Raw genomic sequence first — 72,089 nt, 5'->3', positions numbered from 1 at the left:
ATCCCTGCTAAGGTGGCAGTGGTAAGTCTGATGTCCACTCCCTTAACCCTACTCTCCAACCCGAACTCCTGTGCCCCAGATGGCACTAGGTTACAATAAAAATAACGAACCAAGTTAGGATAACATGGCTCGATGGGTGATAACAGAGGCCCAACCTAAGATGTTGAACCAAGTATATAAGTTGTACTGGTGGAAGTCATCCACCTGTACCATCCTCCCATTCACAATCTTTAGGGACCTAAATTTGTCCCAATCCTTGGAATGCTCATACCTAGAGAATAGGAATCGATCAAACTCCAGCTCTGCTGATGATGAATCCTCTCTCGGTAAGGTAGGTGGCACTGAGGAAGATGAGGAATGCTCGCTCTCAGACTGTAGCCTCTTGCGTGCTACGGATTTCCTCGCCATTCCATGGCTAGTAGACATTGGGCTGCAAAAAGGGAAGAAAAGAAATAGTTAAGGCAAGAGAAATTGATAAAATCCTAGCTAAAACAAGAAAAATAAGGAAAATGACCTAAAGTTAGGAAAAATGTTAAAGAATCTTACCTAAGAGTGCGTAGAATCGCGGGAGACCCATGAAAATGGAAGGAAATGGTGTGGAAGAGGTCACACTAGGCACCAAAGCTCTGCCCTAGGTGTTTAGGAAGTTTTAGAAAAAAAATGAGATGAAATGGGACCCTCTCGGACTGTTATAGTTGGGCCCTGATTCTCTGGGCGATAGCACTGGGCAATGCATCTAACGCCCAGAGACATCGCCCAATGAATAGAATTTTGCTGTTTTTGCATAACATTTCATGAATTTGTGGGTTTTACCTAGAAATGGCCAAATAAACATAACAATATGAATTTTACAAATATGTGGGTATAAATAAATAATGGAATAAAATAAAATAAAAATTAATTAAAAATATTTAATTAATATTACACCTATGACCAGGAAAAGTAGTGTTGGGGGCTATCGTGGTAAAGTTGATGCATAGAAAATTGAGAAAGTTTCTTTCCTTGTTTAGGATAAATGATAGTAAACAAATATGCCTATAACTATATGTATGTAGTGTGTACATAAATAATTACTATTATGTGCCTAGTACTATGTGTGTATGAACCAAGTGGATTGATGTTATGCAAACTAAACATAGGTAAGTAGGTATGTTGTAATATGTATTTATTAGCTCTTAGGAAACATAGATCTCACCTTACCCCCAACCTAGGTCAACCAAGAATAGGATCCGATAGGTTGTCCAGTCAAGTTGAACCCCTAGACGCTAAGATGCCTCGAGCCAACTCATTTGTTTTCTCCTGCTCATAAGTTATTCTTGTAGCCATGTACTTAATTCTTTTAATTAAGTATCTATAGTGACTTGATACTTAGAACCTCTTTATAGCAGGATCTTACTACCTCATTTAAGCCTAGAGACCCCAGCAACATGCGATACATTAGGCAACTGAGGAGAAGACCGATCCGAATACGTGTGGTACAAGCCCATGCCGAGAACCAATTAGTAGTTTATTTAGCCCTTGCGGACGCCAGTGAACCTGTGAATCGAGCCATTTATCTATCCCTAGCAGACAAGGTAAGAGGTGGTATAGCCTACCTTTACATGCAGAACATTATCACTAGTTGGCAGTTACAGAGACTTGCCTATTAGACTTAGGTACGTAATTAAAAGATTTATGTTAAAATTTTAAAATTCATTATTTAGTGTCATGCATAGCGAAACACCGCATAAAATACCTAAAGGATAAGAACACAAGTAAAAGAAACACCTCATAAAAAATATATGTATAATAATACACTTTGCTGGTATGACAACATAAATTCACTGGAACTGTGGAATAGGTATCTACATGTCTTAATTAGGAATGTTTTTCTGTTGACCTTGAAAAGGAGTGTTGGATTATTGAGTATGTTGCTCTTTTCAGAAAAGCAACCATGGTCAACACAAGAAGTTCTCGAGGTGGTCGTAAAGGAAAACGCCATCGTGTTATACTGGAGGTTGAACTGCCAAATGGAACTGAGGCCCAAAATTCTGAAGCATCGGCTACTTTGTCAGGGGCACTAGCGGCTACTCAAGCCACTGCTGCAGCACCTCAGCCGGGTATAGCAGTCGGTGAGGTAACTGCATTCATGACTACTATGATGCGGACCATGCAGCAACAACAAGAACTACTGGGCCAAATGTCTACGTAATTTGTGGCCATGATGCATGAGCGCGCAGCACCACCTCCACCACCCAACCGGTCCGTACTTTTCCCACCACTTGTGCCTCAACACTTGGCGGAAAACTCTACCACTAAGGTAATGGAGAGATTCAAGAAACTCCAACCACCTGTGTTTTCCAGGTTAAATTCCGAGGCAATGCAGTCAGAACGGTGGATTAGCGCATTAGAGAAGGCATTTGATGTGCTCGAATGTACAGATGCGCAAAAGCTGATATGTGCGGGTTATCAGCTACAGAACGAGGTTGAAGCCTGGTGGAAGGCTACAAAGCTAAAACTGGAAGCCACTCATCCGAATCCCACGTGGGAGCAATTTAAAGGGGTCTTCTTCAAGAACTACTTCCTAGAGAGCTTTAGGGACAGGAAAGAAGCTAAGTTCTCAGCACTGGTACAAGGAAACAAGTCAGTGCTAGACTATCAACAACGGTTTGAAGACCTGTTCCATTTCTCTCCAGAGCATCTGAAAGGGGAAGTTAGCAAGACGAAGAAGTTTGAGAAGGGACTCAAATCCGAGATCGGGTCAGTTCTATCAATTATGGATATCTGGGATTATGCTCAGATGGTCGACAAGGCGAAGACTATAGAAGACAGATTTAAAGAGAAAGAAAAAGAGAAGGCTACGACATCGCCTGGGTTGAACAAAAGGCTAAATAATTTCCAGACTTTTGGATGGCCAAACAAGGTTTTTCGAGGAACAAGTTCAAATCCCAATCCGACTCCATACCGCAGGCCGAACGTGGGTCAGAATCCTTTCCACCCCACTTTCAATCGACCTACTCAATCGACTACGAGTTAAGCGTCAACAGTAGCTTCGCCAGCCCGACCAACCACAAGCCAAGTGAGCCAAGCCTCAACACCAGTTGTTCCACCTTATAAGTGATTCATGTGCAACAAAGAAGGGCACATGGCAAAAGAATGTAGACAGCGTGGGTACAGCAATAACTTACCAAATCAGTCCTACACTAGACCTTTTTAGCCATGAGACAATCGAAAGCGAGGAAGGGTATTCGCGTTAACAAACAAGGAAGTTGAGGCGAACCCCAATGTATTGATAGGTAAGTCCACTAAACACTACACCGTTATAAAAATAACCAGTCTATGTGTGTGGTCTAAACTATATATGAACCTTAGGTACCCTGAGTGTCTCAACCATTCCTGCACAAGTGCTACTCGACTCAGGCGCATCCCACTTTTTTGTTTCTACCACCTTTGTGAGTAGGATGAATGATCAACCGAGAGACATCCGGCACAACTTAGTAGTCAGCACACCAACGGGTAGTATCGTGAGCTTGAAAGAAGTCTATGACCCCTGTCAGGTAGAAATTTGTGGGAGAAACTTGACCGTACGGCTAATAAAGTTTGACATGAAGGACTTTGACGTGATATTAGGCATGGATTGGGTATCTGCCTATTGAGCAAATATCATGTGTGCGGAGAAGAAGATAATGTTTAAATTGAAGGATGGGTCCGATTTCACCCATCAAAGTGAACCAGTGTGGAAGCCTAGAAGGATAACCCTATCCGGCCTCCAGGTGCGAAAGTCGCTAGATAAAGGATGTCAAGGCTTTTTGGCCACTGTGATGGACACCGAGGCAAAGATAAAGCCCCTAGAGGAACTTGACGTCATCAAAGAATTTCCTGATGTTTTCCCAGAAGATCTGACCTAGCTACCGCCTGATCGTGAGATAGAATTTGCAATTGATCTAACCCCGGGTGTAGCATCGATATCCAAGGCACCATATCGAATGGCACCTATTGAATTAAAGGAGTTACAGGTCCAATTGTAAGACTTGCTGAAGAAAGGTTAGCATGTCTCCCTAGGGAGCACCCGTGTTGTTCGTGAAGAAGAAGGATGGTAGCATGCGGCTGTGTATTGACTACTGTGAGCTGAATAAGCTGACCATCAAGAATCGATACCCGTTGCCGCACATTGACAACCTATTTGACCAACTACAAGGAGCAAGAGTCTTCTCCAAGATTGATCTTAGGTCCAGATACCATCAGTTGAAGATCAAGAGCGGTCATATTCACAAAACGGCATTTAGAACTCAATACAGACATTATGAGTTCCTAGTCTTATCATTCAGGTTAACTAACGCCCCGACAGCATTCATGGACATGATGAATAGAGTATTCCATGATGTGTTGGACAAGTTCGTAATTGTATTTATTGACAACATTTTGGTATACTCCAAGAGTGAAGAAGAGCACGCTCGGCACCTTACTTTCGTGTTGCAGCGGTTGTGGGAGCACCAGTTTTATGCCAAGTTCAGTAAATGTGAGTTTTGTCTTCACCAAATTGGATTCCTGGGGCACATCATCACCAAAGATGGCATTAAAGTGGACCCAAACAAGGTGAAAGCGGTTCTCGAGTGGGAGACTCCAAAGAGTGCCACTGAGATCCAAAGTTTCTTAGGATTGGTTGGATATTACCGTCGATTTATTAAATATTTCTCGAGCATTTTGGCATCTATGACAAAGCTAACAAAGAAGGGTGCCAAGTTTGAATGGAATGAAGCATGCGAGAAAAGCTTTCAAGAATTAAGGAACCGGTTGGTGACGACTCCAGTTTTGACCATTCCGGATGGCTCTGGAGGAATGGTGGTATACACTGACACATCCAGAACGGGATTGGGTGGTGTCTTAATGCAGAAGGGTAAAGTGGTCGCCTATGCCTCAAGACAACTGAAGGAACACGAAAAGAACTACCCCACTCAAGACTTAGAATTGGAGGTAGTAGTCTTCGTGTTGAAGATATGGCAACATTATCTATACGGTGAAAAGAGTGAAATCTTCAATGATCATAAAAGCCTGAAGTATTTCTTCACCCAGAAGGAACTGAATATGAGACAGAAGCGATGGTTAGAACTTGTGAAGGATTACGATTATGAGATCCAGTACCACCCCGATAAGGCCAACGTTGTAGTGGATGCGTTAAGCAGAAAATCACAGACTGCATCCCTCGCTTCCTTGGTCGTAAGCGAACAGTTGTTAGAAGAAGCTTGGAAGTTTAATCTAGAACTTGTGTTCGAAGGAATGGCTATACAATTAGCAGCTATGGATTTACAGCCGTCGATACGAGAGGAAGTAATTATGAAGCAACCATTGGACCCCGAGTTAGCCAAAATAATTTGGGAAGTGCAGCAAGGAGTCCATACGGACCCAGATTTTTCATTGGCCCAAGATGGGGCATTGAAGTTTCGAGACAGGTTGTGCGTGCCTGATGATTATGATACCCAAGACCGAATCCTTAGAGAGACACACAACTCACCCTATTCAATCCACCCCGGAAGCACGAAGATGTACAAGGATCTGAAGAAGTACTATTGGTGGATTGGAATGAAGGAGACCATAGCGATATATGTGTCTAAGTGCCTCACTTGTCAGCAAATTAAAGCAGAGAGACACCGATCGTATGGATTGTTGCAACCACTCCCTATACCTGAATGGAAGTGGGAAAGAATTACTATGGACTTCATGACAAATCTGCCCAACAACAGGAAGGGCATGAATGCGATTTGGGTAATTATCGATGGACTGACGAGGGCAGCTTACTTCGTACCAATCAAATACGTTATTCAATGGAGAAGTTTGTCCAGTTATATATTGAAAATATAGTCCGCTTACATGGTGTGCCTGTCAGTATTGTATCTGACAGAGATCATTGATTTACCTCAAGGTTTTAGAGGAGCTTACAAAAGGCACTGGGATCTCAACTAAATCTTAGTATGGCCTTCCATCCACAGATGGACGGACAATCTGAAAGAACTATCCAGACTCAAGAAGACATGCTCAGATCCTCTATCCTGGAAATGAACGACAGTTGGGATGCCCACATACCATTGGTGGAATTTGCATACAACAATAGTCACCACTCTACCATTGGCATGGCACCATTTGAAGCTCTTTATGGTTGGAAGTGTCGAACCCCATTATATTGGGACGAGGTTGGAGAGCAAGAAATATCTTGGGCCAGAGATAATACAAGTAGCCTGTGACAAGGTGGATATCATTAGAGAGAAAATCAAGGCGGCCCAATCAAGGCAAAAGAGTTATGCCAATAATCGAAGGAAGGACATTGAATTTAATGTCGGAGAAAAAGTATTCCTCCGGGTATCTCTGACAAAGGGATTGCTACGTTTCAACAAGAAGGGCAAGCTGAGCCCAAGATTCATTGGTCCATATGAGATTCTCACAAAGTGGGACCCGTAGCATACCGACTGGCATTACCACCATCATTGTTGGGCGTCTATGATGTTTTCATGTGTCGATGCTAAGAAAATACATCAACAACCCGACACATGTACTCTCAACTGAACTTGAGCAGTTGGACGTGGATATGACCTATGAAGAACAACCTACGGAGATATTGGATAGGAAGGAACATAACCTCCGTAACCGCACGGTCGCCTTTGTAAAGGTATGATGGGGAAACAATCCCATAGAAGAGGCTTCATGGGAGCTTGAAGAAGAGATGAAAGAAAAGTATCATCAACTCTTTGAACTACAAGGTAAGCAAATTTCGAGGATGAAATTTTTGTAAGGTGGGGAGAAATGTCAAACCCTACCCTTGACTGGCTGGAATTCCAATTGAAGGACAGGAACCCCTGACATGGCATCCAAGCACACTGTGGAGTATCACCCCAGTGATTGAATTTAATGGAGAACCCCCAAGGATGTCCTCCTACATACCTGTCAGAAGATGGATTGCTGACCCTTGCAGTTGCACTGCCCACAGCATAATGTACTGCTTGGACTCCAGGTATTCTCTCTCCTCTCCATGAATGTTTCCCATACTTGAAAATAGGTGCTAAAGGCCTTGAGTGACATATGGGTGCAAGGCCCTAAGCCTGGGTCAAACCCCTGTGCAAGCCCAAAGAGAATCAGCCTTGCTGAAATCTCTAGGCGATGCAGACATCGCCCAGAGTGGGAAAATGCAATATTTTAATGATCAGATGTGTGGGGACCACCCATATTGGACATAGGCACCCTCCATAGGTTGAGGGAAGTCTGGGGGACCACCTCCTACCCTTGGATCCCTGTGGACCCCACCTGAGTACCCAGAATGGCAGAGAATCAGGTTAAAAACACATTCTCAAAAGGGGCTTAGACAGCCAAACAGGACTGAGTAAGAGGCTGGCCTATAAATAGGGGTGCCTTAGGCTCATTTTAGAGCTTTGGTTACTACTGAAATCGTGGAGAGAAGGAGAAGAAAGAAAAGAGAGAAAAGAGAAGGAGAAGAAGGGAAGACCTTACCATGGCTCAAATTTGTTCCAGCAGCCTACCCAATCTGTTCAAGTATAAAAATTATACCCACACCTGTTACTATGTTGCTGTTTACCATTCTTCTCCATACATTGAAGCCTTTCTGGCCATTGGCAGCCCAAAACAGCTGGGGGCTACCATGGACCATCTCAGATCCAACATGCAAGCATGATGCATGGAGGATCTGAGCATTTTGACCATGTTTTGATGGTTGTTCTTCACCTGAGACCGAAACCCAGCTGGTGCCTGACTGCACTGCACTGTTACACCAAGAACAGGCAGTCTGGGCTCAGATCTGTGTTCCCTGGCTGCATGCAGCCTAGCCCTGAGTTGTTACAGCCCTAGATCATTGTGTTATATGTGAATCAACCCTTGCATGCAACCAAATCCATGGTCTGCAGTTGAAGATATGCTAGGTTACTATTTACTAGGCTGTCTAGGCAGCTCCTGGCAGCCAAGTGGTGGGCCCAGGTAAAAATCCATGGGGTCCAGTGCAAAGTACACCCCAGGGGGTCCATGATGACCTAACATGCATGGGGGATGATAAGGGCACTGCCCATGGTGCAAAACCTAGGAATCTCAGCCTGTTCACGTGTTAAGCAGGCTCTGGGCGATGCACTGGGCGATGCTGACATCACCCAGAGACATCGCCCAGAGAATGAAAATTGGTAGTTTTGCTGATCTGACTTGGGGATCTTCACCCATGGACCATAATACTGTGCAGGGAGGTGGTAAATGACCAAAATACCCCTCCCCACATCTATCCATAAATATGAATACTTTAGGTACCCAAGTGGGCCCCATAGGGCTTGGAAACCCTGTCTGTGTTGGTCCTGCAACACTGCTAAGTTGGAATCAGTGTTGTGAGGTTATTTGGACTTAAAGTCATGTACTACTATGATAAATGACCATTTTGCCCCTAAGCCACAACCTCTGGATGATGCACCGAGACATAGGCCTAAGGCCCAGTGCAAGGCCCAAAGAATTCCAAAGTGATGTTCAATTGTGCACCGACTCAACCCAGTGAGCTTAGATCAACCCTAGGACATCCAAAAATAGTTTGGAATATTAAATAACTTATTTTTTATTTATATCTAGGGTTTGATCCCGCGCTCGAGGCCTAGTGCCAGACTACAGTCAAAACTGAAACTACAACTGAATTCCTATAACCAGACCCAGGTGAGTGAAATGTTATCGTGTATGTACGTGTAACAATATTATTATGCCGACAATTAAATTCTTTAATTATAATGTTGTGTTACTTATTCAATTGAAATTTCTCAAATATTACACATCGTGTGACTGTTGATCAACTCTGCTTGAATATATCATGATGATTGTGAATGATAGACTAGATGCTGTAGTCAGCTTGGAAATGAGGCCGGTGGTAGCCCGTAGTATGGGATACGGTTGACACCGCCCGACTCATATGATGCCATATAGACATGGGGTTAGAGTTTCATCACCCGTGCTATGCACCCTTGCCAACAGGGGTTAAGGTGTTGGATAACTGTGAGGACTACCATAAAACCTCGGGCGTTTACGTCGGGAAGCCTCGGCTACATGTTGGGATGCCCCAGGGCAAATATGCCGGGAAGCCTCGAGCTACAAGCTTGGGTAGCACCGATAGGTGAATCATGTCTATATGCCAAATAAAATTTATCCTCGAATTACATGTCGGGAAGCACCGGAAAGGTGAATTTGATATTAAGTCGATTACCTCACAAGTTCAATCACAGAGGGCCAGTCGGGCTGTCTAAGGATTAGTGCGCAGGAGCTGACTGGTCCTCTCCGACAACTCAATGGGTGTATCACAGGAAGGGGTAACCAAACCCGCACTAGGGATACATGTATTAGGGATTATAGTAGCACTAAACTGACTTAGCTGTATTATTAGGTGGCTAATAATTAATCTGGACTTGCATATCATGTAGGATCATGTGGAATGTGGTTGCATATGCATGCATGATAATATGTTTTACTCACGGGCTCAGTGGGGCTCACACTCTGTTATATATGTTTTCTATTAGATGATTTTGCAAGTGGATGCCGCTGTGGCATGGAAACACATTACGTGGAGGAGAGCCCTTGTGATTATGATGATATCGGTGTGGACCCCGACGAAGGTCATACCGATGATGTAAGCATTCTCAGTGGTTATTGATGAAGACCAATGAGGGGTGCTTTTGATGCTTTTTGTTTTGGGGACTCCTTTTTGTTTTTTATAGGAGTTTATCCCTGTTCCTGTTTCTTGTTTAGTTTCTTCTTTTATTTTTGGGGTTGAGTCATCTCGCCCTATATATATATATGTGTGTGTACTTTTATTTCCTCTTATGTATATGTCAGCTTCACTTTTCAGTTTATGGGTTGTATTGGGGAATGGAACAATCATATATATGTATATCACAAACATTTCCCGTATCGCTATGCTTTCTTTCTCCTTTTATAATTGTAGATTATCTGCAGCACTTTGATCTTACTTGTGGTAATATTATGGAAGTGTGTGTCCATGAATGTAATAACTCCTTCTAGATCTGTGGGAATTGGCGGATTGCCATTATGCAATTCGGGTCACCTATCTAATCCTCCTAGGGGGTGGTTTGGGGTGTGACACTATTGTTCACGCACATTTAGGCTACCAACCTACTACGGGGAACGTGTAATACATCGATCGATAACGAACACTATAAACGATACGTGATCTATTGGTGAGTGGGTTTTGGGTGACTTCTTGGTTTTGATTATACTAAACATATATCTATCATGCTACTTGCATCATGATCGAGCATATTGCATACTTGCATTATATGTATCCAGATTGATGGTTTGATTTGGATGTTGCTGTGAATTGTGTTTCATTACTTGTATCGGGTTATGGTGCCGGGAAGTACCGGCATTGGAACCCTAGGAATATGTGAACTTCTATTACATGTCATAATGATCTGTATGTGCAATGTTGTGCTGGTACACGGGTGCTAGATGGAATGGGACGTTGGTGCACCCAGAATACCTCTCGACCATGGAACTAAATTTCGTGAATTTTTACCGATATTTCGGTGAATTTCGGAAATTTCGTTAAGACCGAGACGAGATGTGCAAACAAAAAGAAAAGTAAAAAATTTCGACAAATATCGTGATATTTTGGCATATTTCGGTTATAGGCCGATATATCGCCGAAATGTTACAAATGACCACTAAAAGGTCACGTGACCTGGGCCATAAAAACACCATTTCGCAAGTCTCGGTCGATTCTCGGTCGATATATCGACCGAGACCTGCAAACCTCTTATTTTCTTCTTCTCTTTGCTCATTTCTTCTCTTCTCTTTGGTTTTTTCCACTCTGCAAGCATTGTTCTTCATCGTTTTGGATGGATTATCGTCGGAAACACGTCGGAGCCTCATCCAAGCACATCCTCCAAGCATTTTTCATTATTTAAGGTAATTCTTTTTTTTCTAAAACTAAATTTTTTGAAAATAGTATGTCCAATACATGTTGGATGATAATGAAATATTTATATGTTAGACACCAGAGGACAATCCACAACCTCATGTTGTCGAAATTTTTTTTTCCATATGTATTTTTTTTTTTTTTTTTTGTTTTAAAAATTGATTTTCCTACAACTAAAATAGGAAAAAATTAGGAGTAATATAACTTAGATGGGGATGAATTAAATATATGTTAGACAGCAATGGTCGATCTACGGCTTCACGGTGCCGAACTTATTTTTCTGCCCATAAATAATTATAGTTACTTTCAAAAATTAAGAAAAATATTTAAAAAATAAAAATAACTAAATAAATAAGGAAAAATATGAGTTTCAAGTTTCAAAAATCATGAAAAAATATGAAAGTAATTTCTACATGTTTTGAAATGCATTAGATATATATTATGTTTAATAATTTTTGATTTTGTTGTGTTAGGTCAATATTTATATTAAAATTATATATAAAAAATTGTTTTTAATTATGAGAAAAATATAAGGGATAGGGGGAAAATATTAAATAGCTATACAATTATTTTAGTATTCTAAAAGTCTCAATTGAAGTACTTCTACATTAAGTTTTTAATTATTTGTTTTACTTACATTACAGTAAAGAAGTATTTTATGGTGGATTGTGAAAGACAACGTGCGAAGGGAAAACAAAAGGTAGGGGAAAGTAGTCAACAAAGGGCAGAGGGAGCAGAGAGAACAGAGAGAACAGAGGCCAGCCAACCAACATAGGGGTGACATTGCATGGTTACATGGCACTCCAATTGATGGGGATAAGAGAAAATCCCAATGTAACTATTGTCACATTCAGTTTTTGGGAGGTGGGCCCAGTAGACTTAAACAACATCTAACTGGAGGATCTAAAGATTTTGTAGGTTGCCATATGGCACCTGTGCAAGTAGCTAGGGAGATTGGTGAGAGTTTGAGGGGAAAGAAGAAGAGGAAGGCTGACAAACAGAGAATAAGAGAACAACTTGAGGATGTAGTGAGGAGTTCAATGGGAGGAGGAGGACAATACCATGATGATGATGATGACTCCTCTAATGATGATGATGAGGGCATTGTAGTACCTGATGATATACAAATAGTAGAGGAGGTTAGGGACTTTCGACGGACTGTTTCAAGGAGTAGAGTTAGTTTTCAAGATGATCAACAGAGACAGAGAGTAAGATAGTGGAGAAGCTGGCACATTTGGAGGTTCTAGATCTTTCAATCCTTTTAAAATATCACAAAGTGTGAAGGCAGTCCCAACACCTCTATCAGTACTAGTACCACCATCAGCATCAAATCCCAAACTACATAGAAAGAAAGGAAGCAGTCAACCAAGAATCAAAAGAGCATGGAAGGGGATAAAGGGGTTAGTTAAAGAGTCAATAGCTAAGTGGATGCTATACCATACCATCCCAGCAAACACTACACAGAGCCCCCATTATGATACAATGATTGATACAATTACAGAGGCTGGCCCAGGGTTCAAGGGCCCTACCCTATATGAGGTAATGAATGTTTATCTACCTTAACAAAAGCCTGAGATTGATGAGTACATTGGGGAGATGAGGAGTATGTGGGAGACATATGGGGTGACTGTAATGGCAGATGGATGGACTGGGCCTACAAGAAAGTCCATTATCAATTTTATAGTTTATTGTGATAGGAGGATAGTTTTCCTCAAATCTGTGGATGCATCCAAAGAGATATAGGCTATAAAATACATTTACAGATTGTTAAAGGAAGTGGTTGAAAAAGATGTGGAAATTGAGAACGTTGTCCAGATTGTAACGGACAACGGAAGCAACTTCAAGTTGGCCGGTGAGAAGATGATGAACAACAGTAAGTACCGGCTCTTCTGGACTCCTTGTGCAACCCATTGCATTGATCTAATGCTAAAGGATATGAAAACGTTAAAGTTGGTGAAGACTGTGGTTGAAAGTGCAAGACAAGTTACCAACATTGTATACTACCACTCCTTTGCACTCAATCTATTGAGGAAAAAATGTGAGGGTAACTTGGTTAGGCTGGGCATCACAAGATTTGTAACCAACTACATTGCCCTAAAAAACATTGAGACAAAGAAGGCCGGGCTGAGAAGTATGTTTGCTTCTGAGGAGTGGTTTGGATGGAAGGGTTCCAATACTGCAAGTGGGAGGGAAGCACAAGCAACCATGTCATCTGAGGACTTCTAGACAAAACTAAGCAAAGTGGTGAAAGTTTTGGAGCCAGTAGTTAAAGTTCTACATATAGCTGACTCCGCTCTCAAGGGCCCTACCATGCTAGTCCTATATGCTACAATGAACTTGATGAAAGATAGTATCTACAGTGTGGCTCCTTGCAGTAGCAAGCACTTCTTCGATATCATCAATGCTCGCTGGGAGAATCAACTTATGCATCCACTGCATAAGGCTAGTGAATAAATTTGTTTATGCAACTAATTCATAGTATTACTATTTACTATTTACTAATTACCTATGCATTTGACAATATCTCATTTCTATATGTCAAATTTCAGCATACTACTTGAACCCCAAGTATCAATATAATAATAGGCTTAGGTTGAAAACTCAACTTATTGATGCTGTGAAACAAGTAGTGAAGAAGTTGGAGCCAGATGGTCAACTACAAGTTATTTGCAACAATGAGGTGAGTCTTAGAATTCATTTGGAATATAATTAGTAATCATACTAATTTTTCACATGGGTGTAGATAAAGATGTTTAGCGATGCATTAGGAAGTTTTGAAACCGATGCTGCAATACAAGGCAGAGCACACGGTGATGCTAGTACTCAATTCAATACCTAATTCTTTTAAGTTTTAAATTACATATGTATTGAAAGTTGAAATTTGAAACAATATTTGACACGTTTTTTTTTTGTTGTAAACTTGTAATGTAGTTGAATGGTGGGTGTTGTATGGGGAATCAGCTGAGAATTTAAGGAGAATAACAATCAAGGTCCTTGCCCAAACATGTTTCGCATATGGCTGTGAGAGGAACTGGAGTACCTTTGTGCTCATCCACTCTAAGAGGTGCAACAAATTGGGGTCTGAACGTCTATCTAATATAGTGTATGTGCACTACAACTTGATGCTGAAACTGCAACACATACGCATGGGACATGAGGGACAAAGGGGCACTATTGACCTCGTTGACATCTTCAAGTTGACTCAGACGATTAGGACCCTATTGTGGATTGGGTGAGGGATAGAGGTGAGCCGATGTTGGATCAGGAGGGACGTAGGCCTGACCCCATGATAGCTTCTGAGATTGGTGCTGATGTGGATGATTATATGGCTGACGAGGGTCAGATACATGCATGGGAAGCATCACGCATACCATTCTAGCCCACTAGTGGCAATGTTGTTGATGATGATGACTGGTCTAGGTCCTCAGGTGATGATGATGGTGGTGATGGTGATGGTGGTGGTGGTGGTGGTGGTGGTGAATTTGATGTAATGCGAGAGCGTTATGTGGTAGGCGAGGATAGGGTGCCTATAGAGCCAGTTCGATTCATTGGAGAGACACAATTTGATTATGCCACACAGGATACGGACCACGGTGCACGTGTCCTCGCACCCCCACCCTCACAAGCCCCCATACAACCATACAGCAAGAAGCGTAGGGGTCGACAAACACAGTTACAAGCTGATTATATCGACATTGATGACTTATCTAGCTCTATTGGAAATTTGAGTATGGGTGATAGGGAGGGAGGATCAACTGGGCATTGGCGTGCCCCATCTTTTGACACACATACCACTCCATTGTCATTGGATTATAGTGCATCACAACCTCATGGTGGATATGGATATGGGCAATTTAGTAGGGTAGGCGATTATGACTCCCAGTCCCAGTCCCAGGGACATATTGGATCATCTTTTATGGATGACATCTTTGAATACCCTAGCTACCAACCTCATCAGCCAGTGCTAACTCCACTTCCACCGACATCATATCATATTGGATCATCTTCTTCACAGGCTGGACCGATTGGTAACCCTAACCCATATCCTAGGATAGGTAATCTACAGTATGTTGATGACTCCATTTACATGACAATTATGGATGACTACACTCGTTTCTTCTCCGAAATTATACCGTGGTCCACATAAGTCCTTCAAACAGAGAACAATGGACGTCGACTCTAGCGGGCCATGAGTGGGGTTGATCCAGGAAGACACATCAACTATTATTAGCACTTGTGACTTGTGAGTCTTGTCTCTTGTAACTTGTAAGTTGTAAGTTGTGCTTTCACTGATTTGTGAACTTGTGAATTGTGAGTTTGTAACTTTGTGTATTGCCTATTAAAGTATTGACTATTGAGCTATTAAGTATTGACTATTGAGTCATTGACTATTATGGAGTTTATGAGAATATGATTTATGAATTATGTCTTATGAGTTTTAATTAGTTTGTTTAAATTTCTTTTATGTCTTTAACTGCCTAATCAATGTGTATTTAACTATTTATACATTAGGGTCGGCGACCATATACTGTCAATCAAGGGTGCAAACCCAAAACACCACTTTGAGTTCATTTTTTTGTAATATAAAGGTTTAAATGTGTTTATTTAGCTTAAATAAGGGTGTCCATGAAGTATTAGGCCTAGATATGGCCAAAAACCCACCAAGATGGACTCCCGAAATATTATAGAAAAAATGCACTATTTCGGCAAAATTTTGCCATATTTCGGATATCTTGGTAGGCCCGAGATACCGATATATCGCAATATTTAATACCTTTCTCTTAACACAATAGGATTCATGTAGTAGTACTGCGGTTAGGTTTTCATTCCCTATGCTACGACCCTTACCAACAGGGATTTAGGTGTTAGGTGATCAGGGCTCCCTGCTGCCTGTGGGGGAGAGATGTCAGGTCAGGGATTACCATTAGTCATTGCGGTCTGCTTCTGGGTGGTATGGAGCTACAGTCGGCATGGGTCCCATGGTAATAATTGAGGTTTCACTGTGGTGATAATATAAGTGACCCACAGTGTCTCCAGAGTTGTTATAGTAGCATATACCTACTGACTTAGAACTGTTTGCTAGGTAAAAAATTTACTAATAATTACATGCATCATGGACTACATGTGAATTTTCTGTATGTGCATTCCCCATCCCTTCACTGGCTCAGTAGAGCTAACCCCCTTTGTGCACACTCTTTTAGATGTTGCTGCAGGTGATGGTTATTTTGTGAGTCTTGAGGTCCGATCTTTGGACTATAATTCTATCAGTACTGAGGACCCGAAGGTTGTGACAAAGGAGCACGGCGATTGATATACTGCTGATAATTGTGCTTGTGGGGCACTTTAATGTTGGGATTATTCCCTTTTGATTCTTTTGGGGCCTTGTGCCTTTGTATAAACATTTTACTGTTATACATGTTATTTCTGATTAGTTACGTTATGGTTAGTTGGGTTAACTGTTTAAATTTATTATATATCACTTAGCCAATTGATCATGTGTAACTATTGTTAAACGCTTTCGCAAATCTCGATCTCATTTTGGAAATGTAAGATTTCTTTGCTTTCAACACTCTGATTTTTATATGATGTTTATATTAGTTTAGACTGCGATTCAAGACACTGCACTTGTGATCTTGGTGGCTTATTGGGATGACATGTGTTGTCCTAGTCATACCCATTTATTGTATTTTATTTCTTGTTAAGATAGAGACGTGATAGTATGGTATCAGAGCGTGATGCTATGTACCAATCACAGTTGGCGGAACCACCTGTTTTACTCTAAGCAATTAGGTTCTAACTTAAAAGCTTCAAGAAAATAATAGTTGTGTGTGCAAACATAGGTAGAAGACTAGATTAGGTGTGAAAGCCGACAACGATAGCATATAAGAGGAAAACAATACACAGTGACAAGAAAGTTAGGTTCTATTAATAATTTCAGCTGAAGTTACATTGACCTCCCTCTGAGGCGATTACAAAAGAAAGATAATCCCAACCCCAAAAACTCAGCTGAATTTACTTCAAGTTTTTACATAAGCTAAAAATGAAATAAAACAATAGAAATGTTCATATAATCAAAAGGAGTAAAAGATGTTGTGGGAACTAGTCCTCCATTGCATCATCGCTGCTTCTGTGCTCATCTTCATCGGTGCCCTAATAGTACAAATAGGCATTTATGTTGAGAATGTCCTTCTCCAACCTCTCGAAGCACCTGTTGGACGAGGCAAGCTGACTTCGAATGTCGGCGAAACCCTGTGCCATGTCAGTGTTAAGCCGGGCCATGTTAGTAGTCAGTTAAGACACACTAGTGCCCAACTGTCCAGTAGTAGCCATGATGGTACTCATGTCCATGCCTCTCGTAGGGACAGCTTAAGTGGAAGGATCCTCAATGCTATACTCCTGTTGAATCTCCTCTTCATGGTCTCCCTCTGGGATGACCAGCTCACCATCACTATAGGTAGCAAAATCGATCTTCATCCTTGCAATGGTGTTGAACCCAAGAGGCTCCTCACCCGTCACCAATGCCTCTTCATCGATCATGTCGACCCCGAAGTGCAAGAAATGTTTTAACAATCCCCTATAGGACAAGTTCACCCTACATCTGGGCCTATCATGGAAGTATCCCTGATATAAGCTCTCAACCTCAATTGTCACAAACTAGTTGGCATCATATACTATCGGTGCCTCTTGAGGTGCGCAATTTCCTTGCCTGAGAGTCATTGATGTTGTATATATACCTACACACAAGAACAAGATAGGAAATGACAATAAGCAATGGGAGTGGGCTACTATAAATTTTAGAAACTATAAACTAATAATAGTTAACCCAAGAAGCTACATTGGCTGTTCCCCTTTAAAATCTCAAAATACAACAAAATTTAGAACCTTCACTCTTTTAACTAATCACAGATAGGCCTAAGAACTTAACGAAATAGAGAATGTATACACCAAAAACAAATTTAATGACTCAATCATGGTTATACCAGCATAACTATGTGTAGAAAACATAACACCTCATGCTCAAGCGTAGTGAACCTCAAGAATTTGAACAAACTGAAACCTAAGGTAATTGAGGGAAAACACATTGTGTGTGCACCATGACCAAAATAGAAGAATTCAAACATGATCTTTTTCACAAACCTAAACCTACAAAAAAAAAAAATCCACATTATGTTGGGCATGGATGTAACCTATAAAAACTAACCATCTATACAACCAAACATATCAAACATGAAACATAATTGTGGGTGTGTGAGATTAGGCATGAGTAAATGCAAACAAACAATCCAAATAACAAATTCAATATGATACTTAGTGACCCACTCAACCTCATAAGAAAAAGGGGGAAAACAACAAAACCATGTGCACACATACACAAACCAAACACAATAATACAAGCATAACAATGTGAGTGTGTGTATGAACCTAAATAATTTTCAAACAAATGAATTAAATGACATCCTATTGCCATAAACATTGCTCATTCACATAAGGCAAAGGGAAAAGAGGAATTTCGACTTAATTTGAATCTTTTTCTCCAATTCCTAAGCTAAATACACAGTTCAGAAATCAAATGCATGAATGAGAAACCTATACATGATACTATACAATAAAAATGTTAGAAATCACACGCTTGGGTGCTCCATTCTACGTATTTCCCTAGAACAGCAAAATAAATTCAATTAAGGTTGGGAGATTTTTGGCTTCACAACCCAACAATGTAAATGAGAGGTGTTGGGGCATGAGTATTGTGGCATTCATGCTTCAATGGTGTAAATGAAGTAAAAAAGAAAAAAACATCACTCAACTATATACATTACCCATTTATATAGAGTTAAGAAAGGGAATGAAAAAATTTAACATAGGGTTAGAAATCCCCAATATGTAAGCCCGCTACAAGGTAGAAGAACAAGTCATGAATAAAAGATTATACAAGTAATTCATGGTACAAAATAACATAGAAATAGCATACACTACTTTTCCATCACAACAATACCCAAAATAGTGAAGGAAAAACCAAAACCTATTTACTAGGGAAAAGGATAAGATCTAGAAACAGAGGGAGAAGAGGGGAATCTTATTTTCCTCTTCTCCTTTGGCCTCAGTGTGTGGTCCGGTTCTTTGGGAACCACCTAGTGGTTTTTGGGTTTTGGTCCCTGGGTATTGTTAGGTGGGCCTATGGTTCCACGCATCCTTGGAGAGCGAGTGTTGTTTTTGGGAGGTATAATGGTTGTGAAGCGTTGTATCAAGTTTTAGTGCAACCAGGTGTAACCTTTAGAATGTGAGACTTAAACTAAAGGGTCTTACAAAACTTTACTCAACAATAGGTATGAGTGGAGTAATGGGTCACCGATGCATTCCCTCCATATTGAGAGTGAACAATAGGAGATTCTATCAATATTCCAATTCATTCTAAAGTTGAGTCAGGTATTGGAGAATCAGAAGTGAAAGTCATCAGAGCTAAAGCCTTGTAAGAAAAGTAGTACAAACTTATACCTTACAACCTAAAACCATAGGAATATAGATATTGGGCGTGATACATAGGGATAGTTAGATTTGAGGTTTATTCGAAGTTCGATTCTCCCAGAGCCCTTGGATATGCTGAACTTAAGATCAATCGAACTCGGAATTATTTCAAGCCACCTATGTAAGGATGGAAATTATTACAGAGAGGATTTTGAACTGTTGATAGAAGGTACCACTAGGTCACCTATAGCCTTTGTGGTATAACCGTTACTGGTGGAGAGGATCAGAAAAGCCTAACCTGCTGATGCAACATTACTGAAGTTAATAGATGGTATTCGAGAGAAGGAACAGCAAGAGTAGAGCCGTAGTGTGCAGATTGGCAGGTATTTATGATGTATTTCGTGTATTGGTGTTGAGACAGTACACTCCCGATCTAACACTTATCTTGACTCACGAGCCACACTAGCTTGTTGTGGACTTGATAATGAAAAGAAATCTGAAGAGGTCCTAGGGTACAACAAGCACAATCTCCACAACCACACTATCTAATTGTGAGGGTACCATAGGGTAAGCACTCTGATCAAGGAGCGTCTGGGTGACGAGAAGATGAAAAGCAGTCGAAGTATCATCACCTATTCGGATCCCTAGACACATCAAATTTCAAGGACGAAATTTCTTATAAGGTTGGGGGAATGTTATACCCGTTTCCAAAATACACCATAAATTTCCAGGCTAAATTGATTTTCCATTTGTAGGTGTTACGACGCTGCCAACGGTTGACACTGGTGACTTTGGGCCGTGGCAATCAAGGGGATAGTTGGAATAAAAGGGGTGGAATTTCGATTTGATGGGCAATGACACCATCCAAGGGTAAGATTTTAACCCTAGATCTTATGTATGTGTACCCCCTTAAAGTCCTCAAAGTATGGGCTATGGCTCGATGGTCTTGCCCTTGTGCTTTGCATTTTCAGCAGGAACGGACCCCATGAAAGGACCCACTGCTGATGAGTCTGTTCGTAAATCCGTTCGTGCTATTTGGCCCTTTTGTGAAGAGAACCCTATGGGACCCACTTGCCCCATTCCCCGGACATTACATTGGTGTTCTCGGGCATGGTAGATCTCACTCCCAACTTTCCCTCAACTTGTTTGGTCATGTAAGTGGGCCCATAAGGCCCAACTTAAGTAAAAAATGGATTTTTTTTTTTTTAGTTTAAGGACCTAGGCAAACGGGCCCTAAGGCCCTTTTTAATTATAAAAAGGGTGGAGCTCCTTAGCTCATTTTCATTTCCCATATAAACAAAATCATGGAGAGGGAAAGAAAAAAGGAAGAGAAGATGGGGGAGGGAAGAAAGGGAGCCTTGCTGTCCACATCTTTGTGTGCTACCTTCTTCCTCTCCTCTTGAAGTCCAAGCCAAAGGAAAGGAAAATGAGGGGGAAAGAGAAAGAAGGGAAGAAGAAGGAAGGAGGAATTGGTTGAAGCTCTTGGAGGACAGCCTTGGAGCTCATCACTCTTGGGTTTCTCACACTCGGTCTTAGGTAAGATTCCTTGAACATCTATACACTCTCTTCCCTCTTGATTTTGGGTTGTGGATGCCTATTGAGTTGGGATTTACCTTGGGTTTCAATTGGTACCCAAGGATTGTATTGGTACTGTTGTGTAAAACCCTTGTGGGATCATTACTCATCCATGAAATCCCTTGACCTTCCCCAAATCCTATTTGGGAACTTAGGGTTTCAATTAGTTCAAAAACCCAAGTTTGTGTTGGTAATCGGGCATGGACCATAGATGCCTTGATTCATTATACCATTGGGGTTAATAGGACCCCAATGAATCTTAGAGACCTTCCCTATAAGTCCTTAAGGCTATTAATGGCCTTGGGGATCGATTTGGATGGATTTTGGGCTGAAAACCTAAGGTCAGTCTGCGAACGGACTCACGATCAGACCCACTTAAGTGGATCCGTTCGTAAATCCATTTGTTATTCACTGCTTGACCTCTGCTCACTATTTTGGCCATAACTTAGTCTATACATGTCATATTAATGTGATTCAAGTTGCGTTGGAAACTACACTTCTAGGGCTACATTTCATATGAAGAACCCTATAACTAATTTGGAGTGTAAGAACCTACAAATTGGGTCCAAACTTGAATGATGTGTTTTGACAGCAAAGGTTAGAATTGAATTGGTTTACCTCAGTGACCTCAAATCTGGGTTTCCACTTCGAACCCAAGGTATGACCTTGGTTGGATGTTGGACCCCATTTTGTGGTTGTGCTTTCTAATTACAACCATAAGAAACCCCCTTGTAACCTCATTGCTATCCTAGGGTTCATTACCCAAAAAACCTAGAATTTTGATCATGGGGGATTTAATCCCTTGAGCCCCCTAAGACCAATGAGTTGATGTTAATAATATGGCTCTAGGAGACCTTAAGGTACCCTCCCCTAAGCCTTAAAACTATAAAATCTATAAGGAGTGGGTTGGGGAGGTAAAGACATGAAAAACCTTTGTTTTGCCCCAAACAGATTCATGATCGGACCCAGTTATCGAGAGTCCGTTCAAGGATCCATTCAGTACAAAATGTCACTTTTGAAATTATTGCCTAAACGGATTTACCAACGGACCCCACATGAGTAAATTATGTTCGAGAATCCATTCGACACTGTGTTGTTTTACTGAGAACGGATTTACCAACGGACCCACAGGAGTGAGTTACGTTTGAAAATCTATTCGTACTCTTTTGTTGTTTTATGAACTTAAACCTTGGGGACCCTTCATAGACCCTTCATACACTTCCTAACACTACTGTTCACGCACTTTTAGGCTACCAACCTACTACAGAGAACGTGTAATACATCGATCAGTTATGGACACTACAAATGATACACAAACTATTGGTGAGTGGGTTTTGGGTGACTTTTTGGGTTTGATTATACTAAACATATATCTATCATGCTATTTGCATCATGAACGAGCATATTGCATATTTGCAATATATTTATCTTGATTGATGGTTTGATATGGATGTTGTTGTCAATTGTGTTTCATTATTTATATCGGGTTATGGTGTCGGGAAGTACCGGCATCGGAACCCCAGGAATATGCAAACTTCTATTGCATGCCATGATGATCTGTATTTGTCATATTGTGTTGATACCCGGGTGCCAGATGGAATGGGACGTTGGTGCACCAGAATACCTCTCGACACTATAGGATTCATGTAGTATTACTACGGTTAGGTTTTCACTTCCTATGCTACGACCCTTACCAACAGGGGTTTAGGTGTTGGGTGATCAGGGCTCCTTGCTGCCTGTTGGGGAGAGAAGCCAGGTCAGGGATTATCACTGGTCATCGGGGTCTACTTTGGGTGGTATGGAGCTAAGATCGGCGCGGGCCCCATGGTAACAATTGAGGTTTCATTGTGGTGATAATATAAGTGACCCACAGTGTCTCTCGAATTATTATAGTAGCATATACCTACTGACTTATAAGTGTTTGCTAGGTGAAAAATTACTAATAATTACATGCATCATGGACTAGATATGAATTGCTTGTATGTGTATTCCCCATCCCTTTATTGGCTTAGTGGAGCTAACCCTGTTTGTGCACACTCTGTTAGATGTTACTGTAGGTGATGGTTATTTTGTGAGTCTTGAGGTCCGGTCTTTGGACTATGATTCTATCAGTACTGAGAACCCGATGGCTGTGACAGAGGAGCATTGCGATGGATATCCTGCTGATAATTGTGCCTGCGAGGCACTTTGATATTCGGATTATTCCCTTTTAATTCTTTTGGGGCCTTGTGCCTTTGTATAAACATTTCACTGTTATACATGTTATATCTGATTAGTTATGTTATGATTAGTTGGGTTAACTATTTAAATTTATTATGTTTCATTTAGCCAATTGATCATGTGTAACTACTGTTAAACGCTTCTGCAAACCTCGATCTCATTTTGGAAATGTAAAATTTCTTTGCTTTCCGTACTCTAATATTTGTGGGATGTTTATATTAGTTTAGACTGTGAGTTGAGACACTGCATTTGTGATCCTGGTGGTTTATTAGGAAGACACATGTCGTCCTAGCTATACCCCTTTATTGTATTTTATTGGGATAGGGGTGTGATAAAGGGAGATGGTATTAAGGATAACAGGTTATGCTAAATTACCATTTAACCCTTTGTTAAGAAAATAGTTAAACTTTTGTCTAAATCGATTTTATAGCTTAAAAGGTTCTCCAGACACAACTTGTACTAGTTAGTTAATTTACGTTTTATTCGCATTTAAAACGTAAATCTGTTTTGTTGTCGTTTAAAACATGAACTGCCGAACTGACCTCAAATCGACGGCAAAAAATGTGAACGACTAAAGAAATAGTTTTAAACACGTTTAGAAGTCATGCAAAAGAATTGAACTCTATTAATAGCAACTGAATGAAAAATAGATTATGGTATAGGATCGAGAGCTCACCAATACCTATACCCACCAGCTTGATACCAAATCAGTGGTAAAAAAAGAGAGGGTAAAATAATTTTAAACAATCGTATCGAAATCTTGGGGGCCAAAGTGTTTTTTCTAGTTTGATAAGACCGATTCGTATTGATATCTATGATTACTAATAATGATACTGATACTCATACTGATACTCAGCCATCCAAAGTACACAACAAGCAAAAATACAACACATAAAATTTGATTTTTTGCCCATCACTTGACATGTGGTTAATCCATAAAGGAGAATACCTATCTATGCCATTAGAAACTACCACATCATCAACCATGTGAGTAAAACAGTCGAGATGTGATTCTAAGCATGCAATCTTGTCCAAACTGCCACATTTTTTGCCAAAAAAAGAAAAACCATTGTTTGATTATCTATTTGCATGTACCCTCCATGACATATTATAGCCTAAAATTATATAAATGTTTATTTTATCTTTGGGAGAAATCCATTTGTCACTAAAACCTGATAAATCAGTACGAGGCGTCATGTCTAACTATTCACAAAATTTGGAGCTTGTCTGACTTACCTAATGGCAAATATTTGGAGTATGCAAGAAGGTATTCATCAGTGGGTTGGGTCATCGAAGAAACCATCAAAGGAGTTTAAGACTTAAGCAAAGTGGCAAGGGGAGTGCACCAATGTAAGGCAATGGAATGGTTTCATGAATAGGAACAGAGATAATTTCAGCTAAGAAAAGAGAGAGAGAGAGAGTGGGTGTGGACTGTGGACTCGAAGAGCCTTCCCCCTCCACCCCACAAAATAACATATCCATAGACCATTCCAACTCAATAGCTTTCACTTCTTGTTTTTCTGGTAAGATACCCCATACCTTTCTCAAGACATGCCAAGGTAGGGGTGCAAGTTTGGCCCTCAAGCCTGAGCTCAAGCCCGGCCAGGGCTGCCTTGAGTCTGACAAGGCCTGTGTTGGGCTTTCTAGCCTGCGTGCGAGGCTAGAATTAAAACGCAGATATCCGTATATTCGATTAAAATAAAAACAACTTTTACAAAAGGGAAATTTTCAGTGCCACCCCCTCTGCTAAACCGTTATCTTAATGTCACACCACTAAGGTCTAAAATTTCAATTCTAGTCCAAAAACTAACGGGGTTAACTGTGTGTAAGTCAAATGACTAAAATACCCTTTACAAGACCCCGCCCCTGTCCCTGGGCTCCTCCGCCGCTGCTGCCATTTGCGCCTAGCAAATCCAACACCATCTCTGCTGCAAACGCATACCCAATCCTAGGGGAAGAACCATAGCTGAAACAATGGGGCTCGGTGATGTGGAGCTGAAAAAATGGAACTCAGTCCACTCTGAGCCAGGGAAAAGGGGAAAAAACCATGGCTGCATCACCTCTTCCATCTCCGGTAAGGTTGGATTCCCCCTGGAAGCCTTTCCTCTCTCTCTGATTTTCTTCTTTGATCTGTGCGCGGGGGCCAGTTGGCATCGACAACCGGAATCTCAAATCGCTGCAACGATGCCTGGCGGCGACGATGCCTATACTCATCTCCTTCCCATCGATAATGCCAATGACCTCCTGGATGGGTGCCTGTCCTACATCTTCAAGTCCCTGGGTTCCCTAGATCGCGAAAGCTGCTCTCTTGTTTGCCGCCGTTGGCTCCGTGTAGAGAGTCAGTGTTGACATCGCCTCTTCCTTTAGGCTGAATCCAATCTCCTCACCAGCATCACTTCTCTCTTCACTCGCTACGTCGCCGTCACCACACTCGCCCTCAAATGTGTTCGCAAAAGCAGACCCATCCACATCAGCGACGACACTCTTGTCCTCATCTCTCTCCACTGCTGTAACCTCACTACCCTCAAGCTCCATTCTTGCCGCAAGTTAACCGATGTAGGCATGGCCACTGTCACCGTCAATTGCAAGGGATTGAAGAAGTTCTATTGTAATTCCTGCAAATTTGGTGCCAAGGGCATGAATGCTGTCCTCGATCACTCTTCTTCCCTCGAAAAGCTCTCCGTCGTGAGTCTTGGCAAGCTCTATTGTAATTCCTCCATTGGTAAGTTCTTCTCCTGATTTTTCCCTTTCTCTTCTTTATTCTTCTGCTGTTTCCCTGGGTTTTTTTTGGCTTGATATCTGCATTTTCTATTTTTTTGGCTGTAAAATCAATCCGATGGTAGATGCCTCTTCTTTCAGCTGCAAGAGCTCAGAGATTTGTGTTGAAAAAATTCTTGAGGCTTTGTTCCGGAGGCACAAATGGAGAGAAGTAGGGTCTGAGATAAAAACAAGAATGTTTAGTGGGAGATGGGTTCGGTTAAGGTCGAGTAAAGCTATAGGTAAATCCAGTGGTGGCTATGGTGGTTTCAATCGGTGGGTATTGGATGTAGAAGAAGATAAAAAAAAAAAAAAAGAAATTAAAAAACCAGAAGAAGAAAAAGAAGAAACAGAAGATATAGAAGAAGGAGAAGCCGTAGGGTCTAGTTCTTCCTTGGCTCGGTGAAGGTCCGGCGACGGTGTCTCAGCTTCTCTGTCTCCCCAAAACCCTTTTGCTATTTTTTTTGTTGTTTTTGAAATCTCTTTCTCAGTTGCAGAGAGGTGAGAGATGACTAAATGAGTGTTTGCAAGGGTGCAGAGGTGAGAGATGGCAGCGGTGACCAATTGCCCAGTTGCAGATATGGGGAGTGAAGAAGAAGACTAGGTTCAGTCGTTTTAAGGGGAAGGGCAAAATAGTCTTTAAAAAAAAATTAACCTGCTGACATCACTAATTAATAGAATAAATGCTAACCCCATTAATTTTTTTGGTGAGAATTGATATTTTGGTGCTTAGTGGGATGGCATTAATTTAACGGTCCAAGGTGTCGCTGAAAATTTCCCTTTACAAAACCTACTTCTAATTCACTTCACCGAGTCCACAGAAACGAAACTCACCGTCTCACCCTAAAATCCCAATACCCCATCGTCCAACCTAAACCCTCATTTCCATTCCCCCCAAAAACACTTTCAGAACTCCAAGACCCTAAGACCTCTCCCATTCTCCCTCACTCTTAACCGCGAGCAAGCAACCTGCAGTGCTCGAAGGACAGGCCGCCGGCAACCTACTTTGGATCTTGCGGTCGTCGAACGTACAGTGCTCCCGCACAATCTCTCTATGCTCTCTCTCACTCCCAACGAAGCTTAGCAACACAGCAACGGAGCAACCTGCGGAAAAAAAAAAGGTTACAAGTAAAACCGTAAACAGAGAAACCCTCCCTACCTCTGCTATTTTTATCATTGATGATACAAATAGTTTTAAAGTAAAAGTTTTTGCTCTGTGAAGGTTTTGTGAAATCATTTCTATGAGTTTAGGGCCAAAAGTAGACCGAATCAGATCATTATCAGTTGCAATCTATTTGACGATAACAGTTTTAGCTCATCTGAACTCAGTAGACAGGTGGGAAAATGTCTACTGAGCAAATGCCATGCTTCTAAATCAGGATGCATTGTTGGAACGTAAGCTTGGAAAATTGTTAATTACTTGCAGTTAGATGCTTTTGCCATTATTATAGCTTCTAATCAGATCATTAGTTGACCTAATTGATGGTTGTGTTGGCAATGGTGTCAAGTGTCTGTTCATCCTGTTGCTTCGACGGGTTGGATTGGCTAGAATGTCTCAATAATTACTTCTTTTTATCCTGATGACACTGTCCCATTCCCAGAGTCCCAGTAGAATTGTAGCTTGCATTTGTTTTGCTTGTTATAGTTGCTTTGAAATTTGCATACAGGTACTTAGGTAATTATGTACCAATTTTTGCCTGTATATTGCCCTTTTTTGGTGCCGTATTGTACAAATTTAAACGTTTAAAACGTATATTGTCCGTTTTCATATTTTTTGCTGTTCTTGACGTATTTGACCATACCGATCACGTTTTGATCCATTTAAAACACATTGGTACCGAACATTTTTTTGCCGTTCCTATTTTAACTATGGACTGTAGTGTCTCTTTGAGCAAGTTGTTGGGCTGTATTGCCTGTCATGCCGCGGACCAGTGCAGTGGAGTGCCCTGGTTGTCCCCCCATTAGGGCTTTGACTTTCGATGTCCTCGGTCTTGTTAAAGGTGAGGATTTACCATTTAAAATCAACGTTCTCTTCGTCCATCTTTTGTGTTCGTTCTTCTCCATTATCATCTATTAATCTTGGATTTGGTGGTGGCAGTCATTGAAGCTCGTGGCAAGCCCGGGATTCCGAACGTGGTCGCTAGATGGGGTGAACCTGATTCTTCTCGCTGCGTCCTCGCTGCTTCAATCGATGACCGTAAAGATGACCCTGTATGTTGCCCTTGCTTTCTTTGTCTGCTTCAGTTGCATATAACACCTCTAATTGATGATTAAAACCGCAGTTCAATCCTCATTTAGTTGTATATATAGCTTTGCCTTTTAATGGGAGTTTTGTTAGTTCAACAGCTACTGTGTATCAAGGAGGGCCTTGGTTCCAACCTTCCAACCAAGAACCCTGTAAACAAAAATGTTTAAGAGGAAAACATGTTGATTACCAGATTCTGTTAGTTCAGCAGCTTCTGTGTCTCAAGAAGGGTCATGGTCCCAACCTTCCAATCCAAGAACCCCTATAAACATAATTTTTAAGAAATAACCATGTTGACTACAAGAACAATTCATTTAACCTTGTCCTGTGTCTTTCTGGTTCACAAACATGTAGTCTCTTCGTTCAATAATAGTATTTTGAACAGCTATTGAATCATTAGTGCTTGGAAAATTTCTGCAGTTGCTGGCTGTTGCAAGGAAAAATGGCTTGGTGAGTTCCTCCTTAGACCAGTTATTTCATTCTACACCTTTTGGCTTACTTAGAGTATGCTTTGTGGTGATACTCTGTTCTGGGTGTGAACTATAGATTGAGTTGCTTAATCCTTTAAATGGGGATCTTCGCGTCACCATATCAAAAGTTGGTGATGCTGTTCATGCTCTAGAAGATGATCCTATCTCTGGGCTGCATTTATTCCGAAGAGAGAGGTTGGAGCTGTCGTCCAGGTATTCTTGTATTTAGATTTGAGCATTTTCCTCACCAATGTATTTCTATCAATTTTCTCCTCTTTATACTGGTAGTATGTTGTCCGATTCTTGAACCGTAGTTTTACTCTTTTTCCTTCTGAGGAAAATTTGCATTTAGTTCTTGGTATATTGCTCTCTATTTTTTGCAGTTTTTGATTACCATTGATGTTAAAGCTTTTTTTATTTTTTCATACTGTCTCAATGATGCGGTGGCTCTAGAATGGTTGGACCAATTTGTCCGGCTTTGGAAATCCAACCAATACGGTACTGAGCCAATTTGGGTTTTTGGTCTAATAAAGGCTGGTAGTGATTTAGGTTGTAGTATTTTATTTTATCATGTTTTGCTTTGAATAGATTACGCAAGAAATAGGAGATAGAGTTTGATTTAGTTTGGGTTTTAAATTCCGGTTAGGAGTCTTTGTTTGTTTCTTCTCTTTATATATTTGTAACCAACAAACTCAGTTTTTAGAATGAAAAGAAATAGCTTTGAGTATGCTGTGGCATGTGTGTTCGACTGTGGTCGTGGAGTGTTCCTTTCTTCCCTGATAGAGTTTGTTTTAGTTTGGGTTTTAAATTCCAGTTAGGAGTCTTTGTTTGTTTCTTCTCTTTATATATTTGTAACCAACAAACTCAGTTTTTAGAATGAAAAGAAATAGATTTGAGTATGCTGTGGCGTGTGTGTTCGACTATGGTCGTGGAGTGTTCCTTTCTTCCCTGCGACTCTGAGTTCCAATCTCAGGTATCTTCCCGTTCACTCATTGGGCCTCCACCACTCAATCTGCAAAATGGACAGAGGGAATGATCTATTTTATAGTGAACAATATTTTTATTTTTTCTACTTTAATTGACAAGAGGGCGGGCCATGGTGAAACGGTGAGGTTGCTCCATTGTGACCTAGTGGTCATGGGTTCGGGTATGGAAACAGCCTATTTGCGTAAGCAGGGTTAAAGCTGCGTACATTATGACCCTCCCCAGAGCCCGCAGTGGCAGGAGCCTTGTGCAGGGTATGCTCTTTTTCTATTTCAAAAGTTACCAATTGGAACTGTAAATATTCTTTCCTTTTTTTTTTTCTGCATTATTGGCATAGTACATGAGGATCCTGTTTCGCCATTCAACTCTATTCAATACCGTACTTGATGTGAACTCCATTGTATGTATATTCTGAAGTTTCTATTTAAATGTGTGTAATACATACTGAACTAATGCCTGTATCATATTACATTATTACGCTGTTCAGCATCAACATATAACTATATAATGCTTTGAAATCTAAGATCTATAGGTTCAAAGCTTAGTACTAAATCCATCCATTTTGTTACAAAAGATTTTAAAAAGCTGAAATCTTTTGTATTGTCTAGAGCATTGCATCCCCGCCTCCAGTATAAACTAATTCTGAACAAGAAAAATCCAGCAGGAGACTATTACAGAAGAATAACAGAGAGAATATAAACCAGTAATAGGAGAAAATTTATCTCTGGCTTGAGGATATCAGAACAAACTAGAAACCTAGTCCTGTATTAGTCAACATCAACTCTCCTCTAAAAGAACTCGACTCTATCGAGTTTGGATAGGGACCAAGGATGTCATCTGAGTCAACTCATTTGAGGAGGAACGATCCCACTACCTTCTTAAGCTTAATTTTGGGGAGATCCTTGGTGGGAAGGAGCTTCATTTCTTTGCCACATAGTTGTCAAGGCATCGTGGCACCGGCTAGGCGTCCGGGCTCTTTCTTGAGTACAAGGCAACAACAACCTTGTTGACAGTTCACAAGTTTACATTGATTTATGTTTATTGCTTTGTTTTTTCGATGAATATGCTTAAATTATATGTAATGCCCCCAAAACCACCCTAGCGGTTTAGGGACATTGACGGTCCACAAGATCGTTTATGTCAAGGTAATATGAACCGGAGTAGAACCAAAACACAAACACATGACTAAAATATATAGATTAAGACTTCAACTAAAGTAGGGTAGTTAAACTAAGCTATTACAATTTTCAAATTAAACTTAAAATTCTGAAATAAAGGTTACAATATTCAAAATTAAATTAAATTCAAACAAATTATAAGTTCTTCTAAAATTGAAAGAAAGTATAAAGTTTCTAATAGTAGTTGTCCTCTTCTAATCCAAATGCTTCGTCTTCTGACCTCCTCCTCTAGTACATCCTCACATCTAGGTTCACATTCATAAAGTTGTTCATTTGAAAAGTGGTGAGAGGAGCGAAAAACTTAGCAAGTAAATCCACAACAACTATCAGTGAAAAACATGCACAAATAATACAAAATGTAAAGACATACAATAATATGTATATATAGATCCAAAAAAAAAACAAAACAAAATGATCATAACCATAATTGCTTATCACCACTGCTGTAATGAAAAATATATATGACAACAATCAATGAAAGATATATCGAAAAGAATGTACAATAACAAACACATCACTCCCTAATGGACTAGTGTGAACTAGTTACCATACATTGTCAAGGCCCTCATGATAGCGGCATATGAACTCCGGCTATGTTCAACTACAACACCACTGTCCCCTCTCAACATTAAGAAACTAATGGGGAAACTAGTGACCAAACTTGTCCCAGGACCGAGTTAAAGCCCTGAAGGTTTTACTAGCAATGCCCTCCTGGAGAGTTTTTGATCATCTCCCTCTTTTAGTAGTCCATAGCTCCAATAAGGGTAAGCTCGTAGCTCAAAAACTCGCCAACTTATCCTTACCCCAACATATTCACCAATGTCGGTAAGGTAAACAACAAAATAACAATCAAGGGTTTGCTTATAATTTAAAGTCATGACTCCCCAATTCCACCCTAACAAATGCTATTGAAAGAATGAAAATAAAATGTGAAAACAGTAACTTTCATCAACATATCAATGCATAAAATGAAGAACAATAATAGGGAAGATTGGGCAAAATCTTTGCAATCACTTACCCAATAATAACATCAATGAAAAGTAAAAGGTAAATCCTAAACAAAATCAGATTTTTATGCATCATCCAAAAACATCATGCTTTAGGTTATAATCATGAAGAATCATTCATAGACCTTCGTCATACTATCAACAAATAAGCATTGGATTCATTAGTTTATAAACATGACATTATTAAATTCTGCACACATATGTGAATTAAATCATTAGGAAATCACCATTCCTTGAAAGCAATCATGTGTGAACAATTTAATTGAGTAAAAGTATGAATGAAATATGTTTTTGGCATGATAAGTCTTAATCTAAAACTAAATTCCAGGTTTAAAACAATGTTTCAAAACAAATTTTATATGTAAGAAAAATATCAAGTATAATGGTTGAAGATCTACTCACCTTGTGCGAAGCGACTAGGGTTTCTATAAGTGACTTCAAATTAATGTTTCAATGATGTTGATATATCTCTTCCTAATGCAGAATCACTTTAATGGAGTCCTATGATTAAGGTAATGATGAAATCAACATCAATGTATTCCTTAAACTCGGATTTGGGAAACACAGATTTTTGATAGAATGACCTACCTTCAGTAAATCAGCGATATCTCTCTGCTCAGATCTCCGTTTGGGGTGATTCAACTTGGGTTGCGAAGATAAGAGATGAGGCTACGTTTTATCGTGAAATAAGATTTTCCCAATTCGGCTCCGAAAAGGGTCGAAATTGGACGTCAAGTTGCTAGTTCTGCACAGGCCAAATCTCCTTCTTCTCCTTCCTTCTTCTTCTTCTCTCTTCTTCTTCGTCTTCTCTTTCTCTAAATAGTCAACGAATTTTCCTCTCTTCCTCTCTCTTCCTCTCTCTTTCTCTCTCAAATTTATGGGGATTGAGATTTAGTTATGGGGATTTAATTCTAATAAGAAAGAAGGTGAGAAGAATCCAATTTTGTTTCTAACTACATCTATTTACTTGCCCTCCAATGAAAATATTTTAAAAGGAATCTTGACTTAAGATTTTTAAATTAAAATTTTAGATTAGGTAAAAATTTCTTTTTTGTTGGGATTTTATTTTATGAAGACTTTCTTTTTCCAAGTTTGAGTTTCCAACCAATTAGAGATAGCTACCTCACCTTTCCTTATCAATCCATAATACTTTCCTAATTAAAATCTAAGACCTCCCAAGTTAGAATCGTGGAAGCCCATTCTAAGCCCTATAAAATTATAAAAAAATAAAATATTTAATTACTCCTCTAAAGAATAGAACCTTAGACCTCTACCAAATTGAATTAAATGTCTAAGCACTAAGGTAGGTTACTAACTGTGAATTATTTTCCAAATCAAATTATATATGTTATAAATAAAACCCTAATTCTACACTTAGGCAAGGAATAAACTCAAAATGAGGATGTTACACTAGGGCACACTACTTACCATGCATGCATGGGTGCATCTGCAGCTAGTCCAAGTTCCTACACTTCAGTTTGCCCTAATCTTGCATTAGGTAAAAAGATCAAATTACCCCTAGTTCAAAATCAAGGTATTACAATTCTCCCCCCTAACAAAAATTTCGTCCTCGAAATTTACATACCTGGATCATCGAACAAATGGGGATATTCTGTCCGCATCTCACCTTCTTTCTCCCATGAAGCCTCTTGGATACCATGATTGTTCCAGAGAGCTTTCACATAAGAGATGGTACGGTTTCGTAGAACTTGTTGCTTATGATCCAAGATTTGAATGGGGGTCTCTTCATAATATAGATCCGCTTTCAGTTGCAATGGTTCGCAGCTCAGGATATGTGAAGGATCTGCTACGTACCTCCTGAGTAATGCAACATGAAAAACGTTGTATACTCCGTAATACCCTGATTTTGGACTAGGGGTAATTTGATCTTTTTACCTAATGTAGGATTAGGGTAAGTTGAAGTGTAGGAACTTGGACTAGCTGGAGGTGCACACATGCATGTATGGTAAGTAGTGTGCCCTAGTGTAACACTCTCATTTTGAGTTTATTCCTTGCCTAAGTGTAGAATTAGGGTTTTATTTATAACATATATAATTTGATTTGGAAAATAATTCACAGTTAGTAACCTAGCCTAGTGCTTAGACATTTAATTCAATTTGTTAGAGGTCTAAGGTTCTATTATTTAGAGGAGCAATTAAATATTTTATTTTTTTTATAATTTTTTATAGGGCTTAGAATAGGCTTCCACGATTCTAACTTGGGTGGTCTTAGATTTTAGCTAGGGAAGTATTATGGATTGATAAGGAAAGGTGAGGTGGTTATCTCCAATTGGTTGGAAACTCAAACTTGGAAAAAGAAAGTCTTCATAAAATAAAATCCCAACAAAAAAAGAATTTTTACCTAATCTAAAATTTTAATTTAAAAATCTTAAGTTAAGATTCCTTTTAAAATATTTTCATTGGAGGGTAAGTAAATAGATATAGTTAGAGACAAAATTGGATTCTTACCACCTTCTTTCTTGTTAGGATTAAATCCCTATAACTAAATCTCAATCCTCATTCCCTTTATCATAAATTTAAGAGAAAGAGAGAGCGAGGAAGAGAGGAAGAGAGGAAAATTCGTTGACTATTTAGAGGAAGAGAAGAAGAAGAGAGAAGAAGAAGAAGGAAGGAGAAGAAGGAGATTAGGACTGCGCAGAACCAGCAACTTGACGTCCAATTTCGACCCTTTTCGGAGCCGAATTGGGAAAATCTTATTTCACGATGAAGGTAGGTCATTCTATCAAAACTCTGTGTTTCCCAAATCCGAGTTTAAGTAATACATTGATGTTGATTTCATCATTATCTTAATCATAGGACTCCATTAAAGTGATTCTGAATTAGGAAGAGATATATCAACATCATTGATTTGATGTCACTTATAGAAATCCTAGTTGTTTTGCACAAGGTGAGTAGATCTTCAACCATTATACTTGATATTTTTCTTACATATAAAATTTGTTTTGAAACACTGTTTTAAATCTGGAATTTAGTTTTAGATTGAGATTTATCATGCCAAAAACATATTTCATTCATGCTTTTACTCAATTAAATTGTTCACACATGATTGCTTTCAAGGAATGGTGATGTCCTTATGATTTAATGCATGATGTTTTTGGATGATGCATAAAAATCTGATTTTTGTTTTGGGTTTACCTTTTACTTTTCATTGATGTTATTATTAGGTAAGTGATGTGCAAAAATTTTTGCCTAATCTTCCTTATTATAGTTATTCATTTTATGCATTGATATGTTGATGAAAGTTACTATTTTAACTTATTTTCACTTTATTTTCATTCTTTTCAATAGCATTTGTTAGGGTGGAATTGGGGAGTCATGACTTTAAATTATAAGCAAACCCTTGATTGTTATTTTGTTGTTTACCTTACCGACATTGGTGAATATGTTGGGGTAAGGATAAGTTGGCGTGTTTTTGAGCTACGAGCTTACCCTTATTGGAGCTAGATGGACTACTAGAAAGAGGGAGATGATCAAAAAACTCTCCAGGAGGGCATTGCTGGTAAAACCTTCGTTTGACTCGGTCTAGGGCAAGTTTGGTCACTAGTTTCTCCATTAGTTTCTTGATGTTGAGAGGGGACAGTAGTGTTGTAGTTGATCATAGCTGGAGTTCATACGCCGCTATCATGAGGGCCTTGACCAGTGTATGGTAACTAGTTCACACTAGTCCATTAGGGAGTGATGTGTTTGTTATTTTACGTTTTTTCGATATATCTTTCGTTGATTGTTGTCATATATGCTTTTCATTACGGTAGTGGTGATAAGCAAATATGGTTATGATCATTTTGTGTTTTTTTTTTTTTTTCGGATCTATATATACATATTATTGTATGTCTTTACATTTTGTATTATTTGTGCATGTTTTTCACACCTGTATAGTTGTTGTGGATTTACTTGCTAAGCTTTTCCTGAAGCTTACCCTCACCACTTTTCAGATGAACAACTTTATGAATGCGAACATGGATGTGAGGATGTACTAGAGGAGGAGGTCCAAGAGGACGAAGCATTTAGATTAGAAGATGACAACTACTATTAGAAACTTTATACTTTCTTTCAATTTTAGGAGAACTTGTAATTTGTTTGAGTTTAATTTAATTTTGGATATTGTAACATTTATTTCAGAATTTTAAGTTTAATTTGGAAATTGTAATAGCTTAGTTTAACTACCCTACTTTAGTTGAATTCTTAATTTATATATTTTAGTCATGTGTTTGTGTTTTGGTTCTACTCCGGTTCATATCTCCTTGACATAAACGATCTTGTGGACCGTCAATGTCCCTAAACCACTAGGGTGGTTTTGGGGGCGTTACATTATATCCTGTACTTATTTATTATATGTTGATTTTCTCATATTAGATCATGACTCGCCAAGGCTCCAGGCCCATACGGGGTTCCAATAGAAGTGTGGAAGAGCTTAGGAATTTGTGGCTTATCTTGGTTAACTAAGCTGTTTAACAAGATTATATGCACTGAGAGAATGCCAAATGAATGGAGGAGAAGCATTGTGGTCCCGATTTACAAAAATAAAGGTGATGTCCAATGTTGCAACAACTATAAAGGTATAAAACTAATGAGTCATACTATGAAATTTTGGGAGAAGGTTATTGAAACACACTTGAGAAAAGAGACCACTATTTCGGAGAACCAATTGGTTTTATGCCAGTGAGATCCACAATTGAAGCTATCTCCCTACTTAGAAGACTCTTGGAAAGATTTAAGGGGAGCAAGAAGGATTTCCATATGGCCTTCTATTGACCTAGAAAAAGCTTATGATAGAGTTCTTAGAGATTTAATCTGGCATGTGCTAGGGAGGAAAAATGTTTCAAGTAAATATGTGGGGACATAATTAAATATATATATGATGGTGTGGTGACTAGTGTAAGAACCCGTGAGGGGTCAAGGTAGTGAATTCCCAATTACAGTTGGGCTACATCAAGGATCAACACTAAGCCATTATCTGTTTGTGCTTATCATGGATGAGTTAACCGAAGGCATCCAAGCTGAGGTTCCTTAGAGCATGTTTTTTGTTGATGACATTGTTTTGATGGATGACAAAATCTAGAATTATTGCCAAACTGGAATTATAAAGATCAACATTAGAATCAAAAGGATAAGGTTTTAAGATAAGTAGAACAAAGACGGACTATATAGTATGTAACTTCAGCAACTCCAGGACGAATAATGAGGGGGTGAGAGTTGATGCGATGGAGATTCTACAAAGTGGACTTTTTATAGGTACTTAGGATCAATCATTAGTAAAGAAGGTGATATAGAAGATGACGTCTCATAGAGGATTAGAGTAGGATGGCTGAAGTGGAGAGGTGCATCCGGAGTGTTATGTGATCGACGGATTCCTTTAAAGCTTAAGGAAAATTTTACAGGACAGTCGTATGAGCGGCTATAATGTATGGCGCAGAATGTTGGGCAGTTAAGAAGCGCCATATAGATAAACCTAAGTGTAGCAAAGATGAGGATATTAAGATGGATGAGTGGCAAAACCAGGAAGGATAAAATAAGGAATGACCATATTAGAGTTGGTTTGGGAGTAGTCCCGATTCATGATAAGCTACGAGAAAGTTGCCTGAGGTGGTATGGACATGTTCAACAGAGGCCGCGGGATGCCCCAGTTCGGAGGAGTGACTTGATTTAGATTGAAGGTAATAAAAAAACTAGGGGCAGGCCTAAAATGACCCTAAGAGAAGTGGTGAGGAAAGACATACATAGTTTAGGTCTTGTGTCTAGTATGACGTCGAATAGAGTTGATTGGAGGGCAAGGATCCACGTAGCCGACCTCGGTTAGTTTGTTTGAGACGGATTCATAGCTGTGCTTGTTATGTTCCCTTCCCTTTATTCTTATTGTAATCAGTTTTTTTTTTTTTAACATTATTGTGTCCTAGTAAGGATTTGTGTAGCCGACCCCATTTAGTTGGGATAAGACTGCGTTGTTGTTGTTGTAGATCAGCATAATTATATCATATTGCAGTGATGTGGCTTCTATGTTGCATATAAGCATAATTGTATAAATTATCATTACTAGATTATATATAGTCACCTCATGCCTAGGGCGCTTAGGAAAAGCTTAGGCGGGCATTTTGTTGCCTAGGTGTCCCTCCCATGCCTTGGGTTGCGTAGTTGCCATGACAACTATGCCAAGGCCCGTTGAACCCATCCATTACCCAAAATAAGGTATTTCTAAGCCTAATTGAGCACCCTCTTAAAGCTTTAGTTATTGTTTTTTGGGGAAATATCATCCCCCTCCCCTTTAAGTTTCCTTAATATCAACCCAATACCCAAGTTTTGAAAACTGATAATGCCCTCCCCTACTTTTTAAAGATTTTATCAACTGTCATAGTTCAAGAACTCGCGAGATCTCGCTGAGTTTCTCGGTTTTTGAAAAAACCGAGATGATACTGCCTGCGAGTCTCAAAAGTGCAATAACTCGCCGAGATCTCGGTTCGAGTCTCGGTTTCGACCCATTTTTTAACCCACCTACCACTTAAATACCTCACCTAACTCGACAGAACTCGACATATCTCGGCGATGTCTCAAATCTCGGGTCCAGATCTTGGGTTGACCCATGGAAATGACCCATCTACTATGTATTTACCTAACTCGACGAAAAAAAAATAAAATGCACCAACTCGGTGAGATCTCGACTCGACTCGGTTTTTCCAAGAGCCGAGTTGGTACCGAGACTCGAGTTTTAGTACCTTGTCAACCGTACCCTAACCGTTAAAAATCGCCATTAAGTGATTACGTAGGCATATCCAATTTTTCTAAAACCCCAGATTACCCTTAATGTAATTTTATTCCAATTTTGCCCTCTTCAACCCAAAACCCCAATAGGGTTTTTTCCCTGTTTGTCGATTTGGGGAAGGCGATGGGGAATATTCCCCGTCTGATTCCCCTCATTATAATTAAAAAAAAAAAGTTTTCTTTAAGTTAAGTAATTGGGATTTGCTAACATGCACTACTGAGAAGGTGCTAATGTGCGCCAGGGTCGGGTTGGTGGATCCACCCATTAACTACAATTAAAAAAAGGGTAATATCGACTTTTCATATGCTGTTTTAACAGAGTTTGTCACTTAGGGTGCGGTTGATAGAATCTTTAAAAAGTAGGGGAGGGCATCATCAATTTTCAAAATTTGGGTATTGGGTTGATATTAAGGAAACTTAGAGGGTAGGGGGACGATATTTCCCCTTGTTTTTTTTTTGGGGGGGGGGGGGGGGTGGGATCTCAGTTTGGATTTGGGTCCCTTCGTCCTTTGTCATACAGCCACAGGCAGTTGCATCTCTCTCTCTCTCTCCCTCTCCCTCTCTCTCCCCCCTAAAGAAAAAAAGGGTGATGGGATGGATCTGATTCCCCAGCTAAACACATTTTTTTTCTTCTGATAAGTAGCTACATATTGATGAGGACCAGCTTATTCCAAACTTTGGTTTGACTTCGTCTAATGAACTATACTTTTATGTGAGGAAAACAACCTTGCTTGGCTTCTAAAATTGCTAATTGTTTCATAATTCATGGATTGTTAGTGAACTTGTTAATGTTGTGTACAGACCTTTCTGGTTTCCCTTTTGATCATTATTCATTTGTTGCCACTTGTTTACTTATTGTTTTCAGGTTGTGTACAGTGCTTACATGCACAAAGAAAGGAAAAGCAAATCTGAGATCTGTTGGAGATGCTGATTCACCAACAGATTCTACATGTTCTGGGTCTACAAAAACATGGGATGTATGTGCTGCTGGTGATATTTTATGCTCTGCAGTAGATGGAAATGAAAATTATGCCTTTTTTGGTGGGTGAGTTCTTAATTAGACTTTGATGTAAGTGTGATGTTGTGCCACCCCAGGATAAGCTTGAGGGAGTTGTTCATGTACATTTCCAGAATATGATCTAAAAGAGCTCTTCTTGTTATTCATTTCTTTGTTTTATGATCCAGGAAGGGTGTTGAAGTTAATATGTGGGATCTTGAGAAGTCTAGTAAGATCTGGACAGCAAAACCTGTGAGTTCTTCCTTGTACGTTGGTTCCAAGTATGCATCTCAGATGCAACCCCCCCTCCCCCACCCCAAAAAAAAAAAAAAAAAAAATAAAAAAAGAGAAGAAAATTACAGGCAATCCTATTTAATTGGATTTTATTTTTTATGTGACTGTATATGGCCACTGTGCAGCCTCCTAAAAACAGCCTTGGTATATTCACTCCAACTTGGTTTACAGCTGCAACATTCCTTTGTAAAGAGGATCATCGTAAGATTGTGGCTGGGACCAACAGCCACCAGGTAATCCTTTCTACGACAACTTTTTCTGTGAACAAACTGTTGCAACCACATACCAAAAGCTCGAGCGGTTAAGGGCCACAACAATGTATATCAACGCACAACAGCACCAACGTTGTGATTATACAACCTTATGTGGCTGGTGACTGTAGACAACTTTAGTTTTCAATTGATCGTAGCAGCAGTGCTGAGCTATTGTCAACTAATCTCACCTACTCACCAAGTTTTACTATTGGGCTTGTAGCCATTTCTGATGCCAATTTGTAACATTGTACATGTGAAACAGGTGCGCCTCTATGATATTTCCTCACAGAGAAGACCTGTTATTTCATTTGATTTCCGAGAATCCCCAATTAAAGCACTCACTGAAGATCCAGATGGCTATACTGTCTACTTTGGAACTGGTTCTGGTGACCTTGCATCTGTTGACATGCGCACAGGTACCAGTCTGACTACTCCACTAATTAATTATTAAAAAAATTAAATAACAGCCCATAAAGAGACTCCACGACCTGGTTCTTAAGATGAACCAGAACCTGAGCCACAGGTTGTTAAAACTGGTTTAAAAGTGATCCAAACCAGAACCGCAAGCTATGGTTGTAGCCTGGGTTGCTTCTTCCTGTGTTAGTAGTTCTGAAAGTGGCTTTGATCTGCATCAAATGGGGTCCCTGAAACCATAGAAACAGGTAATTAATAACTTGCAGAAATTACTGAAGCTTTTATAGATTCCTTGGGTGCCATTTACTAATGTCTAATGTTAAAGTATCGTGTGGTGTGAGAATCTCGGTTAGGCTTTTCCTGGTCCTAATCGAGATTCTCTGTTTTGGGCTTTTGTACTTAGATTAGGATTCTAAGTTTAGTCTGTTTTTTTTATTCCTAATTTTATAATGATTCCTGATTGTAATTGGATTTTCAAATATAAATAAAGCTGGGGGACAGGAGAATGATCAGTTCGATCACAGGTTTCTCTCCTGTCTGTCTTTTCCACTCTTCTTCTCCATCTCCTCTCTTCGCATCTCTCTCGGTTCTGGTGCTTTAAGGTTCTGCCCTGCTACATGGTATCAGAGCACAACTACTTTCATCCTATCCTATTTGGGGTGCGTAAGTACAAACGATGTTAACAACCTCTTTCTCCAACACTAGCTTGATGGATAATAATCCTATCACCCAGTTTTTTGATCTCCACTACATCTTTCTTTAGATCATTAACTACTAATATCCCCACTCCGTTTCTATTACTTTGGTCTCTCAAATACCAAAGTTTGAAGTCGCCCAATACTTTAGCTTTGTTACCCTTCCATCTGGTCTCTTGCATACAAGCTATATGAATCCTTCGTCTCCTCAAACATCTATCAACTCCATGCTCTTACTCGTTAAGAATCCAATGTTCCAGGAAGCCAATCTAATTCTATGTTTCTGGGATGACAAAATTCCTCACTTGCCCTTGCATACTTATCACCGCATCTGGGCGTCGATGCGGCACGCCGCATATGGGGGACGCCCTAGCCAGGTTTGGATAAAAAGACATGGTAATAAGGAAAGAACAAAAAATCAGAAAACAATAGGATCCATGGAAAAGGTGATTGGCTAAGTAAATAAAGTGTCGGCTGCCGACCTGACGCACCACTATAAGAAAATAGGTAAATAGTAGATAAGAATATACAAAAGGGCATTTAATGTATTAAAAGACCTTCACACAGCCAGAAAAAGGTGCATATACAAACAAACAAAATATCGAGCAAAATATCGGGTTGGTACAACAATGCATAGAACTAACAAATAATGTTGGAAAGTGTAAACATGTGAATCAAACCCACGAATAAATATCTCAGAACTTCCCAAACCAAATGAAAAGAGAATGCTAGCAATACGGTGATGCAACATGTATCACACTAAGCAAGGAGATTAAGTTGGTGACTAAGCAGTAGAGGAACGCAGAACAAATAAAAGGTTCAATTCAAATGGTAGCAATAAAGACCAGACAACTACACAGTAAGTCACACTATCCTATGTGCACTAAGATCTAGTATAGCAAATTGTAAGTAGATAAATAGCTATTGTGAAAAATAGGAGAGTTAGTGCAAGTGTGTGAGCAACAGTAAGTATAACAATTTATCTCTAATCTCTACCACAAAGAATAGTTGGCAAAGTCAGATGCAAGCAAGGAGATTAAGTAGGTGACTAAGCAGTAGAGGAACGCAGAACAAATAAAAGGTAATATATATGCTTGCAGCTCATATACACACGAAGAGAAACGCAGAACAAATAAAAGGTTCAACTCAAATGGTAGCAATAAAGACCAGACAACTACACAGTAAGTCACACGATCCTATGTGCACTAAGATCTAGTATAGCAAATCGTAAGTAGATAAATAGCTATTGTGAAAAATAGGAGAGTTTGTGCACGTGTGTGCGCTACTGTAAGTATAACAAGTTATCTCTAATCTCTATCACAAAGAATAGTTGGCAAAGTCAGATGTAAGATGTACAGTGTAAGGCAAAAAATAGACAGCTATCTGTGGACATATAGGAGATAATGTCAATGTGAAGTTTATGTGTACGTGCAAATGTGAACACAGGTGTAAAGTGGTAGTGAAAGTGAAAGTGGGAATTAAAGTGTAGATTTTGGTGTAGGTGTAACTGTAGTGCAAGTTCAAGAGATATCCCTTACTAAGGGTAATCCGAATCCAGCACCTGGGGGTCCTGCCTAGCACCAAAATTGCCAACAGAGTGCTGCAGAGGCAGAGGGTCCAGCGTACCACTGAGAGGTACCAGTGCAGCTCGTGCAGGGTCAGTGAGTTAATGGCTGTCGTTGGGGAGTAAGGATACACAGGTGATGGTGGAGGGACCAAACACTACTGCGAAAAAACATTTTACGTTGGGGAGTAAGGATACACAGGTGATGGTGGAGGGACCAAACACTACTGCGAAAAAACTTTTTACCGAACTCCATTCAATCTTTATCAACTGTTTACCCGCAGCCCCTACTTCTTGCCATTTTTGTCTATGTCTCTGCCTCTGCCACTGATGGATCCCGATCTATAAATGGAAGGGATCCTTTTGGGCAAAGTGATGATTGACGAAATGGGAGGGACGCGTAGGGCTCTCGAACTACTGTTCCCACCTCTGGATCTGCCTCTACTCTGGTTGGTACTGATGCTATTGCTGAAGCTTCCGGTGATGATTGACGAAATGGGAGGGACGCGTAGGGCTCTCAAACTACTGTTCCCACCTCTGGATCTGCCCCTACTCTGGTTGGTACTGATGCTATTGCTGAAGCTTCCGGCTCTCCCCAGGCTCTGGATCAATTGATGTTGGATCTTGACCTGGAACAGGGCAAGGGTTTCTAAGGTCGAAATCAGCTTGATGGAAGCAAAGCTACCTATTGCCTCTCGAAGGTTAAAGCTGGAGCAGGAATAATACCACACAGCAAGCAAAGCAAGGACGGTGGGGAAGGAAGTGAATTGAAGCATGAGAGAGACGATGGGTATAATCTGCTCACTTTTGGGTTGGTCGGTAACGGGTTTCAGTTCCAAGGGGAAGGGGGTGAGAGGGGGGAGAGCAAGATGGTAGGTCAGTAGGTGCTAGGTTTGGGTTTAGGTTCTATTGCAAAAGTTCAAGAGTAGGGGGGATCGTGGAGCAAACACCAGCAAGTGCAAGGTGGTTCGAGCTAAGTGAGAATAAAGTTGCTGGTTTAGGTTCTGGCGGTGAGAGAGAGAGAGACCATGAGTATAGGGGAGAGAGACCCGTCGATCGGTGCTGTTTTAGATTCTGGCGGTGAGGTCAGAGAGAGAGTCTGTGTGTGGCAGAAAATTGATGGGAGTGAGGTCAGAGATAGAGTCGGCGGTGAGGTCAGGGAGAGACAATGGGTATAGGAAATCAATGGAATCGGTGTGTGTACAGAGGTAATCCGGTGGTCGATTTAGGGAGGAGAGATCAGTGAGAGAACCGAGAAGATTAGAGGGGCGAAATCTGGGGAGGAGGGGAGGAGGGGAGGAGAGTGAGAGTATACTGACCTTTGAGGGACCTTTCCAACCGCCGCTACCTGGGGAGATGGGGGGGGGGGATCTGATGTAGGGGAAATTCTAGGGACTAGGGGTCCTACTAGGGCTGGTTAGGAAGGTTGGACTAAATGTAATAGCCTAGGGCAAAGTTATGAAGATGGACTGACAGCAACATATAAAAATGATTAACATGAAGTTAAAACAGGTTATAAAAGAGTAATAAACAATCAAGATCCTAATTAGAGGCAGCAACATAAAAAGAAAAGCCAAGGGGGAAACATGGGGATAAGGACACGGCAGCAAACACTTAAATGAGTGCAATTACGTTCAAGGTTCTGAAAATTAATTAGTGCTATGATTAAAACCCTAACATGCAGCCACTAAATGATAGGACAACAAACTAATCAATTGAAGCAATCCTTAATCAGCAGGTTAATTAATATGGTCTTAAACAGGGAATAATGGGCACAACAGAAACTGTAGGGATTGGGGATAGCATTCATGCAATAATAAAAAAAAAAATTGAGGTGCATTGAATGCCCCAACGTATAATGGGCTGTAAGAGATTAATGTAAGCAGGGGAAATGGGTAGAATTAAAATTCGGGGGGAGGGGGTGTTTGGTTCCCACAGTAGCAGCAATAGATAAGGGAAGGAGAAGAAAATAAGTGCAGAGAAGAGAAGAGAAGAAGAAGAGAGAAGAGGGAAGAAGAGAAAAGAAGCCTTACCTGGCCGAATGATAGAGACAGAGAGGGAGAAGAAGAATACCACGGTTTTGGTGGGGGTGGGGGTTGGAAAGCAGTCCACGATAGAGAAGAGAGGGAGCAGCCGAACTTCTTTGTTTTTAATTCTTATTCAATCAATAATAAATCCATCATGGGGTTTTACAAGGCTTTATAGGCCACTTCACCCTAAAACAGAATATTCTATTCTAATTGGAATAAATACCAAGTAAGAAGTAAAAAAATAACACTTATGTGAAAATACCCATGGGTTGATCCTTGGATCGACCCATTGAACCAAATAGACCAAATAAACCAAATAAACCCAAATAAACCAAATAGAGAACCAAATGGATCAAATAAACCCAAATAAACTAACTAAACTAACTAGGCTACACTCAATCGAATCAAACAAGAACTCACTCAATCGAATCAAACAAGAACTCCATCAATCCAAGTGCAAGTAGGGGCTGAAATCATCGATCCAAGAGTCGGGGGCTAATCAAGGGCTGAAATCATCGTCCGTCATCCTAGCAATACGGACAATATGGTAGCCTCTAAACTCATCATCCATCCATATCTATGCTGCAGTAGGCTGATCTCTAGGTCGTCTCTGGTACACTCTGAACTGTCGGCTTAGTGGGTTGATGTCCTCATCAATTCTCCTCGGCTTGGAAGAATTCACCTCTGGTGAATAAAGACTCTGGTAGTACTCAAGCATGTCCGGATCGAGCCGCTGTAGCTCATTGATAGTGATCCATGTGCTGTCAATATCTAGGCATCCATGCCACTTGACCAAGAACTCTCGACAACCACCCTCTCATGTGGATACAACCCTTGCATCTTGGATTTCCTCAACTTCTTCAGCTCTCTTATCAAACTTAGGCACAGGTGGTAAAGAAGTAGTAGGAAGGGAAGGGGTCTGGGTAACGGTGTCATAAAAAATAAAAGGAAAGTCATCAAGGTCATCTGAATAGAATGAAACAGCAGTACGGGTACCACGGTAGGGAACAAGATCTTCTACATTGAAAATATTGTTGAGCCCCATATCGGTTGGTAGGTCAAGGACATAAGCATTAGCACCTATTCTTTTAAGAACCTTAAAAAAGAACCTAGTTTGCTCGCTTTCCCTTTAGTGAAATGTTGTGGTCTGATCCTAACCATCACCATATCTTCCTTTTGAAATTCTTGTAGCCGTCGATGCGTATCTTCTCTAGATTTGTATTGGTCATTACTCAGTGATATCCAATATCTTATACTTGCATGTAAATCATATATATGCTGCGCAAAAGATTCGGGCGACGGGTGAACCCTAAAGCTTGATATAGCAGGAATAAGGTCTATGGGTACCCTGGGTTGGTAACCTAAACAAACCTTAAAAGGTGACAGACCAGTGGTTCAGTTCTTAGAACTATTTTACGCTAACTAAGCTTAGGTAAGGACACGGTCCCAATTGGCGAGATACTCTCCTATGAGGCAACGTAATAAGTTTCCTAGACTCCTGTTGACAGCCTCGGTCTGACCATTGGTCTGAGGGTGAAAAGCAGAGGAAAAACAGAGTTTGGTTCCCATCATTCTCCACAGGGTCCTCCAAAAGTAACTAGTAAACTTGACATCCCCTATCAGACACTATGGTCTTAGGCAACCCATGGTACTTGACAACCTCATTAAAGAAAGTTTAGCAACAGTTAACGCATCAGAGGTTTTGGAATAGGAGATGAAGTGTGCCAACTTTGAGAAGCGGTCTACAACTACAAAAACAGAGTCATGTCCTCTCGAAGTCCCAGGTAGGCTAAGCACGAAGTCCATGCTATGGTCTTGCCATGGAGCATGTGGTATAGGTAAGGGAGTGTACAACCCAGTGTTTTGCTTTTGTTGCTTAGCAATTTGACATGTCTTGCATTGACTCACAATTCTAGCTACATCTTGCTTAAGTCCTGACCAGTAAAATCGGTCTTCTACAAGGTTTATAGTCTTTTCTCGACCAAAATGACTAGCAACTCCCCCAACATGCAATTCCCTAGATTAGAAAATCTCAGAGTGAAGTCTTGGGAATGCATAGCTTACTTCCTTTAAAAAGGAAACCATCTTGCAGTAGGTAATTTGAGCGGCTAATAGGAGGGTCTTCACTCAAAGAAGTGAACAACTCACCAAAATCAGGGCAAGTGGGGTACTGATCCTTGACTCACTCAAATCCTACAACCTTTGCACTCATGGTTTGGAGTAGCACATTGATCCGATACTTAACATTTGTTTGGCTGAGGATCATGTTTATCCGACTCAATGCATTTGTAGCAGTATTCTCGACACCAGGTCGATGTTTGAGTACAAAAGTGTACTCTTGGAGGAATTTGACCCACTTAGTGTGCCTCTGATTTAACTTCTTTTGGGCACTCAAGTATTTCAGGGCCTGGTGGTCCGAGAATAGTATGAATTCTTGCGGTAGAAGATAATGACGCCAATGGCCTAAAGCCTGGACAACCGCATAGAATTCCTTGTCATACGTGGAATATCGTTGCTTAGTGATGCAGGACGACTTGAGATAGAGCTCCAATCGACTCGAGGGGGAGAAGTTGATGCAGGCAAAATATGATAGACCCCCCCTCCTAATGAGGACATTAGCCCAGTTGATCCGGATTTTCTGGTTCTTTTGGTTCAATAAACCAGCCCCAATGTGAGCCACCATTCAGCCAGCCAGATTGTTGTTACTGTTCACGCAGGCACTGTTCACGTGAACAATACCTTGGGGTCCAATATTGACAGCTGGCTTTGAAGAGATGCTGCCAATAGTTGTTAGGATATTAGATATTAGTTTCTATTTACTTGTTTTCTTAGGCAGCCAGTTATTTCTTTTGTTTGGATTATTGTTAAGCAGATTCTAGTTTCCTTTTTGGTTTCTTTTATGGGTTTTTTACGATTACCACCCCAAAATCTTTACTATCTACTATTACCCTCCCAAAAACTTTCAAACAAGCTGTTACCCCCTCGATGCATACTAACCACTAGCGGCCCCGTTACATTTTCGTAGCAACGGTGGGGGTTAATCATAACGATGTGCCGTTGTCACGAATTTTCTAGGACCAAAATGCCTTTTTTGGGGTGGTAATTGTAAAAAAAAAAAAAAAAAAAAACCATCACCGTCCGTCTCCTCCTCCTCCTTCTCCTTCTTCTTCCTCCTCCTCTCGCAACCCATCACCGTCCTTTCAAGTGACTACTCTTCGCGAGGATTCTTTCTTCTATAATCTTCAAGCGATTCATAACCACTTTGTATGTGTTGGACAAATGCACTCATCTCAATCATCTCAAGCAGCTCCAGGCCTTCCTTCTAACCCTTGGCCATGGCCGAGACTCCTTTATGCTTTCAAGCTTGTTCGCCATGTGTCACCATTGCCGACCTCGACTATGCTCGTTTCATCTTCGATCACCTTCATTCCCCAATGTCTACCTCTATACGGCCATGATTACGGCCACGCTTCAAGCCCGATCACAGGCGGCACTTCTCTTATGCACGAACTATGATCCTTCGTGGTCGTTCTAAGCCCAATCATTTCATCTATCCCCAAGTCTTAAAATCTTCTTCGGGATCTCGAAACACAGGGACTAAATCAATACATGCCCAGATTTTGAGATCGGGTTTTGGTGGGTACCAATTGTAAACCGCTTCTGCTTGATTCTTATTCAAGGTTATGCTTGGACCTTGGAGCCGGGGAGTTGTTCGACGAAATGAGTGAACGAAATGTCGTGTCTTGACGGCTATGATTTCAGCACGCACGGCTTGGACAGATTGGAAACGCTATTTTGCTTTTCGAAGATATGCCTCGAGAGAGATGTTCCATCTTGGAATGTTGTTATAGCCAGTGCACTCAGAATGGTCATTTACGGAGGCAATCTCGCTCTTAAGAAGAATGATCATTCTCGCAGTCGGGACGAGAGGCCAAATCAGGTTCTTGTTGTGTGCACCCCGGCTTGTGATCATTTGGGCATGCTTCAGACTAGGTAAATGGATTCATGGATACATCTATAGGAACCACCTTGGCCCCAATTCCTTTGTCTCAAATGGTCTTGTGGATATGTATGGTAAATGTGGGAGTTTAAAGGAAGCAAGAAGGGTTTTTAATGAGACATCGAGTGGCTTGACTTCTTGGAATTCCATGATCAATTCCCTTGCACTCCATGGGCAAAGTGAAAGTGCAATTGCTTGTGTTTGAGGAGATGATTGGTTGTGGAGGTGTAGTTCATCCAGACGGTATCACCTTTGTTGGTTTGTTGAATGGTTGTACTCATGGTGGATTGGTGGAGGAAGGTTGTAATTATTTCATTTCCATGACTCGGGATTATGGAATTGAGCCTCAAATTGAGCACTATGGATGTGTGATAGACCTTCTTGTACGAGCTGGTCGCTTCAAAGAAGCCATGGAAGTTATCGATAAGGACGGTGATGGGTTGCGGAGGAGGAAGAAGAAGAAGGGGGGGGGGGGGGGGGGGGGGGGGGGGGGGGGGGAGGAGGAGGAGGACGGTGATGGGTTTTTTTTTTTTTTTTTTTTTTACAATTACCACCAAAAAAGGGCATTTTGGTCCTAAAAATTCGTGACAACGGCACATCGCATCACGACTAACCCCACTGTTACAGAAATGTAACGGTGGGGTCGATTAGTGGTTAATATGCATCGAGGGGGGTAACAGATTGTTTGAAAGTTTTGGGGGGTAATGGTAGATAGTAAAGATTTTGGGGTGGTAATTGTAAAAAACCCTTCTTTTATTTGTTAGACAAAAGATTGAGTGAGTTAGTTAGTTCCTAGTTTGCTTCTTTCTTGGTTAGCAAGTTATGAAGATAAATTAGAAGTCTTATTTCAGTTAGAATTTTCCTATTTTAGAATTTCCTTTTGTAATCAGTGTAAGGCTATTTAGATAGCCTCCATCGATTGTAAAGAAGATGGAATGAAAGAATGAATTGAGTTTATGAGTTGTGCGTGTGCACTTCCCCCCCCCCCCCCCCCCCCCCCTCCTTCTACCACTTCTCAAGGTTTCTCCTCTTTTTCCCCTTGCTTCTTCTTCTTCTTATCACGGTTTCTTCTCTTCCCCCTACCCCTTGAAATTCTGATTTCTTCCAAGATTCTCTCTTCTTCCCCCTCTCCCCCTCTGATTTCTTCTCAGATTTCCCTCTCTTATTCTGTCCCCCATTACGTAGCTTCATTAAGCTTCTCGTTAAAATAAGCAACATGATGTTCTTCTTGACCAAGGACACCACCTATTCCAATGCTAGATGCATCATAGTTTACTTTGAAGACCTTGTAAATTTCGGGAAGGCATAGGACTGAAGCCTCAATCATTAGCTTCTTAATCTCAATAAAGGCCTTCGCAACACTTATAGTCCATTGGGACTCCTTTTTCATGTAATTCAAGATAGGAGACATAATGAAACTAAACCGGTAAATGAACCTCCTATAGAAAGTAGCTAAGCCATGAAAGCTTCGTACCTCATGGATATTGGTCAATTCTGGCCTCTCAACAATGGCTTACACTTTCTTAGGATCAGCAGATACTCCTTGTGTTGACACAACAAATCCTAAGAAAATGACCTGATCACTTATAAAGATGCACTTCTTGAGATTGGCGTAAAGCTTTTCTCATTTAAGTACTTGAAAGACTTGTCGCAAGTGATCTAAGTAGGAAGACAAGGTTTTACTATAGATAAAGATGTCATCAAAGTAAACCACTAAGAACTTGCCATTGAATGGTTGCAACACCTGATTCATTACTCTCATGAAAGTGCTAGGTGCATTGGTTAAACCATAAGGCATAACTAACCATTCAAAAAAGCTATCCTTCGTTTTAAAGGCTATCTTCCATTCGTCCCTGGGTCTAACTCGAATTTTGGTGATACCCGCTTTTGAGATCAATCTTAGAAAAGATCAATGAGCCAACCATCTGGTTTAGCATGTCATCAAGTCTAGGTATAGGGAATCTATACTTGATAGTAATTTTATTGATGGTTCTGCTATCAACACACATACGCTAAGTGTCATCCTTCTTGGGTGTGAGTAAGGTAGGTACCGCACAGGGGCTAAGGCTCTCCCTAATGAATCCCTTCTGAAGTAACTCATCTACTTGACGTTTTTGTTCAGCGTGTTTCTTGGGATTCATACAGTAATGGGGCAAATTTGGCAAAGAGGGACTGGGAACTAGGTCAATTGTGTGTTGGACATCACGCATGGGCCGCAAGTCATTAGGTAGTTTCTCGGGAAACAAGCACTCAAATTCTTTCAATAGGGGTTGCACTTCTCTAGGAACCTTAGTAAGTTAATTTGACGTATCGGTATTACTCTGTTTGGCAATTAGAGAGTAAACAATCCCCGACTCTCTATACTCACCTTCAAATTGTTGTTGATTGAGGATGTTGAGTGTTTTGGAACAAGTCTGCCTTGAAGTACTCTCCTTGTGTTCTAAGGCCATGGGTTTCTTAGGGGAACTAGGAGTCAGTCTAATCTTTTTCCCTTTAGATTCAAAGATACAGGTGTTAGACCTCCTATAGTTGGTGACATCTCGGTCATACAACCATGGTAGACTGATCTACCCAAGCAACCTTGTACAGTTTTGGATGAGCCTCTGGTTTGAGTCTCATTTTGGCAATGGCACTTTGGGCAACTACATACATGCAACTACCGTTGTCGATGGCAACACGACAGTTCTTACCCTGATGGCAGGTGTAAGTGATAAAGCTGTTGGTCTGGCAATCATCGCTATCCATGGGTTGTGAAACCATACATTGCACAACTCCAAGTCTAGCACCATTGATCACATCAACCTCTTCATCAAATATGTTCTCATTTGGTTGATGATCCTCATACTCTTGGTCCAAGGTATCATCCGGGTCATAGTCCTCGTGGTCTTGTCCTCCAACCAAAAGATTTCTGTTGGGACACTCTCTAGCAATATGTCCAAATCCTTGGCACTTGAAACATTGGAGCTTACCGCTTTTAATGGGAGCTGCTTCCAAGATGCCTTTACCCTTGTTATGGTTGTCAACTTGACACTGTGGGTTAACAAGGGTCTTTTAAAATTGGGTGCATTTGGGAGGGGCCTTCGGAAGCTGGGTTCCCCAGCCTGGGAGCTCTTCTTTTGAGGAAAAGTCCTCCTTGATGAATCAATTTCATGAGCTATCCGAAAGGCTTGAGGGACTAATGTAGCTCTAAATAGGAGATGGATCCTATTAGAGGCCAAGCAACAGGATCTAAATAAGGCTGCTGGTTTGGCTAGGCAGTTTGGGGCTGTTTAGGGCAAATTTAGGGTTTAGGCTAGGGTTAGGGATGAATGTGATACATGGTAATGATCAGCAGGTCTAGGGGATTATTTTGATATAAAAAAAATAGGATTGGTTAGGTTTTATAATTCTGCAGATTTAGGGTTAGGGTTTTGGGTTTTAGAAATTAGGAAAACTACTAAAACTAGGGTTTCAAGTGGGCTGTGAGGGCTGGGCTTGAGGTCGAGTTTTCTAAACAGGGAGGGGGATGTTCGACTGTAATATGAAGGTTTTCTGATGGCCGAATAGGGTTTTACAGAATTTAGGGTGTGGGGATTTTAGGGTATTGAACTAAGGATGGGGGCAGCAGTCAGGATTGAATGTTGGGCTGATGGAGGGGAAGCTGTGATCAGGATTTTATGAAAAGCAGATGAAGGATGAAGGCTGGACAGGTCCTAGATGAATTAGGGTTTATGGGATTCAAGCAAAATAAAGGGGGAATCGATTGGGAGGGAAGAAGAATGGAGGGAACAGAAAATTAAACTTCAAACTCACCACAGGAATCCACCGGCAGCAGCTTGATAATTGAAGGAACCTCCCGATCTTCTCAATGCAAGGAGTCGTAGGAATCCACCCACCCTATCCACCTTGAAATCCACAAGGATATCACTCACTAAGAGCAGGAACAACAGCAGCAACAGCCGACAACAGGCAGCAAAACAGACTTTTTAATTCAAAATTCAGTGTGGTGGAGCCTCCCACAATTTGTTTATTTATAATATGGCTTTATGCCAAGTCCTAATACAAATTAAAGTCTTCTCCTTAAAAAATCGTGGAAGGGAAGGAAATTAAAACTAAAATAATAACTTAAAATAGTAAAAGACCTATTTAACCCTACTAACTTAAGTTAAAAGACATCAAACTTAAAACAATTAATTTAAAGTAAGATTCCATACTAGCCAATAGGATATAAGGACCTATTAACCAATATGAACACTTCACTTAAATTAGACCAATTGAACCAATTGGGTGCAACCAATTCTAAACCGGTTCAATCTAAAAACAGGAAAATAAACTAAGTATGGAAAATAATAATCCTAATCTATGGCTCCCTAATCAAGCCCTAAGTTCAAGGCTTCTTCTTCTTCTTCTTCCTACTTAGAGCTGCATCAGGGACATCCCGTACCAAGTGAGGTGCCATCTGTGACCGGATGTCGGAATTAAGTCCAGTAAGGAATTTGGAGAGTGTTTGCTCAACATCCTTATGAGTACGGCTCCTAATTTTCAATTTATTGAACTTGCCCATGTACTGAGTGACAGACAACTTCCCTTGTTTCAGGGTGTTCATATCATTTAACAGTTGGAGCCTATAGGTGATAGACAAGAACACCCTTTTGAACTTCTCTTGCATCTCGACCCAAGTGGTCATTGGCTCAACTCCTAGACTGTTCTCTTGGTACTCTAATTCTGTCCAGAAGTCTTGGGCAGCTCCGGTAAGTTTGATTTTAGCGAACCTGAAGCGAACTTCATCGGACATCTCATAGAAATCGAAGTACTGGTCCATTTGCTTAATCCAATCTAATAGGACTTTAGCATCAATCTGACCGTCATAGGAAGGTGCCTCTACCTTGACCATTCTCCTAACATCGAAACCCCTATTATAATGGTCAAAATCATCATCATCCCCATAAGGTGTTGGATACCTCGAGCCATGATGTCCACGTGGTCCATGACCTCTACCTCTACCTCTACCCTGATTACGTCCATTGGAAGTTGTCCCCTATTCTATCATGGCCATCAAAGTGGTTGTCATAATCTTCCAAATTAGGTTGGGGAATTTCATTCCTAGGTCCATTGCCTTAGACATTACGGCCTTGCTGCCCATCCACAGCTGCAATCCTTGTTGTGATGGTTTGGATATTCCGTTCAATGGTTTGGATGTTAGCAGCTTGTGCTGCCCGTTCTGTCGTATTGACAACTAACTCTGCATTGGTAGCTTTTAGCAGCTCTTGGTTGAGCTTGGAGAGCCTTCTTGGTCTCCTCTCTTTGTTGGAGTAATTGAGCCCACTGTTCATGTGAAATTAGGGTGGTAGGAGAGTACGTCATGTTTTGATACTACCACTATGAGTGGACATGCAAAGGGGTAACCTAAAGACACATAGACTCACAAGCAGCAGCAACTATACACCTAAACCTAGGCTCTGGTACCAAGATTGATGTAGGGGAAACCCTAGGGACTAGGGGGTCCTACAAGGTCTGGTTAGGTAGGTTGGACTAAAGGTAATATCCTAGGGCAAAGTTATGAAGATGGACTGGCTGCAGCATGTAAAAATGATTAACATGAAGTTAAAACAGGCTATAAAAGAGTAATAAACAATCGAGATCCTAATTAGAGGCAGCAATAACAAGAAAAACCAAGGAGGAAACATGGGGATAGGGACATGGCAGCAAACACTTAATTGAGTTGAATTACGTTCAAGGTTCTGAATATTAATTAGTGCTATGATTAAAACCCTAACATGCAGCCACTAAATGATAAGACAGCAAGCTAATCAATTGAAGCAATCCCTAACCAGTGGGTTAATTAATATGGTCATTAACAGGGAATAATGGGCACAACAGAAACTGTAGGGATAGGGGATAGCATTCATACCATAGTACTATATCTCGTGATATATCGGTATCTCGGGCCTACCGAGATATCCGAAATATCCGAGATATCGCGAATATGCCCGAGATATTGCATTTTTCTGCAATATTTCGGGTCCATCTCGGGGTATTTGGCCATATCTAGGCCTCGAAACTTCATGGACAGCCTTATTTAAGCTTAATAAACACATTTAAACCATAAAATGGTAAAAATGTGAATTCAAATTGGTGTTTTGGGCTTGCACCCTTGATTGACATACGTCGCCGACCCTAATGTATAAATAGTTAAATACACATGGATTAATGAAATCACAACTTAAGTTACAAATTACAAGTGCTAAACTCGCTAATAGTAGTTCTTTGTGCCTCCTGGATCAATCCCATTCATGCCTCGCCGAGTCGAGCGTCCATTGCTCTCTTTGAAGGACATATGGGACCACGGTATAGAATCGGAGAAGAAACGAGTGTAGTCATCCACAAGTGCCACGTAAATGGAATCATCAACATCCGTAGGTAACCTATCCTAGGATATAAACTAGGGTTACCAATCGATCCAAATCCGTGAAGAAGATGATCCACTATGATATGATGTTGGTGCCGCGTAAGAGGCGATGGCATTGGCTGCATGTATGGTGGTGAGGTTGGTAGCTAGGTCCGCTAGGGTATCTGCAAAGATGTTATCTACAAAAGATGATCTAGTATGTCCCCGGACTTGGGATCTGGACTCGTAGTCATAGTCCCCTACCCCACTAAACCGCCCATATGATGATGATCCATATCCATATCCACCGTAAGGTTGTGATGCACCATAATCAAATGCCAATGGAGCGGCATGTGCGCCAACAGATGGGGCACGCCAATGTCCAAATGGGTCCTCCCTCCTATCACCCATACTCAAACCACCAACAGAGCTAGATAGGTTATCAATGTCCATGTAATCGTTGCAGTAATCGTGTTTGCTCGAATTCGACCCTACGCTCTTCCGCGTATGTACGTAGGGGCCTCTCGAGGGGGGGGCGGGGCACGTGCTCCGTGGTCCGTATCTTGTGTGGCATAATCAAACCTGCTCTCCAGGGAATCGGAGCTGCTCTACAGTGCCAGATCCCGGGCCTCCTGGCCTACCACATAACGCTTTGCAGCTGTCAAATTCTTCACCAAAGATCACCACCACCAACATCACCACCACCAAAGATCACCATCACCACCACCAAAGATCACCATCATCACCATCATCATCATCATCATCATTCGAGGACTTGCACCACCTTCATCATCAACAACATTGCCACCGTGAAGGTCGAATGGTATGGATGAGGCTTCCCTCGCATGTATCGACCCTCGTCGGCCTATACTCGCACCACATCAAGCACCAATCTCGGAAGCTATCATGGGGTCGGGCCTACCTCCCTCCTTATCCAACATGGGCTCACCTCTATCCCTCACCCAATCCACAATAGGGTCCTCATCGTGCGATAACTTGAAAGATGTCGGCTAGATCAATGGTGCCCTCTGTCCCACATGTCCCGTGCGTATGTGTTGCGCTTTCAACCTCAAGTTGTAGCGCACATACATTGCATGTCGGGATAAGCGTTGAGACCCCAACTGCCGCCTCTTGGGTGGATGAGTGCAGAAGGTACTCCGTTCCTCTCTCACAACCGAGGATCGAAAACATATTTGGGCAAGGACTTTAATTGCTATTCTTCTTAAGTTTTCAGCCGATTCCCATACAACACCCACCATTCACCGCATTACAAGTTTACAACAAAAAGACATGTGTCAAATGATGTTTCACTTTCAACTTTCAAATTTCAATACATATGTAATTTAAAACTTAAAAGAATTACCAGCATCACCACGTGCTCTGCCTTGTATCGCGACCTCGGTTCCAAAACTTCCTAATGCATCCCTAAATACCTTGATCTACACCCATGTGGAAAATTAGTAAGTATTTCTTCACTACTTATTTGAAAGCATGAATAAGTTGAGTTTCCAAATGAACTCACTTCATTGTTGCAAATTGCTTGTAGTACACCATCCTGGCTCCAACTTCTTCACTACTTGTTTCATGAAGATCATAAGTTGAGTTTCCAACCCAAGCCTATTGTTATATTGATACTTAGGGTTCAGTAGTATCTTTGAAATATGACATATAGAATAGAGGTATTGTCGAATGCATAGGTAATTAGTAAATAATAATACTATGAATTAGTAAACATAAAACAAATTTACTCACCAAATTTATGCGGTGGATGCATAAGTTGATTCTCCCAATGAGCATTTATGATATCTAAGAAGTGTTTGCTCTGCGAGGAGCCACACTATAGACACTATCTTTCATCAAGTCTATTGCGAAGATATAGGACTGGCATGGTTGGGCCCTTCGAGCGGAGTCGACAACGTGTAGAACTTTAACTACGGCTCTAAAACTTTCACCACTTTGCTTAGTTTGGTCCAGGAAGTCCTCGAGATGACATTGTTGTTTGTGCTTCCCTCCCATTTGCGATCTTGGAACCCTTCCATTCAAACCATTCCTCGAAGCAAACATGCTTCTCACCCGGCCTTCTTTTGTCTCAAAGAAGCAATGTAGTTGGTGGCAAATCTTGTGATGCCAGGCTTCTAACCAAGTCACCCCCACATTTTTCCCTCATAGATTGAGTGCATAGGAGTGGTTGTATACAAAGTTGGTGACTTGTCTTGCACTTTCAACCACATCTTCACCAACTTTAACTTTCCCATATCTTTTAGCATTAAGTCAATGCAATGGATTGCACAGAGTCCGGAAAGAGCCGGTACTTACTATTGTTCATCATCTTCTCAGCCGCAGAAGTTTCTTCCATTTCAGTTCTGCAATACTGGACAACATTCTCAATACCCACATCTTTTTCCACTACTTCCTTTAACAATCAGTAAATATATTTTGCATCATTTATCTCTTTGGATGGATCCACGATTTGAGGAACACAGTCCTCCCATCACATAAACAATGAAATTGATGATGGACTTTCTTGTAGGCCCAGTCCATCCATCTACCATTATAGTCACCCCATATGTCTCCCACATATTCCTCATCTCATTAATGTACTCATCAATCTCACTCTTTTGTTGAGGTAGATAAACATTCATTACCTCATATGGGGTGGGGCCCTTGAATCTGGGCCGCCTCTCAATGGTATCTATCATGGTATCATAATGGGGGCCTTGTGCGGGTTTCTTGGGATGGTATGGTATAGCATCCACTTAGCTATTGATTCTTTAACCAATCCCTTCATCCCTTTCCATGCTCCTTTGACTGGGTTGATGCTTCCTTTCTTCTTATGCAATTTAGGATCGGATGTTGATGGTGGCAGTGCTTGGTAGAGTGTTGGGGTTGCCCTCACACTTTGTGATCTTTTAAAAGGATTCAAAGTTCTAGGACCTCTAGAGCCCGCTCCTCACTACCCCCTACTCTTTGTCTCTTGATCATCTTGAAAACTTACTCGCTCCTTGAAACAGTTTGCCTAAAATCCCTAGCCTCTCTCTTTGTTTGTATGTCATCAGTGCTATGAATGTCATCATCATCATCATCATCATCATCATCATTGTATCGTCTTCCTCCTCCCATCGAACTCCTCACTGTATCCTCAAGTTGTTCTCTTATCCTTTGCTTGTCGCCTTTCTCTTCTTTCTTCCCCTCAAACTATCACCAATCTCCTGGCTACTTGAAGGGACCATATGACAACCTACAACATCGTTAGATCCTCCAATGATGTTGTTTTTAAGTCTCACTGGACCCACCTCCCATAAATTGCATGCGACAATAGTTACATATAGATTTTCTCTTATCCCCATCAATGGGAGTACCATGTAACCATGCAATGTCACCCCTATCTTGGCTGGTGGTCTCTCTTGTTCCCTCTGTTCTCTTTGTTCCCTCCGCCCCCTCTGTTGACTACTTTCCCCACCTTTTGCTTGCCCTTCGCACGTTGTCTATCACGATCCGCCATAATGATACTTGTTTCTGCAATGTAAGTAACACAAATAATTAAAAAACTTAATGTAGATGCACTTCAATTGACACTTTTAGATTACTAATACACTTGTATAGTTATTTAATATTTTTCCCCTAACCCTTATATTTTTCACATAATTAAAACCAATTTTTATATATAATGTTAATATAAGTATTGACCTAACACAACAAAACCAAAAATTAGTAAACATAATATACATGTAATGCATCTCAAAACATATAGAAATAACTTTCATATTTTTCATTATTTTTAAACTTAAAACTCATATTTTTCCTTATTTATTTCTGTTTTTTAATTTTTTATATATTTTTCTTAATTTTCGAAAATTAAGAGAATTATTTAAGAGCAGAAAAATAAATCCGACATTGGAAGCCGTAGATCGGCCATTGGTGTCTAACATATATTTAATTCATTACCATCTAAGTCATATTACCCTAATTATTTTCTATTTTAGTTGTAGGAAAATGAATTTTTAAAACCAGAAAAAAATAAAAAAATACATATGGGAAAAATTTTTCGACACCGTGAGGTCAGATCGGCCTCCGGTGTCTAACATATATTAATATCATCAACATCCAACAACATTTGTACAAAATTTTTTTAAAAAAATAGTTTTAGAGAAATAGAATTTACCTTAAATAATGAAAATAGGCTTGGATGATGAGCTTAGATGACCTTCCGACGTCTTCTGCGACAAGGAGCTTCAACAATGCTTGGATGAGGCTTGGAAGGGAGGAAGAAGAGAGAAAATTTGAATTTCAGCAGCTCTCGGTCGAAATATCGACCAAGAGCTGCGAAATATGGAATTATAAGGCTCTTAATGTGACACTATTTGTCACTTTTACAATATCTCACGATATATCGTGAGATCTCGCGATATATCGTGAGATCCACGATATATTGTCGATATATCACGATATATCGCGAGATATTGTATTTTTATGTTTCGGAAGTGTTTCGTATCTCGGACATATCGAGATTCACGAAATATGGCGATATATCGCCGATATTTCGCGAGATTTTATACCATGATTCATACAATAATAAAAAAAAAATTTGAGGTGCATTCAATGCCCCAAGGTAATGGGCTGTAAGAGATTAATGTAAGCAGGGGAAAGGGGTAGAATTAAAATTTGGGGGGGGGGGGGTTGGTGTCCACAGTAGCAGCAATAGATAAGGGTAGGAGAAGAAAATAAGTGCAGAGAAGAGAAGAGAAGAAGAAGAGAGAAGAAGAGAGAAGCAGCCTTAACTTACCTGGCGGAGAGAGAGGGGGGAGGGGGAGGGGGAGGGGGAGGGAGAGGGAAAGGGAGCAGCTGGACTTCTTTGTTTTTGATTCTCATTCAGTTAATAATAAATCCATCATGGGGTTTTACAATGCTTTATAAGCCACTTCACCCTAAAACAGAATATTCTATTCTAACTGGAATAAATGCCAAGTACAAAGTAAAAAAATATCACTTAAGTGAAAATACCCATGGATTGATCCATGGGTCGACCCATTGAACCAAATAGACCAAATAAACTCAAATAAACCAAATAAACCCAAATAAACCCAAATAAACTAACTAAACTAACTTGGCTGCACTCCGTCGACCCAAACAAGAACTCCATCGATCCAAGAGTTGTGGACTGAAATCATCGTCCAGCCTCCTAGCAATATGGACAATACGGTAGCCTTTAAAATCATCATCCATCCATATATGTTGTAGTGGGCTGATCTCTACGTCGTTGTCTCTGGTACACTCTGAACTGTCGGCTCAGTGGGCTGATGTCCTCATCAGAATCGATCATTGGCGGTGAACATTCACAGAGTTTCTTGCTTGTTTTTGTGTTATTAGGCCCTTTTGCCAAATAATCTGCTGAGATTATATGTTTTGTTTTGAGACTTCAATTACAAATAAAAATTTGTGCAAATACTTCTGGATTTCTTGTACTACTTATATTTGTGGTAAGTTGTTGATTTTGAAAAGTAATTTGTCTAAGCATTCCTTTCCTACTACAGGTAAATTGTTGGGGTGTTTTGTTGGAAAGTGTTGTGGGAGCATTAGATCCATAGCCAGGCATCCAGAACTCCCTGTGATCGCCTCATGTGGTGAGTCAGAAGAATGGGTTTGTATAAAGATTACAGCAAATACATCAGGCTTTTGTAACTTATTTGTGGCACACTCGTATGCTACCATGATTAATACACTAGCTTTCAAAATTTATTAGAACTGACTTATGGAACATATAGATGTTTTGTGGCATAGTGTCTGGATCCTCATCCCCCCAACCCCCACCCAAAACACTCTCAAAAAATGGGAAAAAAAATTCAAATGATGTTTGATTTCTGAATCATTTGAGTACAACTTTGTCATAGAAAAGCTTATATGCACCCCTTCATTTCTTACCTATGTTTTTTCCACTAATGGACCAAGTATCTTAAGTAATCAATCTTGCCACCATAAATTTAATTGTTTTCTATATTTTCTGTTTTTGCTTCTTAATTTGTTCATTCGTTCTTGCCCAGAGCTTTAAAGTGTGGTTTGTTTATGAAAACTTCTATGGAACATGTGACACGAGGGAAGATCAAATTTTCATTAAGTTCTAGTGACATTTAGTCTGTCTCAAAAATTATACTACTTGGATGCATGGCAGATTTGGAAACAGATGGATTAGGACCACAAACCCATCTAAGTGGTCAAATTTCAGCTTGAAACAAACATGGGAATTGGTTGATGTTAACAATATTGAGTTTGCCTCGTTATAGGAAACTCAATATTGGATTTCTTCTTCTTTTAGAATTCATATTTTATGTCATATGTAATATTTTCTTTCCTTTTGTATAGATCTCTTAGGATTCTCAGCTTGTACGTTATATTCCCCTTTGTGGTTCAATGAAATTCTGTGGAAATATTGAGAAACTTTATGGTAATAGAGCCCTAAGGACCACCGTCCTCTATCTTCTCTTCTTTTTTTTTTTTCTTCGGTTCTTCTCACCATGACAACCAGCTCCCCACTTACTGCTTCCTCTGATATTAACACCAGTACTACTCTTTCTCTTCCACCAGCCACTGCTATTACCGCCAGCCTGGTCCTACCTCTTATGGACCTTACCCTAACCCTTCCACCCCTATGTATCCATCCTATCACACATATTCCAATGCCTTCCCCTCTTATTCATCTTATAACTCACCACTTCTCCCCACACCACCGCCCAACAATATTGAGTTTGCCTCGTTATAGGAAACTCAATATTGGATTTCTTCTCCTTTTAGAATTCATATTTTATGTGATATGTAATATTATCTTTCCTTTTGTATAGATCTCTTAGGTTTCTCAGCCTGTACGTTATATAGTCCCCTTTGGGGTTCAATGAAATTCTGCGGAAATATTGAGAAACTTTAGTTGAAAATTGAGTTTAATGTTTTGTACAAATTTCAAGAAAACAATTTCATAATAATGGAATCTAGTGCCATTTTTGTAAGTTTAGTACAGGGGACTCACTTTTTTATGCATTTCTTCTACTTATTTGTGTTTGAAATGTGTTTGAAATTCGGCCAGTGAGATGGCATCAGGTGTATCACCTGGACCAACCCCATGTCTGCAATGTGGCAAGTTCTGATGGATAAAAATCATCTCTTACAGAGTGTTGCATAGTCAAATCCATAACATAAAACACTTGGTGAATAACACAAAGTAGACAATATATAAGATTCATTCAGGTGTGGACCTGCTACAGCTCTTGCTGGGACTGTGTGCATGCATAGGTTGTCACACCATTGCCTGATTGTAGTGCAGGCCTGACAGCAGGCGAGGCACATGGAATCCACCTCATGCATTAGGCATGTGATTTTTGCGTCAATGACAGCACGTTTTATTTGTGTCTAGCATTTCTGGAAGCATAACTGGTTTCACAGATCAATTTCTAGTTTCTGCCATTAGAAACTTTATGGGAATATTCTGTTTCACTATTCGTTGTTTGAGCAAATGCACCTGTTAATATTTTCTGTTTCTATGGAAGCTTATTTACATTCTTTTATGGGAATATTCTGTTCACTATTCATTAGGCGTGTGCCTTTTGTGTCAATGACAACACGATTTATTTGTGCCTAGCATATCTGGAAGCATAACTGGTTTCACAGATCAATTTCTAGTTTCTGCCATTCTAAACTTTATGGGAATATTCTGTTCACTATTCGTTGTTTGAGCAAATGCACGTGTTAATATTTGTTCTTTCTATGGAAGCTTATGTACATTCTTTTAGGGTTAAGTTTCTTAAATGATCCAGTTGAACTGAAGTGCTTTGACAAATTTTCCAGGTCTTGATGGCTACTTGCGTTTCTGGGACTCAAAAACACGGCAATCTCTTTCTGCAGTATGCTTTTTGAACTTCTCAGCGCAAAATATGATTTTTCCCTCAAATAGAAATTTTTTGCCTGATATTGGTTTCAAAATTTGTCTACTTTGTTACTTCAATTTCCACGGTTTTGCTCCACCAGACACTTCACCCACCCATCTGCTCCCTGACTGCTTGGTGCTTTACTTTATATCAACTGCAAAGTCTCTTTCCATTGGTAAAGCTTGAAATAGGAAGTTATTATGATGGAGAAACTCTTCATTTAATTTTTTTTTCGTTGGGGGGGGGGGGGTTGTAATTTAAAAGGAAGAAAAGTTGAGATGCATCATTTCTGAGCAAAGTGTGTTGGTAATGATACTTGAAGAGAATCCTTGAATCTTCTACTTCCTTTGAGAAGTTCCATAACCTTACGCAACTTAAAAAGATTCTTTAGATTATTTTAGACCAATTATAGATTTTTTATATCATATTCTACAATTCCTGTGAGGCTTATCTTGGGAATTGTTTTTTTTTGGACAAATAATTGTTTATGCTAATGCCTTATTTTCAAAGATATTATTATGTGAAGGGAATGTCTCAGGTCTAGGTCCCTAATAACTAGTGATGCGTGATGTACAAAGGATCAGGACCTATAGTTGAAGTGGTTCTACCTTAAGGATTGTACACAAAAATTCATTTTGATCTAATGATTTTGGGCCCCATACTCTTAGAATGTTTCAGGTACCTGGACCTGAGATTTTGCCTTGTGTACAACATTCAAAGTGTGAACATATTGTGTTTATCAGAAGCAGTAATGTTCCATAGGGACTACCATGTAATGCCCTCACTCAACTGTCGTTCAGGGTTGCAAAATGAAGCCCAAGCCCACTTCAGCATGTGCCAGTCCATTGATCTGTCCTATGTGCTTAGGAGTGTGGAGTGGTGAAAGCTGCTAATGGGGTTTTGGATAGGATTTAGAGCACAATTTATAGCTTCAACTCAATGCTAGCCTAGCATTTCATTCATAGTGGTTACATGGTTTTTGATGGTGTGGTCTGCAAGTTCAATTTTTTCTGTTGAAGTGGCTTTGTTTTTTTCTGAAAGCTTATTGCTGTTAAAAGTTTATGCTGTTGGATGCAGGTTTTCCTGAAGCAGCATCTCACAAATGTTGTTATTGATTCAAATTTTGTCTATCAAGGTTAGGTTTCTTCTCATTCCTTATATATAATGTTTTTGGATTTAAAATACACCCACCTGCAATTGAGGGCAACTGTCTTGAAATCAGCAAAATCTGTATTGCTGGGAGCCAGAGTGCTTTTAGTTTAGGTGTATTGGTTAGACTCTGACCAGGGGTTCTCCCTTGGGACAAATTCCATGAATAACATAGATTTGGACTTCCAATATATGCCATTTGGCTTTATAGATGGACAGAGCTGAGAACCATAGTGCTTTTAGTTTAGGTATCATGTATTGGTTAGACCCTGATCAGGTTATACCCTTTGAATCGTTTTTTTTTTTTTTGGGGGGGGGGGGGGGGGGGGTGGAGGGCATAGTTGTCAAGGCGTCACCAAGGCGCCGCCTAGGCGTCCAGGCGGTTTTGTTGGGGCCTAGGTGACCTCCGCCTTATTGCTAGGCGCCTTGCACTGGTTTTTATTGTACTGAACCCGGTATTGGCCCTTATTTATGTCAAATATCATTTAAGTATTACTTAAGATATTATTCATAAATAAGCAAATACCCCCTATTTGAATCCAATAAAAATAGTTAAAAAATCAAATTCCAAAAGGATAAAAAGTCAATCCCCCCAGTTCAAGAACAAAAATTAGATTTTCAACGGTAGGTAAAATTTTCTACTTTCTAATGCTGGGGTTTTACTCAAATCTAAAATTCTATAAATCTTAATGTGGTAAAAGTGTAAAACATTGTTAAAAACTAAAAGTGTGGTAAAATATTCATTTGTTTTGATATCTAAAAAAATATTTTCATCCAGAGCGATTTTGACAGCATTCGCGCATACCAAATAAGGTTTGATCGGAACATAACTTCTTCAATATAAATCAGATTTAAACAATTTTGGATTTGTTGGAAAGCTGGTTTTGTGCTCTACTAATATTAAAAGTCTCATGTAAAAGTAAAATCATCTGACTAGTCAAACTTCTTAGAGAACAAAAACATTTTCCTAAATCGAGAACAATTTAACAACTTATTGATAATATCATATTTTCTAAGAATAGTATAAACCAAATGTGAGACTAGTATAAACCAGATGTATGTTTGATTGTTTCAAACTTCCAATAGGTTGCTTCTTCAGTTCTATGTTGATTTTTGATGACTTGATGTGACTTAATGTGGCTTAATGTTGATTTTTGATAACTTGAGAAGGCTTAATGTTGATTTGTGATGATATAAGGTATATATTGTAGTATACTAAATAATGTTAGAAAAAGGGGAAATAAAAAATAGCACTTGGGGGCGCCTTGGTTGCCTAGGCGGGCGTCTTGTCGCCTAAGAGCTTAGACACCCCTGCAATGCCTTGGGTCGCTTTGCCACCATGACAACTATGGTGGAGGGTTTAGTCTCAAGCCCGGATGCAGAGACCACTTTTAGATGGTTTACATATTTGAAGCTTCAGTAAAGCCACCCTCTTAAATTATTTCTGGTCCATTTCCTTTGTGACGAGTGAGTTACGTGTCCTCTACTAGTTCTTCACCTAATTCAAGCTGTGTTTTTTAATTTTCCTTTTTTTCTTAAAAAGAAGTGGCTGGAACTGCTGTGGATCCGCCACAAAATGAGGCAGAGGAGGCAATTCAAACCCCAGTAATGGAGAATGAACCGTTGCCTATGAAAAGAAGAAAGACATCTGAGGAAAGCCAGCAGAGAAAAAAGAAGCCCAAGAAGAAGAGCAAGAGGGTCAAAGATGAGGATGATGACACATCATGATCCAATTGGCATCTTTCCTTTACTCCTTATGACTGCAGATGCCACATCATGATCCATTTTCCATATATGCTGGACGAGAAGAGCTGACAATTTGAGCATATATTGTTGGTTTAAATAATTTTCTCATGGTTGTTGTCAGTATTGAGAAGATTTCCCCTGGAAACACTGGATCATGCTCCGACGAGAAAGTTTTGTGATTAGTTAAGCAGTTGATTTATCAGGGATTTTGTTTATTAGTGGGAGCATTTCCATTAACAGAATTAGTGAAGCTTATACATTTTCAAGTCTAAAGCCCAAAGTGGTGAATCAGGTTCTTGGTGCATGACTGAAATGGCCAACATGATCAGGGGGGTCTGTGAAATAATACCTTACCCAGGAATAAGGGAACCAGTTTGGTATATGGTAGTGAGATTTGTTGCCAGTAGTAACAGTGATGAAAATGTACACTAAAGAGGGATAAAACAAAGGGAAAAATGCTCTCCACGTTGGAAATCGATTTGCCCAATAACGAAGGTCATCAGTGAGAAAACGGGAAAGCCTCAGTCCTTTAAAGAGCCCCAAAAAAACTTTCTTTGAACCAGTGGAGGTAAGTCCAGCACATTTTTTTCTTCTTCCCTTGAAAGGGCGGCACACACCTTGTTCCGTTCGATCTGTTTCTTTATCTCGCTATGAATCGTATGTTTGAGACAATAGGGACAATTTTCTCAATTCCAATCGACTAGGTGTATTTTGTCGATTCGTTTGAGTAATATATCTGGAAATCCCCGCCGGTGAATCTTTACCTCCCTGCTCCTATTTGCAAAGCGGGATGTGCGCTGTTCAGTCTCTTCTCTTGAAACAAAAGCCATTGGTGTTGTACCGTTGTTTCCCCTTGTTGGGGTTTCGGGCCCCCACGCCCTTTTGGTTTTTTTTTTTTTTTTGAAAAGTTGAAGGTATTTGTGTTGGGAGACCGTTCTTTGTGGGGAGCCAGGCTCCTGTGTGCGTGTGCGGGGGCCAATGGGAAGGGGTGTAGAAGCATCTTGGAGGTGGAACTTCCACCTTTCACAAGGGGTGGGATGGTCATCATTGATCCCCCACTGTGTGGGCGTGGTTGGTATACCCCCCTCCCCGGGAAACTTTTCTCCAATTTTTTTTATGCACAACAAGAAAAAGATTAATTAAACAAAAGGGACTTCACTAGTTTCTTAATAGTTAATACACATTTTTTTTTGTTGGTAAACCTCTAAATACATAGTTAACTTACCCTCCCTAGGCCAGTAGCTGTCCTAATAGGTACATACATAACACAATGGTCTTTAACTAGGGGTGTAAATGAATAGCTGAAATCTATTTCCGTATCCGTGTCTGTATCCGTTTAGCACTATTTGAATCCGTTCGAAAGCTAAACGGATGTGGATATAGAGAGGCTATAGCTATCCGAAAAGCTATATTTACATGTAAACGGATAAAATATCCGATCCGTATTTGTGTCCATATTTGTTTAAATCCGAATCCGTCTGAAAGCTAATCGAATGTGGATGCGGATATAGCACTATCTGAGCCGAATCCGATCTGTTTACATCCCTATCTTTAACATCCATAATTACATCCAGATTAGATTTTAAAGAAGAAAATGTCAACAATACATCAAAACTCTCCCACGGCCACCCATCTGATTAATTTGCATAATCCACCTACAGAGCACACTACTGTTGACAAGATTTCTATCTTCCTAAACTCTTTTGCCTTTGCTTGGGACAATCCTATAGGATGCTTCTGGCATTTGATGCTAGCACATTTCTTGTAACAGCATACTCATAGACAATGACCCAACCACTATCATAAGAATTCAAATCGACACAATCATCACATATAAAAATCGGATGATCCTAGATCGCAGTGTTAGGTAGTACTCACTAGACAAAGAAGGGCATGCCCCTAGTTCACGAGGCTCCCACCACTATGAGGTTTGGGAAGGGTCATAATATATGCAACTTTAACTTACCCCTGCTTTAGAAGGGAGGCTGTTTTCAGACTCAAAGGCGTGGCCACTGAGTCATAATGGAGAAACCTTACCTTTGGACCAAGGCCCGCCCGCAGATAGTATTCTAAGAGACATTCTACACAAATTAACACCAGCAGGCAGCAAGAAAAGATCACACAACAGAGATAAATCAACAACCCACTTATATATAACATTTATGATTAGAAGAGGAGAAGAAGCACAATTTTGAAAAGTAGGTTTATTCTAGAATAACGAAATAAAATACATACAAATTGCAGAGGTGATCAACAGGTAAATCCCCTCTTTTCTCACTATTTATCCATTGTTTGGGATTTGGCTACTGACCAGCCGTGGCGAGAGAGTGGTCACATGTGGGGCCCAAGTGGGATCCACCTGTGAAGTGACCACCCCACCCCTGTTTTTGCTGTCGTTTAGTGGGTCTGGACGCTCCAGCTCCCGCCAAGGCTGGATAGAATCCTTTTCCATTGTTTGGTTGCTTTCTTCTCCGTACTTGTTTTGCATCTTTTAGGAAGTGTGTGATCCCATCTCGTTAGATGGTGATCACCCACAAGATCTTGTTGTTTTCTATGTTGTGTATTCTCAAACATGACCCCTATCCCCTATAGTTTAAAACTCTCCCTATTTCTGTTTCCTGTTTGTACTTAATGATCCTTCTATGTGATTGTGTGCTTCATATTGTTTCCTCTCATGCATTTTTTTAGCTTAGGACTTACATCTTTTCTTCTCTATTGCAATATTTCAATGTTGTCCAATACATTTTTCATACATCGTATTTTATGCATTATGTTGCACCCCCCATAACATCCTTTTTTTTTCTTTTATGTTTTAACCCTTTGCATGCATGCACCTAGATTAGGTTTCTTCCGTCCTTTCTTTAAAATTTTGACCATGCTATCTATACTTTGTCTTTTTTGTCATTTTATTTTTATCTTTTCTTGACCGCTTATGTTCATTATTTGCATGGCATGATTCTCACATGTTATCCCTTTTTTTTTCCTCTTTCGTTATTTACCTTTGACTTCACGTATACTAACCCTTTCTGTGCAGCTGAACTTCTAGATATGTCCCACAATCTTCCTTTGTACTTTCTTTTTTATCTTTCTTGTATCGTGCATTCTCACCCAAAAACCTGTTAAAACCTTGCTTTGCTAAGTAATAGAAAGAGCGGCAAGTTCGGGTGGACTGGGGTGCCTAAAATCTTCCTCGGACTGTAACTTGACCCATACCCAGACCGATGGACCGATCTGTCCCCAAAAGGGCATTGTATTAGAGTCATTACATTACAATCTTGGGTCCTAGGCCCTCTTCTAGGTGGTGACTCCTACATACATCTCACCATTCTCTCTTCTTCCCAAAAAAGGGATGAGGTAGAGGATATGTGGCGATCCCCCGCCATGATCGTTTGTCCTCATAGTGGCGACTCTACTAGGGACAGACTTTTACTTGTGTAAAATAGGTTAGACTTTTGATGTGCTTGACATGTATGTTGTACCGTTGTAACATGCTTTTTGTTTTATTTTGTGTGCTTTTGGATGATAACTTTGATGAGCTAACTTGCATCATGTATTGCATACACTATATTACACCTGTACCCCAATCATGCTGGATATAACAAACCATAGAAGTATACATGTAACCTTACCCCAAATACTACCTAATTGTTCACCCCTTTTATGCACAAACACCCCTGCGGACAAAGCAGGAAAGATACTTGCAGACGAAGTGCTTCATCCGCAGCCACTTCGTCCGCAAGGGGCCAGAGACAGCCTAGACTTATGTTTGAGACTTGGGCTTGAGCCAAGGGTCTAACCCAGCCTAACCTAGGGTCATTTATGTCCTAATGGACCTCTCTAAACCCTAAGACTAATACCCTACACCTTATTTGGAATCCCAGTATTTAGAACATGTTTTGGACATTAAAACACCCCCTAACCACTTAGCTAAATTAGGAGAAATCCTATCTCTTCCTCATTTCTCTCATTGTCCAAACCCTAAAGAAGAGAGAAAACATAGGAGCTAAGAAAGAGAAGGAAGAAGGAAGGAGAAGAAGGAAGGAGCAGAGAGAAGGGAGGATTGAGCTACACTTGAGCTCAACTCACTACTCTAGCTGACCTTACACACTCAACCTAGCCTTGGAGCTCATGGGAATAGCTACTTGGAGCTTAAATCCAGCATTGGAAGCCTACCATGAGCTGCCCTAGCAAGTCCCCTTGGTAAGCCCTTCAACCATGTGAATTCTAGCCTAGTTCTACCTAAATTTGTTTTGAATCTATTCAATCCCCTACCAAACCATGGGGCTTTGTATCCTCAATGTTTAATGACCTTATTGGATGTTGGAAGCATCAATTGATAGCTTAGAAGTGACTCAATTCCAGCCCCATGCCTTAGATGTTTTAGAAACCCCATTAATGAACTCCAACTTGGAGATTCTTGTAATTTGATACCTTATAATCGTTATAGAACCTATTTGAATTGAATGCTTATGTTTACTGTCACTCTAAAAAGCTTATTACACTCCCCAATTGACCCTCACGCAACCCCTTGGCCATGAGCCAAGGCTATGCTCAAGGAAATACTGAAAAAATAACCTCTGCGAGCCTACGGATGAAGCTGCGGGAGGAGTACTCTGTCCGCTGCCTCCTTCGTCTGCTAAGGCCAACTTGTGCTTCTCTACAAATGAAAGCCTACAGACAAAGTACTTCATCCACTGTGAACAAAATCAGAACAGAAACTTTGTTTTGGCTCCGGGCCTTGACTCCAGGCCCCATCTCACCTACTGTACACCTATGCTGTGGTGTGTTAGGGTAATCTACTGTGATCACGGGAGCGTACGTGCGTACGGGACCCAAGAATACACATGCGATGATTTATGAGTGGATCAAACACTTGGAACTATTTTTGTGGAATATTTCTCATTAGGCATGTATCAGGATATGCATGTGGTTTAATTACTATGCATGTCATGTCTTATAGATTAATGCCATGATGACGAGATATGATTATGATTGATTGGCTGAAATTCTATTTTGGAACATATGTTAATGATGATTTATGATTACGTAATATGATTGAGTAATGGAATCCAAGTGCCGTAAGTGGGTGCCGGACTTGTGATTGTTATGTGAGTGATGTGAATTATGTAAATTAAAGAATGCTTATGTGTATGTGATTGATGGTGGGTGGTGATCGGCCGACCAGTATATAGGTATCATATTCGCTATCCTATTATTATCTTGTGCATGGGTGTAAGCTTGAGGGGACGAGAGGATAGCTGGGCCACCGTGTTTGGCACTATAGACTCGACCTCTAGGCTACACCCGTGCACTCATATGCATTGCAGTAGTTGCTTGCTGGCTAGGTTCTGACATACCCAGTACTACAACCCTTACCGTTAGGGGTGTAGGTGTCGGGCAAGCCCATGGGTCCCAACCGTGTTTTCGGGGTAACCCACCAAGAAGTTCAGGCGCCGACTGTATTTCGGGTTGAACACTAGGACGGGGTTTGTATCGGGGGTTTGCGGACAACCTGACGGGGTCCGGTCTTGTAAGCTCCCAACATAGTATAGGTTTGACATTATTAGAATGCCATCCGGATTTTGGGCACTGATGCCGACGATGCTATCTATGCTATAGTAGTACTTGACCTGACTTAGAATCATAATTCTAGGGGGGAAATGAACGAATGCATTCATACATCATATGTGATGATCATATTTTCATATGCATTGATATTGTATCTATTGTTGTATGGTTGTATGTAGTTTGAATCACTCGCTAGGCTTGTGGAAGCTCATCCCTCTAGAACCTTTTAGATGGTGATGCAGGACATGCTATGGAGACTAATGAACAATCACGTTGGTCGAACCTGACTGGAATCAATGTATGGGGAGATCTTGGTTGGACATTCATACCCGGTGATGATATTTGTAGTGGACCCGCTGACGAGTGTCACGTTAATGATCATGCTTGTGAGATGGATGTTCAGGGAGAATAGTAATATGGGCTGAAAGCCCTATGATTTGGAACATTGTTCTTATCTTGCATCGAGAAATTTTGGATGATTGTAATTAACAGATGG

General features: G+C 40.4%; 1 protein-coding gene and 1 long non-coding RNA gene across 2 annotated transcripts; one reads left to right on the top strand and one right to left on the bottom strand.

Moving 5' to 3' along the window:
- The first annotated feature begins 27,866 nt into the window (after positions 1-27,866).
- On the top strand, positions 27,867-66,368 carry LOC122661994 (WD repeat-containing protein 74). Its single transcript, XM_043857528.1, has 12 exons — positions 27,867-27,948; positions 28,047-28,159; positions 28,614-28,643; positions 28,740-28,876; positions 39,471-39,650; positions 39,791-39,854; positions 40,022-40,129; positions 40,413-40,566; positions 60,752-60,841; positions 63,051-63,106; positions 64,208-64,265; positions 65,823-66,368. Exons 1-12 carry the CDS (start codon positions 27,867-27,869, stop codon positions 66,005-66,007), a joined length of 1,257 nt encoding a protein of 418 aa, XP_043713463.1. The 3' UTR covers positions 66,008-66,368.
- LOC122661996 lies at positions 46,491-50,087 on the bottom strand. The gene is made up of 2 exons (XR_006332950.1): positions 50,035-50,087; positions 46,491-47,368 (listed from the first exon to the last, which is right to left on the bottom strand). It is a non-coding gene; the product is annotated as an uncharacterized LOC122661996 (long non-coding RNA).
- Positions 66,369-72,089: the final 5,721 nt, after the last annotated feature.

Source organism: Telopea speciosissima, chromosome 5 (assembly GCF_018873765.1).
Source record: "Telopea speciosissima isolate NSW1024214 ecotype Mountain lineage chromosome 5, Tspe_v1, whole genome shotgun sequence".
Lineage (NCBI taxonomy): Eukaryota > Viridiplantae > Streptophyta > Magnoliopsida > Proteales > Proteaceae > Telopea > Telopea speciosissima.
The sequence above is the reverse complement of the archived record's forward strand: the minus strand, read 5'-3'. Positions and strand labels throughout refer to the sequence as shown.

Coding starts and splice junctions, on each gene's coding strand:
- LOC122661994 (XM_043857528.1), top strand. CDS start 27,867: ATGCCGCGGACCAGTGCAGTGGAGTGCCCTGGTTGTCCCCCCATTAGG. Junction 39,651..39,790: donor AATTATGCCTTTTTTGGTGG/GTGAGTTCTTAA, acceptor TTTATGATCCAG/GAAGGGTGTTGAAGTTAATA. Junction 40,567..60,751: donor ATCTGTTGACATGCGCACAG/GTACCAGTCTGA, acceptor TTCCTACTACAG/GTAAATTGTTGGGGTGTTTT.